This window comes from Nansenia antarctica, assembly GCF_963989245.1.
Source record: "Nansenia antarctica genome assembly, chromosome: 6".
Lineage (NCBI taxonomy): Eukaryota > Metazoa > Chordata > Actinopteri > Argentiniformes > Microstomatidae > Nansenia > Nansenia antarctica.
The window spans coordinates 61,036,434-61,108,522 of NC_137676.1; the positions used below are offsets into that span (position 1 = coordinate 61,036,434).

General features: G+C 45.0%; 1 protein-coding gene across 1 annotated transcript; it reads left to right on the plus strand.

Annotated features, from left to right (window-relative positions):
• Nucleotides 1-5,104: 5,104 nt before the first annotated feature.
• On the plus strand, nt 5,105-45,137 carry vegfc (vascular endothelial growth factor c; the record flags this gene model as incomplete). Its single annotated transcript, XM_080533738.1, has 7 exons — nt 5,105-5,233; nt 21,960-22,173; nt 22,766-22,956; nt 26,694-26,833; nt 36,973-37,082; nt 41,631-41,952; nt 45,018-45,137. 7 exons carry the CDS (start codon nt 5,105-5,107, stop codon nt 45,124-45,126), a joined length of 1,215 nt encoding a protein of 404 aa, XP_080389864.1. The 3' UTR covers nt 45,127-45,137.
• Nucleotides 45,138-72,089: the final 26,952 nt, after the last annotated feature.

The following is a 72,089-nucleotide window of genomic DNA, read 5'->3' on the forward strand; positions in this document are numbered from 1 at the left end:
CCATAGATTACAACACACTCATGTGGCCCCTATTGGTCTCCAATTACGCTGGTGACTCCGCACCGGCCAATGCCAGTCAAAAAGACAATGTAATCATTTGTAATCCCAGCTCAATTTCCTCTGAGTGAACTGACATTTTTGAGTGTATTGTACAGCACAGCCCAGAGAGTGGGCCTCGAGGCTGCTTGAATATCCTTCTGGAGATTTAAGAACGATATCAGAATAGTTGCAAGATTTCTTCTGTAGCTGATGTTCGGTGTACAGACTTACGGGAGACTTGCCTTTAAAAAGCAGAAAAGAAAGGTTGAAAAAGGGTAGCATATAGGCCCAGTATTAAAACATTCAGACAGAGAAAGGAAGCTGAGGAATGCTGGACTGAACAAGATTAGCCCCCCCCCCCCCCACACACACACACACACGCCTCCCCTCCCTCCCCGCAAAACCCCCATCCAGATCGATAGCCACTCAGACAGGGCTCAACCTGAATGAGCCGAGAACACGAACATGAACACACACACACACACACACACCCACACACACACACACACACACACACACACAAACGTGAACAAACACACACACACACACACACACAAACTAACACACGCACACACACGCACACACACACACACACCGCAAATTCCAGGTTTAACAGGGGCCACCAGTTCCCAAAGCAGAGGCGACGGTACTCTATGGCCCCTCCAAGTCATTGTTCCACAGTTCCGCCAGGAGCCATTTCCCACTGTGGGAACAAGCTGTGCACACATGGGCAGACAAGCGGGCGGTCTGGCTTGGCTGGGTCGGGATGCCATCGGAGTGCTCATATAAATTCCAGCTCGCCCGCTTCCTTTAGGGTGAGCCAGGTCGACGAGTGCCGATGGTTAACTGCACGTGAAAAAAGTGTCCTCCTCTGTCTGGTTTTGTGTCTCTGGGTCGCAGAGGTGCGATCTGCACACTTCAGACACGACTTCTCAGCTGATTAGGCCGGTTAGTCAGAGTGAAGGACGACAGCTCTTCACGGTCGACATAATTCCGTTGTGTTGCTATCTTAAAGGGACTTTTGGCACAGATGTGCCAAAAGGGTTTGGATAGCCAAGGACAAAGTCGCACGCAGAGTTCAGCGTCTCACACACATTCATTGACTTGTTATGCTGTCAGAATGTAATGTTCAACCAAAGCATGTTGTAAGTTTGGTTTTACAGTATCAAAATAGTAAGTTACCGAGTACTGTGTCAGAAACAGCCAATTATTGTAAAACACGACCACAAAGACCAGCGAGGCGAGAAGATTGTTTAAGAGGACGGATTTGACTTTAAACACTTTAAGCCCCCGTCTCTCTCAGCTTTAAAAACGAGGCTGCGGCCACGTTAATCCGCATTGACGTCTACTTGTGTTGCCGTTCCGATCTCCTGACGGGAGCTTGATCCGGTGCCACCCCTATAAACGCCACTGAAAAGCTTTGAAGTTTCGGGAAGGTCAGTCGGAATTTCCCAGCCTGCCTCTCCCTCCAGACATTTAACTCTATAACTCCTGGGGGGTGTCGAAGGACGCCACAGTGACGTAGAGAGGGGGGAAGTGAACATGCTTGTCTGTCCGGAATGATAACAAACACAGTGAGTCAGCATCACAAAAATAGGATAGGATTATTTTGCTGTATTCTCTTATGGACACGTCAAGGGATATGGGAGTCACAAATGACTTGGAAGGTCCAGACAGACACAGCTCTGGTACCACGGTGCTTTCAGTACCTGCTTACAAGTTGTAGAATGAATAGTACTGGTGGAGGTAGAAATCGGAGGACGGGCTCATTGTAATGCATGGAACGGAATGAGGAATGGTATCAAACCTTTCCTCATTTTGTTCCATGCATTACAATGAGCCCGTCCACTGATTTCTACCTCCACCAGTACTATTCATCACAGCCTTGTCGTCTCCCCGAGGAGATACAGGTTAGAATCCAGCCACTCACAAAGAGCAAATAGATGCCTTTAACAATTGCCATTTAATGGAACAATTGTAACATTTACCAGAGCTGATATTTAACAGAGCAGTCGTTAGGAAGGCGGCCATACACTTGTCCCAACGGGGAAATCAAAATGGAAAACACACCTGCATGTACATGGCCGTTTACATGACGTGCGTGCAACACATCTCGGTAACGTAAGTAAATAAAGATGTTATCAGGGTTACAATTAGTCACCGGGTGAAAAGTTTGGACTGAACTCCAGTCCTTGTCAGAACACGTTAACATCTCCCCAGCTCGATGGTGGTGGTAACAAGGTTGAAGATGTCAAAACAGACGTGACCTGAGTCAATCCCTACAACCTCGCCGTGACCTCTGACCTGGGAGTCATGGGCCAATCATAACAGGTCTCAGAGTGGAATGATTCAAGGCATGTGTCTGTGACGTGCAGGATTTCGAACCTGGGTCTCCCACGTGGAAGAAGACAGAATATTAGACCAAGAAGACATCCTTACCTACCATTACACCAAGAAGACATCCATAACTACCATTAAACCAAGAGGACATCTAGACTACCATTAGACCAAAGGGACATCTAGACTACCATTAGACCAAGAAGACCTCTAGACTACCATTAGACCAAGGGGACATCTAGACTACCATTAGACCAAGAGGACATCCATGACATCGCCAACAGGGCTACATCATCACAAGAGCGTGACACTGGATCACCTCTACTACAGTACAAGTAGAACATCTGTTAATTTATTTGTAAGGCATAAAGCAGATATTTACCAACAGCTTTGACGCACGGTAAGACAGTTGTCAATGCAAAGTGCCTCATAAAGAGTAAATATTATGATAATTAATAATAATTACTCTATTTCCTCTTCAAATTCAATGCACAAAGTCACTTTAGACAGTGTTAATGTGAGAGTCAGGCTGGGGGATGTTCAATCATACTGGACTGTTCTTACTGTCTATAATGTTTCAGATGTCTATTTTATTTGTATTCTATTATTCTATTGACACTTTATTTTGTTGTTATTGTTGGTGATGTGAGCTGCGGTAAAGTCTCTCTCTCTCTCCCTCCCTCTCTCCCTCCCCCTCCCTCCCTCCCTCTCTCTCTCTCCCTCTCCCTCCCTCTCGCTCCCTCTCCCTCCCTCCCTCCCTCTCCCTCCCTCCCTCCCTCCCTCTCTCTCTCTCCCTCTCCCTCCCTCTCGCTCCCTCTCCCTCCCTCCCTCCCTCCCTCCCCCTCCCTCCCTCCCTCCCTCCCCCTCCCCCTCCCTCCCTCCCTCCCTCCCTCTCCCTCCCTCCCTCTCGCTCCCTCTCCCTCCCTCCCTCCCTCTCTCCCTCTCTCCCTCCCTCCCTCCCTCCCTCTCCCTCCCTCCCTCCCTCCCTCCCTCTCCCTCCCCCCCTCCCTCTCCCTCCCTCCCTCTCCCTCCCTCCCTCCTTCATTATGCAGCCATTGGTGTACAGCCATTAGAACAGGTAGCCACACAATACTACACTTAAAAGTGGTCAGAAAAACAGACCACTCACCACAGACATGTGCTTATTGGGATACCTGTGATCCAAACATTTCTATTACTGTTCCTTGCGTCCTGACTCACTGTCCTCCAACTGTGCGTCAGTCAGGGAAACTATAGAAGAGAATATCTAAAGCCAGTCAGTCCATGTGCTTATAGGGATCAAACAATGTCAGGAACCACGATGGTAAATCATGACAATAACACAATAAAACACAATAGGCGTTGAACTGCGTTTAGACAATTACGACCACAATAACCCATTATCCTAATTTGCTAAAAGGAGAACTTCAAACCGCTCTCCGCATCGCTCTAGTAGTGTGTGTTTAACAAACCCCTTCAGACTCTGCGTGGTTGTGCGTAAAGCGCAGAAGAGGGTACCACTAAAGAAACCATAACCCTCAGCCTATCCCTCAGTGTGGCTCGCATTCCAAAGTAGTACAAGAGCCCTCAATGAACTTGGAGATTGATCATGTAGAGGGGGACCCCCTGTGTCGAGCACAGCCTCTCCAAGACTCCAAACAGCCCATTTTAGCCCACGGCTATAGTATGTATGCAGGTCCACACCACACCGCTCCTCTCCCACTCCACATCCACCCTGATCTCATCGACTCCTGTCGGTCAGAGTTCTAAAACATGATTTAAGTTACAACATCCCCACACCAAACCATACTAACGCTTAAGTTTAATAACGTTTTTTTTTTAGACATATGTTAGTGCCCTTGGCATGTATTACATAGAATAATTCATAAATCAAACCAGATGACTATTATATTCAAATGTATTATTTACTTAATAAGCCCGTCTTGGGATCGTAAAAGGAAAATATGATGACTTAGATCAAATCTGTAAACCGTTATACCGTAGTGACCACAGTGAGACCCACCTTGCAATCGTTAGTATTGAAATATTGGGGGGAATTGTATTCTCCTTAGGGTTTGACAGCTGCAAAATGTGTTGACTCATACTGTATGCATGTAGGGTCCTCTGTATAAATATGCCCAGCGAGGTGTGAGTGCAGAAACACTACGGGGACATTTCACTCCACAGTGATTATATCCTGGAGAAGCGTGTCCCATGTATTTCATTGTGGCACCATCCGTCCTCCATAGCCCCAACTCATATTTATTCCCCCCCCCCCCCACCACCACCAAACGTCCCGCTTTGGAAAAGCAGTGAGTAGCGGCAATTCAGTGTAGAAACAGACTTGGAGTGGAAGGAAGAAAAAAAAAAAACAGGGGGAGGAGAAAAACCGAGTGACACCGTGAAATTGCATTAAACATGCCATTCTGCGCTCCGAGAACTTTGACGCTCTCTAAACTCTCTACTTGCTGGATGCTGGATGCCGCCGCCGCTTCTGAAGTTTGACGCAAACTCACACGTGAAAAGAGAGATCTCACCTCTGAGTCGGGACATTATTTGACCAACACTACCATTGTCGCACAGTTGAATCATTTATTTTTATAATAGTGGTCTCACGGACGAGGATACCTTGATGTGTATTCATTTATCTGGAGGAAAGAGAACTTGAGAAACGGCTTCTGTTCTGACCAAGACTCTTCATTTCTGAAAGGACAACCAGAGAAGAGTTTCCTTATAAAGATTCTCTAAAATGCACTTATTTGGAATATTTGTCCTCCTCGCCTATTCTGCAGTTCTGTACACAAACCTCGCAAGTGAATCAAGTCATGAATTTAGTCATGACTACTATGATTATGAGCAAGACCAAGAAGATGCCCGGGTACGTACTGGATAAGACCTTTCCGTTTTACGCATGACAAAGTTATTTGACGCATGATCAATATCTGATGCATTTATCAAATCAATGTAAACCCATTTACCCCCCCCAAATATCTCGATTTATCCTTTCAAAATACAAGTCGTGGTTTGTGAAGGGAAAGGTCACATTTTAATGTAATTACAAGACTAAATAGGCTATCTAACTTTACAAATTGGGGGCTGTCAGTAATTACAAGGTTACTGTAGCATACGTTCACAGGGCATCGCTGAAGCAAGGCCATATACTGTATATAGATCACTCAACTTCAATAGCAGGAGTCAATTGCATCTGGCATTCGATTTGCCTATTTCCCTCATTGAATGAAACCCTAGGTTGTGATGTGCTCTGTCCTGCTAAGGGGTTCAGTATAGGTTAGGCAGAGGGGGGACACAGAGAACTGCTCTCAGAATGGAGCCAAAGAGGAGATTAAAAGGAGGGTTTTTAAATTAGCAGGAGAAAGGGGGTGGAGGCAGGTGTCATTGGGTGTGTGTCAAAAACGGTGTGTGTGTGTGTGTGTGTGTGTGTGTGTGTGTGTGTGTGTGTGTGTGTGTGTGCGCGTGCGTGTGTGTGTGTGTGTGTGTGTGTGTGTGTGTGTGTGTGTGTGTGTGTAAGGAGATGAAGGAGATAAAGGATAATCTCAAACACGTGGCTATTGATCATGCAATACACTTAATTGGTGGGATTAATGTTGCTATTAGTTCATTTTTAAAGTACTTCCAAATGACCCTGCAGTGTTTAAAAAACCAACGGCAGCCAGTTTTGTCATATAGTTAAATAGGTGTTTAGGTGTGTGTGTGTGTGTGTGTGTGTGTGTGTGTGTGTGTATGTGTGTGTGTGTGTATGTGTGTGTGTGTGTGTGTGTGTTTGTGTGTGTGTGTGTGTGTGTGTGTGTGTGTGTGTGTTTGTGTGTGTGTGTGTGTGTGTTTTCATGCCTACAGTTTATGTTCATCTAATGGCCCATAAAGCAATTAACATTCATACATCTGTGGGTGCCTAGTCTCACCTATACCTACCCCTGACATCAAACAGTAACACGGGTTAAGGAATTCACTATGTTAATACATGAAAATAAATAATACACAGTGCATCATGAAAATCAGACAAAAAACATGACTCATCTCCCATTGGTAATCATAGAATGTTATTCATGAAGTGTGTCCAAAATTAGACAGTTAGAGAGTTCTTTCTTATCTTATCCCCAAAAAAACTTGAGTCATTTTGCAATTCACCCGTAATTGAGATGAATATGATTGGAATTCAAGGAGTACAAGGTCATCAACCTTAACTGGGTAATTGTTTCTTTTGAGTCCGTGAGGGAGGTATTCTTCCAAGGCTCAGGATATGGTGGTGAATATTATGCTCAATAATTGAGCTCAAGCCCTCAGCATTATGTGAGTACACAGTGTGTCTTGGACAGTACAGGGATCAGTTGGCTGTACAGGGGGCTCGGTCACGGACGATAACTCATAGAGCCTTCACTCATCGTCCGCTTGGAACCGGGTGCGATGTCCTGGTCCGGTTCATTATGTTCTCTGTTTAACTCTTCAGCACCTTGTGCCGTCCGTGGAGTCGGTAAACGAGTGCTTTAAACGAGGTGGTGAGATATTCACTTCCACTGAGCGGTAAGGGGTGAATACGAGCTCAGATGGGGGGTAGAGGCCGGGGTGGGAATAATAATAATAATAATAATAACCTTTATTTGTATAGCACTTTTCCTGCAAACGTTGCAGCTCAAAGTGCTTTGGGGTGCTTTTGTGTGTGTGTGTGTGTGTGTGTGTGTGTGTGTGTGTGTGTGTGTGTGTGTGTGTGTGCGCGTGTGTGTGCGCGTGTGTGTGTGTGTGTGTGTGTGTGTGTGTGTGTGTGTGGAGGGAGGAGGAGGGTAATTATTTGTGGTCACCTTGAGGGTTGCCTTCACCCCGAGTCTCTCAGAGGCCGCTATGTCCATGTGGGTCTGTCACAACAGTCTGGTCTGGATAATGGCCTGCTATTTCATGTGGAAGTGCTGATTGCTTTGTGGCTGTTTGCACTCACTCTATATACACACACACACACACACACACACACACACACACCACACACTCTACCGACCCTCCCTCAGAGGTGTAAGTACATGAGGCCTGCTGTTAGTGTTATGGTTGCTGAAGAATGCAGCTGGAAGACCCAGTGGCTGAGGGACAGGCAGGCCTGGAGAGTGGCTGAGGGGCAGGCAGGCCTGGAGAGTGGCTGAGGGGCAGGGAGGCAGGCCTGGAGAGTGGCTGAGGGACAGGCAGGCAGGCCTGGAGAGTGGCGGAGGGGCAGGCAGGCAGGCCTGGAGAGTGGCTGAGGGGCAGGCAGGCAGGCCTGGAGAGTGGCTGAGGGGCAGACAGGCAGGCCTGGAGAGTGGCTGTGGGATGGGGTCCATTACCTTTACTCTCTCTACGAATACGTTCACACTTCGTCCTGTTCAGTCAATGTTGTCAACACAGAACAGTTCGCAATGTTCAGGCACAATGTGAACACTCCAAATTAACTCTGACCCCTCTGAAGGAAACCAAACTGAGGCCACTTCGGTTCACTTTCGGTTCGCTTTTCTGGGAGCAATGTGAGAGTAAAGCCTTCACAGTCCAATTGTCATTGGCACCGCTCTGCCCTATCCTGCATGACTCACTTGGCCCTATAGGATTGCCATACATTGCACACACTTAATCAATGTGCAATTCACCAAGGTGCAAAGCCGTTAATTGGCCTGAGTTCAATTAGACTGAGACCTCATCACTGCTGAAATGGAGCAGCAAGAAAACTGACTCACACAGAAAGGCAGTGTGAATACAAAAATAAGTGACTCCTTGTACTTTTAATTAACATTTTTGACGTTTACCAGACACCTTTTTTATCCAAAGTGACTTACAACATATATTTGTCTAAGTAAGTGAATCATCTATCCATCAGTCATCGTAAGAAAAAGTAATCTATGCTCGGGCCAGGGGCCATTGGCAGTTACCATGCTTGAAGAAAGAAGAATTACTTCCTTTTATTATTATTTTTAGAATAGAGAAACTGTACAGGGGGGTAGTGGGTACAGGGAAGTAGTGGGTACAGGGGGGTAGTGGGTACAGGGGGTAGTGGGTACAGGGGGTAGTGGGTACAGGGGGTAGTGGGTACAGGGGGTAGTGGGTACAGGGGGTAGTGAGGTACAGGGGGGTAGTGGGTACAGGGGGTAGTGGGTACAGGGGGTAGTGAGGTACAGGGGGGTAGTGAGGTACAGGGGGGTAGTGGGTACAGGGGGGTAGTGGGTACAGGGGGGTAGTGAGGTACAGGGGGGTAGTGAGGTACAGGGGGGTAGTGAGGTACAGGGGGTAGTGGGTACAGGGGGTAGTGGGTACAGGGGGTAGTGGGTACAGGGGGGTAGTGGGTACAGGGGGGTAGTGGGTACAGGGGGGTAGTGAGGTACAGGGGGGTAGTGGGTACAGGGGGGTAGTGGGGTTGATCATTTCACCTCCTGGTTCATTTAAAGTGGACTGAGTGAAGTTGTTTTAAAGACGACTACTAATGGCCACAGTCTACTGCCTGATTAATGACTCCTTGTGTAAGCGTCATTTTATTTGATTTACTTTACCTTTACATCTCAAGGTCTGTCCCACTGAGATATGAATAATTCTAAGTCTCAAGGTCTGTCCCACTGAGATATGAATCATTTTAAGTCTCAAGGTCTGTCCCACTGAGATATGAATATCTTTTCATCAGGGATTCAAAAGGAATAGGTTGGTTCCTCTATCTCCTGCTTTAGACCAATCTAACCCACACTTTGGGGAGCAAGGGTGGGAATTGGAACGCAAGGGTCCCCTACCTCCTAGACACCTGTAGATGTTATCTTTATATTGCCCTCTATTCAGCCTTGTCAGCCTTGACATTTCCCCAAATTGCTAACACCTAGATGTGTCTAGATGTAGGTGGCCATTTTGAAATATGCTCTCCTGACCTCACCATCATGTTCAGGGGAGTCCGTGGAGGACGGTGGGCGGTGTTGTTCACTAAGCCCCCCCTCAGATAGAACCCAGGCGGTAGAGATTACCAACATCTGTTTTCCTTATCTTGAGATAATACCCACAATCCACCTGTCAACCAGCCCTCTAGTCTTACGCTTGGATACCAGACCACAGCTTAGTCAACACTGTATTATTGTTCACTCACGAAAAAACACTGAAACAACATTGAGTCATTGTCCAGCAACTGAGAGAGGTGAGGGGAGAGAGAGAGAGGCGGTGATTTAAAAGTGAGGGGTGAAAGGAGAGGTCAAGAGTGCGGCCATCATCTTGAGTGAGGCGAGTTGTTGCAATTAGAATGTTACAATCATTTGTCATGACAACCTAGCACTGTGACATTTAATGTCTTCTATGGTAAGTATTTGATTGTCGCCCAGAAAGTAAACGTTTTTCGATTGTTTTTTTCTTTCTTGTCGAGAGGTCAGGACTCTGAGTCTGGAGTCTCGTAATACAATGAAAGGCATTGAATATATTGTATACATACAGTACACATATGGTATTGTATACAAGGCATCTTTCTCGTGATTATTATTTTAACAATTGTACGCTCATTCCCATTAATATATACATGCACCCACCCTGCTTCTCTAATGTTCACACACACACACACACACACACACACACACATGCATGCACGCACATACACAGCCTTTTCACACCTCTCTCTCTCTCTCACTGTCAAATCACTGTCTTCATGTATGTATGATGTAGACATTGGTGCTGGAGATGAAGGAATATGAGGTGAAGAAAACGGCGAAGTGTCCCTTTAATGTTCTTGCGTGTTGTCAGTGTGTCTCTGTCTGACTGTTCTGGCTCACTGGGGGGCCTGACAGAGTAACTTAGTCTGCTCTGAAGCTTCCTCCAAAGAGCAACACATCCTCACACCGCAGCCAGCAGGTGGTATTGAATGTGCGCCCGTGCATGTGCTTTCACATGCATCTTTATCCATGCGTATGCATGTGCATGTGTGTGCGTGTGTGTGTTTGTTTTCACATATCTTTATCAGTGTGTGTGTGTGTGTCTCTCTGTGTGTGCGTGTGCTAGTGTGTGCGTGTGTGTGTGTTTGTTTTCACACATCGTATCTTTATCAGTGTGTGTGTGTGTGTGTGTGTGTGTGTGTGTGTCTCTCTGTGTGTGCGTGTGCTTGGTTAAAAGATAGATGACTCGTCAAAACATTTGAAGCATCTGTTTGTCTATGCCGTCCTCCCCGGCTGGTGAATGAACGCGTACCAGAGAGCAGAGAGAGAACGTATTAATGTAATCCCACGGCCCACCAGGCGGCCTAATGATGTTCCTCGCCTCAGCAGGTTCTAGGAAACACTGCAGCCAAGACCGGGCCAGACGGGTTCACACTTCTCAGAAGGTCACCCTTACCCTTGGGAGTTCATACACAAGAACACTGTGAAACCTCATGAAGCAGTCATAAGCCATCTATAGAGGGTATACAGATCATCTATGAGGAACTGTCATACTGTTGGAAGTAGTAGTATAGTAGTAGTAGTAGTAGTAGTAGTAGTGGTATAGTATTAGTGAGAGTGGAGTAGTAGTAGTATGATAGTAGTAGTAGTAGTAGTAGTAGTAGTAGTAGTAATAGTAGTAGTTGTAGTATGATAGATGTAGTGTAGTAGTAGTAGTAGAGTGAAGTCATTGAATTGGCAAAGCAAACTGAAGGACCTGTTGACACCCTTCAAGACTTTGCTCATAAATTATTTGTGAAGCATCTATGTAGGCCTCATAATGGGTTAATGAGAGCTTCATGAAGTCATTTATTTCAAGTGTGACCCAACGTTTTGCTGCATCGGAGCCGTCTAGTTTCATGTGGGGGAAAGCAGCGAACGGGCCGTCAGGGTTGATTGTTTAGCAGTGTGGTGAAACAAGCTTAATTCCCATTGTTGAAGTGACGCAACAGACATTTAATGAGCTGAACACATTCACATTCTTCTCTCTAAATCCTTGACCCAGAAATGTTGATCTGGCTAATTAGGGCAATAAAAATGGCAAATTGCACGGTGTCGTCGTGTTTTTTCACGAGCTTAGCCGTTTTTAGAATCGTAAGCCTAAGATGAAACATCTGTCAGGTTCCTCTGGGGCTCCTGACGGGTTTTTCAGGCTGTGGTGGGTGGCAGGCCGAGTCCTAGGTGAGGTGTTCTCTGGCAAAGTGGTGACGCTGTAATCGGTTTCTTTCACCACGTTTCCTGCTCTGCAGCGCTTAACAAAGAACACACGCCTCGCGAACGGGGCACTTGCCAAAGCCTGTTCTTTTCACAAGGTATTGGGGTTAATGCTTAAACGAATACATGGAGCCAAATCTCCCAAAAATACAAAAAACAAATACAGGCTTGTGTAGTATCTGTATAAATATCGGACGGTAATTGACTGTTTAGGGGCCCCACGTTGCTGTGGTCCTGAAGAGCACCTGGGGGTGGTGTCACATCTTCAGACTTAGAAGGAACTCACTTAGAAAGGATATACACAAACACTTCAATCTCCTTCATTCTGCAGTGGCGAGGTGAATAGGGGTCAATGAGGCTACAATGATTAGAACGCTCTTTGTCACTGTGACCCTAAGGACCCCGCCGCCCCCCCCCCCCCCCCTCCAGGTATTTAAAAGAAAGAAAGAGTAGGATTTACACCCTTTTATTGATCAGACAGAAAGTGAGAGAAAGAAAAGAAAGAGAAGAGAGACAAGGACAAAAGGAGAAAAGGTAGAGGTGTGTCAGTGCAGAGATTCAGTCCCATGCAGTCACACCACCAGACCAACCCCAGGCTGTGAAAAAGGTATTTTCAGACTAGGACAATGAAAGCAGTCTGCAAAGTGAATGCAGCCTGGTTTGCTTTCCTGTGGGGCATACTGATCATCAGATTACCAGCTAGTCCTGTACTTTACTTACTGGCATTTACCTATAATCTAAGATTATGTCTTAGTTCTCCAAAAATGTCCCCAGAGAGAAACCGATATTAAACATTCGATTTCATCTATCAGCAGAGCAAAGGGGATAATGGGTTTTATTTATGAAGGAGGAGGTGAATCATCATATCTACAGTATATCAACCGCTCAGCCAAGACACGACGAGAGCTAGCTCTGAAACACACTACACCGAGAGCAACCGACACGACTTCCTCTTCTAAGTCAGCCAGCTTTCTGTCCTCGTCTTTCCCCAGGAGCTCCCAACCCTGGCCGCCCTGTTTCTGTCTTCATACGGAGGCCACCGCTAACACACCTCACACATGTTTTACTACTCAAACACAGTAGCGCAGAAAAACCATCCATCAATCGACTGTTAGTCTGAGAGTTGATTCAAGAAGTAAGAAGAGTCTCTGGCGTTGTGCATGTGTGTGTGTGTGTGTGTGTGTGTGCGTGTGTGTGTGCGTAAAGGAATGAGACCAGGGGAAAAGACTGAGTTGTTCCCACCACTCCACCTCAACTCTTGACCTCCTGACGTTGACGGGGCGTGCACGCGCCTTTAAAATCAGCTCCTGCCGTTGAGGTGACTGACAGTTTGATTCAGGGATTATTTGAACATGCCGCGGACATAAGGACTGGCCATTTGGTGTGTGTGTGTGTGTGTGTGGGGGGGGGGGCATTTGAGAAGCACACAAAGAGGAGGCAGGGAGAGGAAACAAAAAAGGCCTCTCAGCCTTGCTCTGTGTTCCTTCAAGGTTTTAGAGAAAGAAAGAAGGGGGACCTCTTAAATGCCCCGGGACCTCAGATGCCGGGGTCATCGGCTCTCACTGGCCGAGCGGAGACAGAGCCCCCTCACGTTTAAGTATTTCCTTATTCCCGAACCCTAACCCGCAGTATTATTATTATCTGATCTGGGCTGTCTGCCTTTGTCTAAACATCAATCTTTATTGGTGCATGCCACAGACATATTGCTCCATCGCGATACTCAGAGTGTGTCCAAACCCCCAAACCCACATACGTAGTTGTATCGGAGTGTTATTCTAACGTTTATTGTTCTACTTGACTAATCTCTATTGTTCTGTTTATCACAAGTATAAAACAGAGGGTCACTTATGGAATTCCCTGCTTGTTTTGGGTGCATGTCGAAGGGTCATGGTGTCTCTGCGAGCGGCCGCTGACATCACTGCTGATAACAATAATACCACCTAGGTGGTCTCCTCGTCAGAAGCCGCTTGGAGCCGGGCGGGGAGCGTCCTGGCGTCTTGTGAGTCGTAAGAAACTCCTTCAGGGAGTTTGTTTAGGAGAGGAGTGTGAGTTTGTGTGCCTGGCCTGAAGACGCACTGCAATGTGAGGATGCACACACACGCGCGCACACACACACACACACACACACACACACACACACACACACCACAGCTGCCAACAAATAACCGAAGCACCCCAGCGCTAACACAACAAGTCATGACGTAATAGCCGCGGTCTGGCAATAGCACTGTTTATCATGATGCTTGGGACTCCCTCTGCTTATCTGTATGCCTCTCAACATGACCTTTGCTTTTCAAAGAGCCACCACGTCAACTAGGTCTCAAGCTTTAAAAGTCACTGCGGACCATTTAAAACAGCCCACATTGAACGCAATCCCTCGTCTACTCCTTTCTACTCCTCTCTGTGTCACTCTGTCGTATCAATCGATAGCCGGGGTTAAAGGGATAGTCCACTCAAAACGCGATCTAACTAGATTAACTGAGATGACGTTCCCTCAAACTTAAGCAGCCATGTTGTTGACAGTATCACATCTCAGAACACATGTCTCAGACAACCATAGTAGACTTGGGGCCGGTTTCATAGACATGGCATGAACCTAGTCCTGGACTAAATCACACTTTCAATGTAAAATCTCCATTGAGGATGCTTTTTAGTCTAGGATCAGGCTTAAGCCTTGTCTGTGAAATCGGCCCATTGGCAGACCAGTGGAGGCTAGTATAGACTAGTGGAGGCTGGTGTAGACTAATGGAGGCTGGTGTAGACTAGTTTGTTTAACCTTTATTTAACCAGGATGTCCCTTGAGATTAAAATCTATTTTTCGAGACCTGCCCAAGATAGCACACCAGTGCATGTACAAGGTTACAACATTGGAGAATAAAACACAATAAAAACAGACCAGGGATAACAGATACATATTATAAAATCTATTTTAGGAATAGAAATTGCACTCTTCTGTCACACAACTCTTAATCAGAGTTTTGAACTCTCCCAGGGAGACAAGATTATTAAGATATAGTGTGTTCTGGAGGTTATTCCATGACAGGGGACAAAATAAGAGAACGCTGCTCTGCCAAGTTCTAAGCGAATCCTGGGTACCCGGTAGAGCAACCATCTAGTGGAGCGAAAATCATAACAGCTGTTGGTGAGTGATATGAGATTACAGAGATATGAGGGGAGTTTGCCCAGTATGGCTTTGTAAATAAAGATGTACCAGTGATGCTGTCTCCTTAGGCTTACTGAAGGCCAGGAAACCAGATCATATAGTGCACAGTGATGTGTACGGGACAATGAGCTGGATATGAAACGTAGAGAACTATGATAGAGTCTAGGCAGCAAAGTGCAGAGGAGGCAGCATGCATATAAATAATATCCCCATAGTCTACTCTACAACACTTAAGAATGTAGCCTGAACAAGTGTTTTCCTAGCTGCTAAATTGAGGCAGGCTTTATTTTGATAATAAAAACCCAGCCTAACCTTCAGTTTCTTTAATAGGTTCTTAATATAGACTCTAAAAGAGAGTCTGTCATCCACCCAAATACCCAAGTACTTATCGGATGACACTCTTTCGAGTCTCCATCTAAGGTGTAAATTATCTTATCTTATTATTATTATTATTATTATTATTATTATTACATTATCTAAGATCTGGAAGCGAGCTCTGGAAAACATCATACATTTGGTTTTTCTTAGCATTGAGAACCAACTTTTGACCATATAATGAGGCCTGCAGCTGTTGAAAGGCAGTCTGGAGCTCATCAAGAGCCTGGCTCCGGGAAGAGGCAACTGCGTAGACTATTGTGTCGTCTGCATAAAGATGCGCTTTAGCTGTAAGCATGTTCTTCCCAATGTTATTTATAAAAATAGTCAAAAGACAGGGGCTAAAACTGAGTATAACAGATATACATCTGCATGTAAATGGCTGGTGTAGACTTGGTAGACTAGAGAAGGTGTTTTGACATAATAAGTCGACCAACCAGAACACCTTGGAAGCGGTCTCAGAAGGCTATGCTACGTTAGGCTCACCCAGGTCTTATAGAGAGAGGTAAAAACACTGGGTTGATTACACGATAGCAAGCCTAAACAAGAAGGCACCCTCAACAAGAAGGCATGAACAGTGAAAGTATCTAATCGCACTAAACACACATCCTTCATATCATCCTGTCAGCTGTCAGATTCCTGTGAAACTAATCTACTAAGTGAATGGTATGGGGGGTGACAAAACAACCTAGCTTGGATTTGCGGATCAGGGTTAAAAAAAGAAGGGGAAAAAAGCCTTTTCTTTCTCATTTTGCCAATGCCTCAAGGTTTTGATGAGATCGGCGATTGTTTGGTGATCTGTTTATTGGGCTTTTAAAGCCGATCTTGTGTTCTCTGACACTGGCGTCCTGGACAATATCATCTTCAATTCGCTGTATCGTTCATTGTGCTGGTTTTACTCTAATGGCTATAACAGCTTCTCCGCCATGGCTGGAAAAAACATTTCCACAAGAAAGGCAAATAAGTGTGCGTGTGTGTGTGTGTGTGTGTGTGTGTGTGTGTGTGTGTGTGTGTGTGTGTGTGTGTGTGTGTGTTTGGGAGGATGTGGATGGGATGATGAGCTGTAACATGATGTACACGAGGGTTATGTTTGCGCTTCCTACTGCTGGAAATAACTCAATCACACAAGGAACAAGAGCCAGTGATGAGTGACATTATTTAAATGAGAACACGCTATGTCAGTCGGCTCTTCTGAGCACATACCACACATACAATACCAGAGGAAGCTCCACGAACCACGTTCAACCGCGTTGCACCACAAACAAGGGATTAAACTCGTTTGCAAACTATGCAGTAAAAATGTGGAACGCCCTTCCTATAATCTTAAAGGAGTGCAAAACACTGCCCACCTTCAAAACCACTCTCAAAAAACATTTACAGGAGGCTGCAATCCGTAACTGGACCCTCTAAATCAAAAATCAGATTAAAAGACCCGAACTACCCACTGTACATACTTTGTGTTTTGTCCCCCGCCCCCACCTGTGGTGTATGTCCCCACCTGTCCTACCCGCTGTACATACCTTATGTTTTGTTGTATTATTCTTCCCATGATGGATGTATGTTTATCTTGTAGATAGTAATAGTTATTTGTCTGTATTATCTTGTAGATAGTACTAGTTTTTTTTGTCTGTCTTACATGTAACGATGAAATGAGAATCAAGGACCCCAATTGAAATAAGCCAGTGGCTTTCTTGGGTTTTTATCCTGTTAGTTGACCTTGTATGTAATATGTACTTTCATGTACCTACTTCTGCAAATCTTCTAATAAAGTTTTCAATCAATCAAAAAAAGCAGACACACTTATCTCTAGAGGACAGTTCACGTGAGGTCGGATTAGGGTGGCCCTGATCTTGGGGTACTGTACATTAATACTAGACAGTTTGAGGTAGGACGGAACCTCTGTTTCCTGTTCCATCTCTCTCTGTTGTGATCGCTATCCTAATTTGTCAGGGTCCAAGGTCCGAGAAATACAGGCTTTTTATCGGTTTCTTTAACCTTCTTTTTATTTAAATTTGTCTTAAGTTTACATGATTTTCTGATATTTCGCTACAGTTTTTGGAAGACATGTATAGTGATACCTTTGTTGGCCTTCGTTTTCGTACAAAACAAGCCGTTGGAACATGGAGTGGTCTCGTGTCAGTGCTCTCATACTGTAAGTCCATTCTCCTGGGCAAGGGGCTCACATCCAGGCCTGGGAGGCTGATAAATATAGATCAAAGTAATGCTTGGAACAGATGCTCCATGTTTGTACAGGTATAGGTACCTGTGCATGCACACTGTCACGCACATGCACACGCACACACACACGCACGCACGCACACGCACACGCACACGCACACACAGACACACACACACACACACACACACAAACACACACAGACACACACACACACACACACACATCCTCATCTCTGTTGTTGCCATTATTGTCCTTCAACCTGACATTTGGCAAAGTGCCATCCCCTCCCGTAATCTCATATCCCCATCTCAAAGTTACGGTATATAGATACGTATATATACACACACACGGATGATGAACAGGCATCAAAGTGCTTTAGTTCAGTCATGGTTGCTGGTTTTCTTTTGTATATCTTGAATAGCTATAATAGCTTTACAGTCTTTACATGTCTTTGGAATCGATCAACATTCAGCATACTGAAACTCTCTGATCTGACTCACCCCAGAACAGGATGTTTAGTAACATGTATGTTGATACACCAGTGATAATAATGACCTATTGTTATTTTCTTAAATTGAAACAGATTTGGGAATTGGCACACTACCCAGAAATCATTTCAATAATGGACAGAAAAATGGACAGGATCAAACTGTATAACTAGCCAGGGACAGGAGAGTCGGTTATTCTGTTGAAATCAAAGATAACGGTCGAAAAAAAAAAGCCCTACTGCTTTTTCCAAAACCTATCATCAAGTTGATTGTTTGCCCCGAGGGAACAATTGTCAGTCTTGGTTGTGTTACACAATATGCCATCATTAGATTATATTGTTAGAAATTACATATTACTGTACATGTCATAATTTGGCAAGATGAGGTATCATCAATATTTCCGACTTCAACAAATGGAAACATCTTGTCAACTGTTTGCACACAAATTGATCCTTTGATCCCGAAATTACATTAGGTGACGTCTTCAGTTTAAACAGGAGATCATAACAAATCACACAGCATAGGCCTCATGATAATACATTTACAATCTGTCTCTCTGACTCATATTAAGCCTGCTAGCCATTAACCCTGGACTAAAAAAACATCCGTTGTAAATTACTTGTTGTTCAAGGGCTGGGCTTCATTTGTGTCACTGCCCCTTAATGAGGTAGATAGGTACTACTTTAATTATGGCAACACCAGTGGAATCGTTGGCTCTCAGGTGATGCCAGGCAGGGAGGGAACAGAGTTTGAGTTTCTGGATGAAGAAGCCTCCGGACAGTCATACAGAACAGAGTTAGGCACTTTACCCAGAAACCTGTGGTCTTTCTGCTTCGCCAGTGGAGGCACAAACAGTGTCCTAGCCTCCAGTCCAAACTGTGGCTTTTCACTGGAAGAAAACCTCAATTCATCCAGCCTCCTCATCCATCCTTGCACTAACGCCACCACAGTCCCGTATAATTGCTTCAAGTGAATGAACAAAGTTGGTAGGACATACTACCAACAATACTTGCTTTGTCCAGAAACAACCCTCTTCACCCCAGGGAACTTGTATTTCTGAGAGTAAGCAGAATGGTTGTATTTGCTCCTCGATACTCCTCGAAAAGGGTATTTGGAGGAGACGGTCCAAAGGAGATTTCGGAGAAGGAGGTAGGCATAGAAGACGTGAAGAATCAAGGGTTGGTTTTGGAGGATTTACAGATAGGCTTGATGGAAATGTCACCGTCTTGCTCAAGAGAAGAGGGGCTGTGAGGCTGTTTCTGGACAGGACCACGGTTACTAAGCTTGGGGTTAGAAGTCAAACATTACGTACAGCAGCTAACACAATAGCCTTTGGCAGACACTCGCTGATGATTACATCACAGTGGCATTTAATAACCGACCTTTGTGGTCATCAGGGTTTCCTGTGTTTTTCCCGTTCATGTCATCATCCTGTACCAGTGAATTCCATTACCAGCAGGACTGTCATAGATGAACCCTGACTGGTGCCTTTTGAAACATTCTTTCATCCCGACTGTATGTCCACCTCACAGTCATTCATATCCTGTGCAATCAGGCTGGCAGGCATCACAGACCTAGTCAGAGTAGTCTGCGCGAGTGTCCTCAGTGTGTTCTCCACTGGACTAAATGAGGCCTGTGCGCTGTTTTGATATCCACATGATTGATGGTACTATATGACGTTCTAGTAGCTCTAGGACAATAACTCTAGCGTTTAGTGCGGTCGTTGACGACTCACTGGTGTGTATTCCTCTTAATGGATTCCTTCTCATTGTTTTCATGTTTTTCATGGTTCTCTCACTGTTTTCTCCCATGACAATCGTAAAACAACAATGGTTTCTATTTTGGGTTGCGGGCACGTTTATTTGGGTCAACGTTTTGTTTATTGTTTGCTCTTAAAATTGTATTTATGACGTCAGAGAGGTTCCCCCCCCCCCAAAAAAAATAACTGAACGGTGAGGCCTGGCATAGACCAATGTGTGTGACCAACATACACACACACACACACACACACACACATACACATGCAACCACACACACGCACGCACACACACACACACACACACACACACACACACACATGCAACCACACACACGCACACACACACAGACGCACACACACGCACGCACGCACACACACACACACACACACGCACACACACACCATTGTCTCTGGTAGGAAACAGACCAGTGCGTGTTGTCTCTGGGACCATTGTAAACAAAGCCATGGAAGGCAGTCTAATACAATAGCCTTGTCCAGTCCTTTTTGGGTGGCTGTTTCAGTTTCCTGAACAAATAGGAGGGTGATAAATGTGGGAAGAAATCCTTGTTTCCTACAAGGGATTGAATTCTTCCTCTTGACGTAGTGCTTTGATGAGAAAGCCTAGCTGGTTCGGGAAAAAGATGCCCTCATCGCTGTGACCCCCCCAACCCCCCCCCCCCATACTCACACAGGTGCACTGGGACTGGGGAACATAGGGTGTACCTTAGTACAGTGTCGTACTAATAGTGAGTACATATCTGTATACAGTTTGTCTACCCTGTAGTACTACCTAGACAAACAATGCAGTATTTTATGTTGTACTGAGGATAATGCATTTAGATTAAACTCATGACTAACAAACAGGACTACAGAACTATCAAGCTTAAAGGAAATAAGTGCCTCTGTGATTCACAGTACGGTCAACCAACTGACTGTGTCTTTGTGTTATTTTCAAATCCTGTCAACAAGTTGGAAAACTCTAAACATCCCACACTTTCAGAGAGAAACATAGCAGTCGTGAATTTGTCATTTCTCTGAGGGAGCGCCAAGCAGTTACGGGATTTGTACTTTATGTAGATACATGTGGATTTATGAGCAAAATCACCAAGGGTACCACATGTTTGTATTCATATCCCACAGTTTGATGAAGACCACACCAAACCATTTAGATATAATATCTCCATTTGTATACATCACAGCCAGAGCGAGGAGAGGTAGTCCGTAGAATATGTAATTGCTCAATAATAATCTCAATATAGACTACACCAGTCGAGGACCATAACCCATGATGGATTGCTTAGATAGATACTATTCAACAGTACAGTATGTCTTGGGGGAGTATTTTAACAACTTTTATTTCACTTTTGTTCTCCTTACTTTCACTTTTTGACACCTCAGAGACAAATGGAGGTGGGGAGGGGGGGGGGCGGCAGTGTTTTTTATCGTTGGGGGTGATCAGTCATGGGGGTAACTGGGCATGCTTCCTGGAATGTTCCAGACAGCAGTATCACTTTTCATCGGCGACTCCTGGCTGGCCTGTAGACAGCACTCATGTTTTCACACTTTGCAAACTCCTATTCCCCTGGGGGGAAGGGTTAGGTCTGGGGTGGGGGGGGGGGTGGGTTGGAGGGGGGTTGTGGAGCGCTGAACATTCTCGCTGCGGACACCGTTTCATCTCAAATCCCAGGCTGGGGTTTTAACACCCTCCTCAGCTTACTGAGTAAGCAGGCTGTCAACTGGATGGCCAGCGAGGGACAGTTGGGTGCTGAAAGCGTAGGCGATAGTGATAAAGATATCTGTGGTCTACAGCTACAGGGACGTAGGGAAAGCAGTTTGTTGCCTAAGCTTTCTGCTGTGTTGAGATATCCTCTGTCAGTCTATGTAATGTTGGTCTGCACTTATATGATATATCTTATCATGGTAGTGCAATTTAAAGTCGGTACTGAATCAGAATTACTACACATTTGATACCATAATGCTTTTGATAAGCTATTAGACCGAAGTGGTCCATAGGAGAGTCGTGGTGGGTATGAGGAGGTACTACGGGCCGCAACAAGTCATGTTTGCTGGGTTTTATGCTCGCCATGGAATCAGTGACCAAGTGCACACAGCGAGTATACAGTTCACTTGATTACACTACATCCATTAACTGTCAAGTTAACTGAATGTTAATCATTATCATCTCCAATGTCAAACACATTTGCCCTAACCATGTACTTGAGCCGAATCCATGGTCATGAAATTCATAACAACTACCTCTGAATGGACATGTAATAGTTGTGTGAACAACCAGACCATATTGTTGTTTTATATTGCGTTAGAGGAGTGGCTAGAGTTACGACAACGCAGTTGTTCCTTTATCATACCTAGCCTGTTATTCACCAGACTCTGTGGGAGGTCTCCTCAAAACAAACATGGGGTAAATACAGGAACACACTGTAAATTGTTAATGCTGCTATCTGTTGCTGCTAACAACTGCTGTCCAGCATTGCCTAATATAGTGTCTCTCTCTCCCTCTCTGTCTATCCAGGAAGCCTCAGAACCCGACCTTGAAGAGCAGTTGAGGTCCGCAGCCAGCGTGGACGAGCTGATGAGGATAGTTTACCCGGGCTACTGGACCGTGCTCAAATGCCGGTCCAAACGGGGAGCCCGTTTCCCCCCGAAGGAACACGTTGCCACGGAAACGCGGTCGGAAGAGCCTGTCACGTTCGCCGCCGCTTTCCACAATTTGGATGTTCTGAAAAGTAAGCTCTGTTTTCGGACAAACAAATTCTGTTGTGGCATGTCTAAGATGTTTGGCCTTATGCGACTTTTGTGACTTTTGGGTTAAGGGCATGTTGACCAATTAGAGCAGTTCTTTTTTTTCATCACCTCAGAAAATGCAACTGATTGACTGTTTGTTTATGTCTAGTGCATGATGTGCTGTTGGATTTCATGTGATGCATGTCTTTAGCAAATACACAGAAAACAGGTTCTGTCAATGACCAACAAAGGTTATTCGGCTTGTGCCTGGAGATGTCTTTTTGGTGCCATGTCGAACCCTTTTCAGTTCCATGTCGAACCATCTGAAGCCAAGATGGTAGATGGTTCTACTTAGATCCAAAAGTGGTTACACATGGCGCCAAAAACGATTCCGCAATAAGAAACAAGCCGAAAAACACTAACTGGTGCTTAGGTCGAACCTTTTTTCTAAGGGGGGGGTTCGCAGGAAAGTGAGATGCATGCCTTTTAGTAGATACAGGATGTAAAAAAAGAAAAATTACAGTTGTCAAATGAATTGCTGTCATTTTAATGCATCTCGTCTTCCTGTCTGATCTCTCAACGTGCATCCAACAGGTATTGAGTCAGAGTGGAGAAAGACGCTGTGCATGCCACGAGAAGTTTGTTTAGATGTGGGGAAAGAGTTTGGGGCGGCTACAAACACCTTCTATAAACCACCCTGCGTGTCTGTCTACAGATGTGGGGGCTGCTGCAACAGCGAGGAGCGCCAGTGCATGAACATCAGCACCTCCTACATCAGTAAGACCGTGAGTCACAACCCTGGGGGCCGTGGGCTGTGGGCTGTGTGTGTGTGTGTTTCTGTGTGTGTGTGTGTGTGTGTGTGTGTGTGTGTGTGTGTGTGTGTGCCTGTATATATGTGTGTGCGGGGGGGGGGGGGGGGGGGTGTATGCATTGTTCTTAAAACCGCACCAATCAACTCTGCTTCGTGAAGGCCATAGTGTCAGCTTGTTTTCTTTGCTCTCTGGGGCATGATTCAACAATGATTGGCTACTGTCCACACCCTGATTTCATTGGTTGAAGAGCCAGAAAGGCTGAAAACGATTAGGCACTGTAACCCTCAAGAATTGGATTTCTGTTTTCAAACCGGTTGAAATGACTTGCATGCAGATGCAAAAACAATGCTCATGATACACTGAACATGTCAATGGTCTGACGAGACCAGTGGGTTGATGTGTGTGTGTCGTCTGTGTGTAGTTCTGCTCTACTGGTTTGATGAGCTCCCCCCCTAGTGTTTAACTTTGATTTAGGGGGTTAAACACAGGGTAGGGGTCTCTGGTGATGTGGCGCGTGTGTGTGTGTGTGTGTGTGTCTGTGTGTGTGTGTGTGTGTGTGTGTGTGTGTGATGGGTGGGCTGACCCCAGCAGGGCGATGCTGACTCCCGGTGATTTAAAGCATGACACACTCACAGTCGGGGTCCTCATAGACTAGAGGCTGCCCTGGGCAAGGCCCGAGCATAAAACTGCTGCTGTGCAGTGCAGAGCCTTGAGCCTCTGAGCAACTCGATAAGGCTTGTTTATTATTATTATTATTAGTAGTAGTAGCAGTATTATTATTGTTATTATTAATGTTATACATTAATATTACATATAGATAGAAATATAGATAGATAGATAGATAAAGACAGACAGACAGACAGACAGACAGAATTGTGTATTTATTTAATGTATAAGGTATATAAGGTTTTATGGGACTATCGTATGGCCGAGATCTGGTCTGCTGTGTGGTACTGGTGTTTCTGTTTACACTACGTTGGAGTCAGGGGATCGGTATCACCAACATAAACCAGACTGATGCCACGTTCGATAGGATACGTCTGCTACGTTCGCCGCCGACTCCTCTCTGATCAATGCAGATAAAAACACGCTAAGAAAAGTGGTGAGCGTGGAGTGAATGTTTTATGTATTTCTTTCAGGGGAAAAAAAAAAAGACCGAGGCAAGAAATCCGTACCTGCGGTTCAATAATGCAGCAGAGAGTCAGGTCTTAAATAATGCAAGTACTTGAGCAATGTTTGCTGAGCATGCACGGTTTTGATTTAAGTGAAAGCATGCCGTGGTTAAGGAGCTGCGCCATTTGGTCCACATTGGGGGTTTGATTGAATGCAGCCTACGCAGAGACGGTTGTAACTCTTCCATAGCGATCGAGCAGATACACTCCGTGTCCCCATAGTCTTTCCTCTATTCCTCGTGTCTTCCTCAAAATGCATTGGAGGAGGATATCTAAGGGGGGGAAGCTTGGATCTTTTCCTCCAATGGGTTTGGAGGAGGAAGCGAGCTAGAGGAGAGAGGAAAGAAGCCAATTCAGCTCACAAAAGCGAAACTGCGCTGTATGTTGTTATTTCCACGACAGCCGATCACCTGCAGACTACCTGTGGGCATTGACCTTCCCGGTCCGTTCTACCAGAACTACTGCCTTGTTAAATGCATCTACAGTACAGTTACCTTACCTCAGACTCTGTTCTCAGCTGTATCCAGACAATGTGCAGAGTTCAGACTCTGGACTTTAACCGCCTCCGTGAACTCATTTAGTGGTGTGGGACTGGCAGGCACACGCTTTACAGGTTTACTCAATGATTGGTTGAGCATTACTAGAACAAGGACACAGTTGAATAACAGACAGGTGCTGGTTTGGTTCAATAAGCTGTGTTTTGTAAGCTTGTTCAGTACATTCATACACTTGTTGACCCGAATGTGACTTTTGCGGATCAATTGATTTACGAATCCACAAGGCAGGTTATACTGTACGTCCTCCATTACTCTTGATTAACTCTGCGTACAGTGTAAGTGACCTTCGAGGAGCTCTTTGTTCGCGCTCATTTCCTCCAGATGTGACAGCACAGTGATTGTGGGGAGAGTACATCAAGACGCCTTTCAAGCACGTCCTGCCTGGTGTGTGTGTTGCCAAACTAACAAGGGTGTGAGTGTGTTGTCTTTAGGTCAGCCGGGGGGATGTGTGACGCTGTTGTAGTGCGTAAGCGCCCGCTTCAAGAGCCCAGCCAGGGGAAGGTGGTGGTGGTGTGTGTGTGTGTGTGTGTGTGTGCGTGTGTGTGTGTGTGTGTGTGCAGGGAAGCGCCCCTCCCCACTGTGACGGAGAGGAGTCGATAGGGGCAACATGGAAGGTCATGTAGACAGATCAGGTCGTTATTTCAGTTTAGTATCCACCTCTCCAGCAGAGAAGGGTTTGGTAGACTTGGGTTTACGGTGCCAGGTTGCGGTGGTCGTCTGCAGGAAACAAGATGGTGGTTGTCTGCCAACAGGACGGTGCTGCTTTAGTTAATAGCATGCCAAGGTCAGGATGGCTGGGCTCGTTAGAATCATCGTAAAAGATCTATGACTCTGAGGAGACAGGTTTATTCAACGTAGTTTGAATTCAAGTCATCGAGACAAGTTGCTGGCTATTCACGCTTTGAAATCAATACATCAACTCGGTTCAAGTGTTTGAGGCCACTCCATTCTTACATAGACTCGGATTAATCTGCATAAAACACTATGCTGTCCTAAAACTCACAAACCAAAACAGCCCACAAATGCTATTGTTTAATCGCACGTCGTGATACAGAGTTGTACAGAGATTCCACAGGGATTATATAACGTGTGTTTAGAATTATATAACACTCTTATATATATATATATATATATATATAGGTATTTATATAGTGTATGTGATTATATAACACTCTTTCTCTTCTCTCTGCCATTCTCTCTACTTTAATGTGGTGTGTAATTGTGGTTAGAGTTGATATACAGTACAGTGTGTGGGTTTTTTGTCAGAGGAGATGTGAACGTGGAGTTGCACAACCTCCCACACTTAGCCCCTCTCATTGGGCTGTGTTTACATTTTAACGTCGATCCTGATTTGAGATCCTGACTGCTGCTAAGAAACTATGGCAAAAGATGAATCAAGTCAGGTTGCACCATTACAGCAAGTAGATGAGAGAAACATGTGGCGATTTACACCAGGATCCTCGGATACCTGTGCAACAATGTTGTGTGGTTGTGTTGTAGTTACGTTAGCAACAACACAGTATAAAACATTGCGCAAAGCAATTTAGTGATTGCTTTCTAAATGTACCGGAATTGGCTTGCACAGTTCAGTCGTAGAGTTTCACAAATGGAAGAAGGACCATTTTACCACCGGGGCGGCAGTAGCATAGAGGTTAGAGAGGCCAGCTAGCAATCGGAAGGTCTCTGGTTCGATCCCCTCCTCCTCCTCCTCAGGAGGGAGCTGCATGTGCCATCCCTTGTGCAAGGCCCTTAACCCCTAATTGCTCCAGAGGCGCTGACTATGTCTGACCATGTCTGACCAAATACCAAATTTCAAACAATTGACTGACATTTGCCAAGATTGCATGGCAAATAAAGCATTCTTCTTCTTTCACAGTGTTACAATACAGGAATAATGAATGTAAGGTGTTACCAAGTACACATGTAGAAAGTACTCCAGTGACTGACGGTCATCAACCCATTGTGTGTTTTCCCCCTACAGCTGTTTGAGATAATCGTCCCCATCACACATGGGACTAAGCCAGTCACCATCAGCTTTGCCAACCACACCTCGTGTCGATGCCTGTCTAAACTGGACGTTTACAAGCAAGTGCACTCGATCATACGACGCGCTCTACCAGAGTAAGTGTTTCCTTTTTCTCTCATTGTCAAGTTTATTTGTCTTCAGTCTTTGTGTTTTCTTTCGTGGCGTCCATTGAATGAATTGTGAAAAGCATTTAGCCAGATGTCTGACTGTCACACAAGGACTTCTCTTAACGCCCAGAATGTGAAAAGAAAACACCGCACACGCCACCACCAGGCAGGATATACACTTCCACAATCGTTCACGGATGTCACGGATGTGTCCGAGGCTTCAAATCAGTGGACAGCTCTCGCACTAAAAGAAACACACCTAAAACACACCCTCTCGGCTGTCAGCGTGCCAGCCAAAAGCCGCCCAGTTTCAGCAACTCTCCCAGTTTTGGATCCTGGTCCTTCCCATTGGAGCATACTGTGGGGAGATGCACGTGTGTTTTGGATAGTCGCGGTCTGGGCGTGGATATTGATGTTCATATTGGCCAATTAAGAACGGACAGCTATTGTTTCTGTCCTCTGACTGCTTCCTGTCAGTGTGTTGTTACAGGAGGTGTTACTACCGGAAGGGGTGTGTGTGTGTGTGTGTGTGTGTGTGTGTGTGTGTGTGTGTGTGTGTGTGTGTGTGTGGGGGGGGGTTCTTAATGAACTTTCCTTCTTCGCAGGGCAGTGAGGGGGGGAGGAGTGGAAAGCGGTGGAGGGAGGAGAAAGAGAGGGATGGAGGGAGAAGAGAGAGGAGAGAGAGGCATGGAGGGAAGAGAGAGAGAGGGATGGAGGAAGGAGAGAGAGGGGGGGATGGAGGGAGGGGGAAGAGAGAGGAACAGAGGGAGGAGAGAGATAGGAACAGAGGGAGGAGAGAGGTGGGAACAGAGGGAGGAGAGAGAGGGATGGAGAGAGGAGAGAGAGGAATGGAGGGAGGAGAGAGACGGATGGAGGGAGGACTGAGGTATGGAGGGAGGACAGAGGGATAGAGGGAGGATAAATCTGGGGTGTTTACTGTTTGTCCTAATATTGGGGGGGGTTATTGCTTCCAGAGGCGCCGGCAGACGTGCTGCACTGTGTATGTAAAGGTCTCTACTGGGCTTACTGTGTGTATGTCTGCAGTAGAGAAGGAATGGTCTGTCAGCATGTACTGCAGAAGTACTGTATACAATACATACTATAGAGAAGGAATGGTCTGTCACCATGCCAGGTGGGCTGTAATGTTCAGGCACTGCATAAGTACTACTACAGTTACTGTACTATGTTGAGGTGAGTTCTGGCAGTAGTATGTCTGGGTCAGAGGAGACGACGGGTCTGTCAGGGCACCAGAAGTACTGTTCTCTATGAGCATGAATTTGATCAAAAAGTAGCCTTTCCATAATAAGCTAAATACCATTTTTAGACTGTTTACAAAAACAAAAACATTTAATATACAAAAAAATTAGAATTATACTAAAATAAAAAAAACACTAGCACCATCACTTAGTTGACACTAGTTTTCTTCTCTGTGTAAACCCATTGTAAAGAAATCACTAACACATTTGAGGGTGTGCGATATCCTGGATATCGGATCCAATTGCATTCGGCTGTGCCTCGTGCCTATGACCGCATCACAGCCGTTCTGATACACACACACACACACACACACACACACACACACACACACATTCTCTTGTGTGTTACTGCTGAAGGAGATAGAAGGGACAGGCTGTGTGTAACGTCGAGGTATAGCAGTAGCAGTGCTGATGTTTGTCTACAGCAGAGAGGGAACAGTCAGTCACCATGCCAGGGGGGGCTGTCCTGTATAATAGTGTATATGTACCGTGTTAAGTACTGTATAAACAGCCATGCTACGCTGATGTGTGTATACAGCAGCTGAGGGGGGGGGGGGGGGCGGCTCCCTGGCGGCACGCCAGCTGAGAAAGGACAGGCTCCAGAACCAAACGGGCTCAGCAACATCACCTCGTAAACAGCAGAACACATGACCTCATCGGGATGGCTTTCGCTTAGAAACGACAGCACAGCGTTCTACAACAGACCAGAGCTTTCACTGGCCTCATCCGATCCGCCGCACCGTCGATATATCCGGACCACAAGAAATGCCAGGCCCGTGTTATGCAGCCGAGGGACTTAGGGCCCAGAGGTTCTCCTGGGTCATGTCACGTGGTTAGGTGAAAACCTTGGCCCGGAGAGCTCATTACCAACCTGAAAGTAGGTTCCTTTACGACAGCCTGCATGTTAACATGGATGTTCACCTCATTCAGCCCCTTGTTCCGTCAACTCTTACCCTCAACAGTGTTTACAACGTTTACCTCAAACGGTGATGATGTAAAGCAGTGGAAATACACCAGCCCCCCGCTCCCGTAAATCCTTCCATTCACAAGCCCTCACTTTTCCTCTCCGTTTCCAGCCTTTTCAACAACAAAAAAACGCGCTGCGTCCCGTCTAGTGTAAATGTTTACTGCCCTCGTGTCAACCCGGCGATTGATGGATTAACCCTCTGCCCGTTCATGACATGCGCCAGCATGCCGATAGATTACTTGTTCCCGGAGCTCAAAAAATATATCAAAAACATATTCGCAATGGCCATCGGAGCCAGTGTTCTCCCTGTCCTGACACTGTAGCGTGTGTGGTGACCGGAGGAACAGTGCCAGGAGCCCCAGATCGATCCCAGATGGGTGGCCGCTGTGTCGCAGTGTGAGCCTGGTCACTACCACATGGCCACCAGCTCCTATGGCAGATATGTATGAGCCTGGTCACAACCACATGGCCACCAGATCCTATGGCAGATATGTATGAGCCTGGTCACTACCGCATGGCCACCAGATCCTATGGCAGATATGTATGAGCCTGGTCACTCCCGCATGGCCACCAGATTCTATAGCAGACATGAATCGGGCTATAGAACAACATGGGGGCTGTTTCTTACCTCAGGACTTCACGTCTGGTAGGTCATCAAGATACGGAGGCAAAGCTGTGAGATGAGGATTAGTTGGAAGGAGGTGGATATGTGTGTCTGTCTGTCTGTCTGTCTGTCTGCCTGTGTCTATCTTCCTGTGCCATTACCTATGTCTTAATGCTATACTGGTTGTTGAATTGTTGTTGTTGTTGTTGTTGTTGTTTGATAAGTGATACAATCGTACAGTGCTAGTTGAGATACCTAGCGCCCCCCCGTGCCGATGAGGCTGCAGCTTCTTCCACTCTCTAGAGAAGCCTGTGTACTGATCTATAGTGATGTTCTGGGTGACTTAGCTGACTGACATATCTACACATCCAATGATAGAAAAATCTTTGTGCGTTTTGGGGAAGCAAACAATCGGGATGACTTCCTCCGTCAGAGAGGTTGTAACTAACCTGCACTATCCAGAGAGAGAGAGAGAGAGAGAGACAGAGAGTGTTTATTGATATTTAATATTTCACTATGGTATTTTCTGTGCGCCTCTTGCAATAACAAAAGTGAGAATGGAGGGGGGGGGTGGGGGTTAGACACGTCATCATCGCCTTTGTGTGCAGCGCATCGCCAGGACCTCTGGTAAGAAGAAGCAGATGTGTTGCTACGGAGACCAGAACTGTCTCTGCATGGGTTGTCCTTTGCCTCTCTGACTCTTGACTCTCTTGTCTTTCTTCTCCTAGTGGAGTGCCAGCAGGCCTCTGCTTACATCGTGCCCAGGTCCTGATTGCTGAGACAAGGACTAAAGCTGTGTAACTGTCCAGTTCTGACCCAACGGGCCAAGTCTAGACCGATCCATCCCCGGCCCGCCATCATTATGGGATTCCCGAAATAGGACGGAAATCAAGCTGTAGCCGCTAATTAGGATTGATTGGTTTAGGCTGCTGATTCAGCTGCTGAAGACTTTAACAAGCGTCATGGGTATTGTTATGTGGGTCTGGTTGGAGAGTTAGTAGCGATGTGATCCGTCTGTTTCTCAGTTGGACCTTGGACCAGTACTTGAGAGCCATTAATATATTAACGGGAGACATTAATATATACTAGCAGAGTTATATACTATCTGCATACAGTATGGAGTCTCACCAATCTGTATAGGCAGCGGTTATCATATCAGTGTGAATATTGGTAATCATATCACTGTGAATATTGCATTGAAACATTAAAGTATCCCGTTGGTCAACTGTCAGAAAGTCAAGCATCACACCTGTGTAAGAACTTGTCTGGTCTATTCAGCATCTCGATGGTAGTTGCTAGTATAATCACAAGCAGGAACACACAGCCCTAACTGGAGAGGGTGGGCTGTATGTCCAGTCCCAGCACTAAAGAGAGCCATGGAGTTATCTGCCCTGACACATCCTGTATAGGAGATACTCTCTTTAATTATGTTGTGCTCCAACAAGACACACACACACACACACTCACACTCACACACTCACACTCACACACACACACTCACACTCACACTCACACACACACACACACACACACACACACACACACACACACACACACACTCACACTCACACTCACACTCACACACACACACACACACACACACACACACTCACACAAACGCACCCCCACACACACACACACACACTGACACTCACACTCACACACACACTCACACACACACACCCCCCCACACACACACACTCACACCACACTGACACTCACACTCTCCAAGAAGGGAGAAATGCTTTGAACCTGCAGCCTTCTGGTGATGGGCCGGTAGGTCATCTCAAATGTCACATATTAGAGCGTGTTTTCTTTATCTGAACTCAGGGCAGCACGATATGAAAACTGGTGCTAACGATTATGAAAACTTGGCAAAAAGCTTCAAACCCGCTCGCTGCGGTTTGGGATTGTGAGCTGTGTGAGTCACCGGCATGGGGGAAAAAACAAACTCTCGTTGAAAGGATAAACAATTAGCCGTTAGCTAAACGAAGAGTGTCCCGTCTGCTACCTAAGATGACCCCCCAGCCTGGGGTTGTGTTGCCAGTCAGTGGAACATGCCTGGCGCTGTGCCAATGAACGCTAAGCTCGAGTACTCTGCGAATTATGTCTACGGCTCTGACAGAGACCAGGAGACATGGATGAAATGGATTGCGTAACACTTAACTGTCCCTGCTACAGATCATCTGCCTTGTGAAAATGGGGAGCGAAAGGAGTGAGTTAGGATTTTATTCTTTTTATTTTATCCTGACCAGGAATGACTCCTGGTCCTACTTACAGTATGACCGCTATGAAGGATAAATGTGAAGAGTGTTTCACACCGACAGATTAGCAGTGGTGGCTCGCGTTCAGAAATGACGCCTGGAGGATGGAATGTGGACTCTGTAGCCCCCGCTCCATAAATCGGCGTGAGAAAATATAATTTACTATAGGTACCCCTCCAAGACAGGACAGCGCGGTAATACCTAGCATATGTACATGGCTGTGCTATATCACCCATATCAGGAAGGGTAACCCAGAGGGACAGCCCCTGCTGTACATTGTGAAACGTCCTCTTGTATGGCAGTTATTTCTTTTACTTATTGCATTCCGAGGTAGGCTTGTACATCACTGCTAAGCCCTGACAGGACGTAGACGGGGAGTTATATTAATCAAGGGCTTCTCGTGTGAGTCTACTGGCAGAAGAAAGCAGGAGAAAGGTGTTGTATATATTATCATTGGGACACCTTGCCCTGTCTAAACCGACACGTCTGGCTTGCATTATGCAATGTGTGGGTCACCTGGTATGTAGGTCAGATGGTAGTCATCACCAGATAGCAGGTCTTCCTCCATGACCGCCAACATGGCAGTGGTTTTTCTCTCTGTTTCTTTCGCTTTCTTTCTTTCTTTCTTTTCTTCTCTTGATGGAAGAGGAATGTGTTGCCTTTCTGAGCCACTGCGGCGTACGGGAATTGAAACCATATTGACGGTCCCGTGTAGCTCGCCACCGAAACGTTTCAGCGACTTTAGCAATTTGTTTTATTTCACGCGCGCCAATAGCCAAAGGACTGTTTCTGTTTTTGCTGGACAGACAAACCCAAAACATGAATTAAGACAGACATCTGTTTGTATTCGAAATGGTTGTACTGTTGTTGTATTCAAAATGCTTTCTAAAATTGGAAACAGGTATTTGTTTTCCTGAAGTGTGCCCTGACATCCTATAGTTTGTTCAGAATCAGAATCAGATGCATGGTGCATAGAACGTAAAAAAACAACAATATATAAGAACAATAAACAAGAAAATAAGAACACTGTACGGGGGGGGGGGGGTTGTCCCAGAGTCAGTGAGAGGCAGGGGGTTTGTTTGTGAGAAGTATGCCGTCCCTACCCCTGAGTCAGACCATGGTTTGTGAAGAGCCCGTCCTCTGATTTCTACCTCCACCAGCCTCCCCTGGAGCAGACTAGATAGAGAAAAGTATACAGCCACTCTAGGATGACAAATGGAACTTAATGGAGTAAGCTTTGTTTTTAAAAATCAAGCTTGCTTTTTTATTTATTTACAGTGGAAGCACACAAACCCTGTACTGTCCACTGAAGGAGGACTATCTCAGATATGATCTGGTGAGGCTCTGACATCAAAGAGGCCTCCTTAATCTTGTTATGGACAGGATTTCCATCCTTTAGCCACAAGCCCCACCCCTCTGACACCCTCAGATGACAGAATGCTGTATCAGGGTCATACATCAACCAGGCCCTCCTTCTGAAGACAGGCTGATCTTAGACCTGGAGAGCTGCAGGCTCAGAGAAGGCAGGGGGGGCGGGGGGGGGGGGGGGGGGGGCAGGGGAGGGAAGGAATGATGGCCTCCCTGGGCGTCTGGCTCTGATAAACCCCTGACTGCTGGCCCCCACACCCCCCGCGCATCCCCCAACTGTCTCCTCCCCCACCTATTCTCCTCACCTCACCCCCAGGCCAATCGTCACCCCCTAACCTGTTACATCTCTGCCTGTACAGTGGAAAGGTGAGGGGCCCCCCCTCTGGGAATAGGGAGAGGAGGGTGGGCACTCCTCTGGGAATAGGGAGAGGAGGGTGGGGGGGAAACCCTCTGGGAATAGGGAGAGGAGGGTGGGGGGACAACCCTCTGGGGAACGGGAGAGGGGGGTGGGGGGGCATGGACAGATTATACAGGCCCTGTCCCTCAATGCCGGGCTCTTGCTGGGCCTGAGGATGAACCATACAGCCTGCTACAGTGGTCTGGTGGTGAGACCGTCTGGGGCTCTGCCTGCCTGTCTGCCTGCCTGCCTGCCTGCCTGCCTGCCTGCCATGACTGGACCACTTTAAGTGCGGAGCTGAGGAGGGGGAGGGAGGGGTTCATATATCACAAACAGAGAAGGGCCTAGACCTGCTCTTTCACTCACTTCCATGAGGAAACGGTCTTGACTTTTCCTCGAAATCCCCCCCACCCCGACCGCCCTTTAGTTCTCGCATGGGCTCACCTATGACTGGCATTTCCTCAGGATAAGCTAAGAGAAAGAGGATATATAACGGAAGGCCCGTTTTTTTTAATGGTGGTTTTAACAAAACGTCTGGCTTTTCCCCCTCACGAAACCCGCTAAGCGCTAAGCGTTATGAGCGTACACTAAGCGCAGCCGCCCGACCAGAAACTGTTTAGGAGTTTCAGAGGAATGGTGTGTCGTGAGGGACTTTGTTCACATTTCTGACACCTAAACACATCCCCCCCCACACGAGAGGATCAGGAGCCACAGAGGAAGCTACAGCTCAAGCCGCCTCGTACAACGTGTAACACCACTCAAGAGCAAGCTTGCGCAGTTGATTCATTTTCAACAAAGTGTCTGTTTTCTCTTACTGTAAACTGTCATCTGCTCCCCAGTATTCTCCAACCTCTTGAAACCATTACAACGCACAGCTTCTGAACCTTGTCGGTTGGCTTCATTGTATAGGCTGAGTGTAGCTACAACGGTCTAGCAATTTTGATCGCATTTACATTTGCAGTGACACGTATAATCTAGTCTGGTGTAGATACATGGAGGTGGACTACGGGTATGTAATCAACTCTAGAGTTGCTGAAATAAAATACAGTCTTGTATTTGGACAATGGAGGGGGAAACTGCAGTGTTTTTGTGGCGTCTGACAGCCCAAAGGTATCAATTGGAGTTCAGGGCCTGGATTTATGATAATGTAATTTAACCTTTTAACCTTCGTGTTGAGGTGATGATAATGATAATCATGCTGGGGTCATAGCTGATGAGTATTTATATATTATAAATGCATACTACACTACTAATGCTTCTTCATTAGGTAGTGAAAAACGTCTTCCCTCTCACTGCACAACTCTGACCGTCCGACTGGCCAACGTTTCTTTCACAGTAATTAAAGAAGCCAGGAAAAGTTTATCTTGGTGTGTGACTCTGCTTTGGCTGCCCAGCGGTTGCAGCACCAGTCGTGTGTTTGTGCCCTGGAGGCATGAAAGCAAGAGGATTATTATGAATCATGGTGAAACAGATACTGGCTCAGATAGAGAGCTTGCGTGGATCCTAGTGCCAGTGTGTGATTTAACTCTGAGGCTGAGTCCCTTCTCAGCAGTGGTCTGTTTTAATATGTAACAGTCTGGCTGAAGCAACAAACATCATGTGCCGAGCTGCGCGGTGTCCTGCTGAGTGAGAGAGAAGCGTCAGGGGCTCCTACATTGATAAAAGATGACAAAACTAAATAGATCCATCTTGGTCCTCGGCGAAGGTTTGGATGGGTGAGTGTCTACGTGTGTGGATGGGTGAGTGTCTACGTGTGTGTGTGTGTGTGTTTGCGTGTATAAGTGTGTGTGTGTGTGTGTGTGTGTGCGTGCGTGTGCGTGTGCGTGTGTGTTTCTGTCCACAGCAGTCGTTTATCTCTGTTGCTCTGTGTCAGTGGAAACAATGAGCAGGTTGTTGTTGTTCTCGCCTCGTGGGAGAGCCTGATTTGGTTTGGCTCTCATCTCTGAGTCCTGACAATACGGGCCTGTTCAGCGCCACGCCATGTTACAGATGGATTTGGACGGGCCCATAATTGGGCCCAAATCCTGCTCTAATTTGTGTATCACTTTGATTATTGTTTACTTGATCTCCTTGTCATGTGCAGTATGTTATTCTGAACTGTGATCTGAGCATATCCACACAAAACATTGAGGTGTTTCTACGGTTTCATCTGATCATCATATTTAATGGGCTGGTTTCATGGACGCAGATTAAGACAAGATTAATCCTAGACTAAAAAGCAATCTCATTGGAGATTGTCCATTGCGAGTGTGATTGACTCCAGGACTAGGCTTAAGCCTCGTCTGTGAAACCGGCCCATAATGTCATAAGCAGTTTAGTCTGGTTTTCAGGTGGAAATGAGTCACGTTGGCCTGGTCTGACAGAGACCTAGAGATATAGAGAGGGCCTACTGCCTAGAGAACGTACCATGTGGGTCTTGGAGGGTGAGTCAGCGTGCCTGCTACAGCATGTGTTCAGAGTTAGTGCAGAAACCCTCGACAGAATGTGCTTCAGATTGTATAATTCTTCCCTTCTTAAATGATCATCTTTGCTGACAGGTTCTACAGCAATGAGCAATATTCAGAAATATCACTTCTGACTAACATAAGTATTTCATAACGTTGAGTAGGCCATGGAATGTGGAGCGCAGGATGCAAGCAGATTTGGAAGGGCTGAGCAGTAAATTAAAATATAAAACCAAAGATATAATTATTTCTTATCATTTGATCCACCGATTGAAGTCTGCCCAAAAGGCCTCTTTGATGAAGGTGTTAGTTTGTCCAAATTCAGCGTCCCCTTATCTTAAAATAAGCAGAGTTTAATGTCATCAAAGCCAGTTGGCGTATTCACTATCCGGTTAGATACACATATCTAGACTTTGAAGTGCTCTGTGTTGACAAAACCAACCTTGATAAGCTCAGACACATCGCATCCAACAACAAATCAACATCAAAAGCATCATAGCGTCGTAGCAGGAACCCTGGGTGCATGAACGCTACAGTATGAACCCCATCTCGCCTGAGCAAAACATCACAGATCTGCCAAAGCAACAACAACAACCGTAAATCTCATTATACTCCCCAGCCTGATTTTGATCATCGGTAAACATTGCGACACTGCTTCGCGCAGAGATGAAATAGCTAGCTGCAGTATTGGAAACTCATAACGATACGTTATCTCCCACCCTGTCTATTTGAAGTATTACGGTCATTGTTTTGTGAGGAGAGGATTTGCCCCCGGCTGGCTACTGTCTACAGTCTGTTTCCCCTCTAATCGCCCACTTCCCTTGCAGATGTCATATGGCAAATAAAACCTGCCCAAAGAGCCACAGCTGGAGCAACCGCCTGTGCAGATGTGTGGCGCAGCAGCACGACCCCCGGCCCCCGCCGCCGCATCAGTCGGGTGAGTACCGTGGCGCCGAACCTCGCTGAGAACAGGCTTCCCTCGTTCAGAAAGGCTGGGGAAATCCTTCGTAGAAAGAGGTTACAGGGAAAAGCTAAAGGGAAGAAACCTGTTCGGTTTGACATGTCCTGAGGCGTCACTCATTTCAATCAGATACCTTGCTTGGGGGAGTTCTTATTAAAAAAAAGCACATTTCAGTTTTTCTATCAGGTTTCCCTTCGTGTTTTAGCTAGCGTAGGGGTAACAACTCTAAAAACTCAAAAATAGTCCCACCCGGTCGGAAAAGACAACATACATAGCAGCCATTCTACAGGTGTGTGGGGGGGAGGGTTCTTTGAATGTAACATCCAATGAAATCGCGACCACATTCTCCCATCGCTCTGTCCATTTCAATCCAAGTAACCAGATCGGCTAATCTAAAGTTCCCAAGAGAACAACGTGATTTGGAGGTATGGCCACACACACACACACACGCTGGAGTGTCAATATTGTGAGATGTGGTGTCACTGACGTTTACTGATCAATTAACTAGCAGGGACGAAATAAACCAGCACCCTTAGGCCAGTAATTAGACTATACACCTGCACTGAGCTACAAGCCTACAGGGGCTGCTTGATTTTCTCCCTGATAGTTAACTGATCCATAAACGTCATTGAATGACCAGAGAGTCGACTTTTAGTCCTTAATAAGAGAGGAAAGGTCAACAGCCAAACAAACAACCAAATAAACGGGGGTCATGTGACTCTCCAGGTATCGTAACAGCGTAGCCTCTTGAGCTGCAGAAAGAAAGCTTCTAGACTGCCATAGAGTGCAGTACCGTTCAACTGTCATTCAACTGTCATTCAACTGTCACAGCGACTGAGAAATGCCAGCCCAGCAACACAGAGAAAAGCCCCACAAGCCTCTAAAACAACGCAGCACGAGACAGCGTCTCCTTCCCTTCAACCCCCGACGTGACACCAGAATTTACGTGCGGTCGCCGCGCACGATTTACGACTAACCCCCCCCCCCCCCTCCTCCCCTCCCAACCCTTTTTTTCCCCCCTCGAAGGCAGATTCGGTTGAAAGCTCCCAGGCCGCTCTCTTGAGTTGTCGCTATGAAAACACGCCACGGCAGTAGTATTTCAGAGGACGTGGCGGGCTTAGTACTCCGAGTAAACAAACTGGAGGCAGAAGAATGCGGGTCGTCCCCGGAGGGGGTGGGATCCTGGATCACATGCAGTACACTGCATTCTGCTGCTCCGTACTATTGCTACCTTATGTTATTGTTTCTGTTAGTGTTGGGGTTATTACTTTGTGGCGTTGTTTAAGAGCTAGCTTGGTCTATAAGCATGTCATTGCACAGCCTGTGGCTGTATTCTGTGTGTAATGTCAAATACACTTTGATTTGATGTCTACCCAAGACTCACAGTGTGTTTACAAAGCTCTGGGAGCAGGGAACAATCAGATAACAATCGTTGGCATCAAAGTTGATTTTGCATGAGGCCAGGCGATGTGATGACATCTCATGAAATATGAATATGGAATAACCTCAAGTAATATTAAACAGGCTTGAATTCATTATCAAAGCATTGCTGAAGGTTCTTGGGCAATTTGATGACCTCGCACCATCCAGATGAAGTGAAGGAGAGTATTTTGTTGATATTATTATTATTATCATCATCATCATCATCATCATCATCATCATCGAAGCAGCTGTGTCGTTCTCATGCAGTGAGCAAACTAAAGATGATATTTCACTCGGTGGTTTGTTGAAGGGTCAGCAAATTAAACTTTCTTAATGTTATGTCATGCAACCCGTCCACGTTCACAGTCTAACAATGTAGAGAGCGAGGACCACGGTAGTCATGGTGATATGATACCAGCAGATCTGATGTGTGTCTTCTTATTGCTAACCTGCTTTGGCAGGCCCAATCAGAGGTACCGTTTCTAACTTCTGATTGGGGGGGGCAGCCTACAGCCCGTCTCCAAAGTCGCCCACTGTCCACCTCCCTTGTGCTCCACTGTGGCCCAGTTGGTAGAGCATGGCATTAACAAAGCTTAGGTTGTGGGTTTGATTCCCGCTGGGACCATATATACTGAAAAATGTATGCACTTACTGCAATGTAAGTCGGGCGGTTGTGCGGCGGCATTAGCCTAGAGGGTCGAGAAGGCGGCTAACAATCAGAAGGTCGCTGGTTCGATCCTCGCCTCAGGAGGAAGCTGCATGTGCCCTTGAGCAAGGTACTTAACCCCTAATTGTTCCAGGGCACCGACGATGGCTGACCCTGAGCAAAAAATACCACATTCCAACAATTGATTGACAAGTTGATTGCATGGCAAACATTATTTTAAGTGGCTTTGGATATAAAATTAAAAAAAGAAGCTAAATGGTGAATATTATTATTATTATTATTATATATAAGAGGTACATCTAGCAGGCACATCCCCACCAAGGGAGGCTGGTGCATGGATTGCAATTACAAATGGTATGACGCCATTCCTCATTCAATCCCAGGCCTTGCAATGGTCTCACCCAGGTCCCCCACATGGGATAGGGGATGCCTGGGAGATGGAGTCAGAGGCTCCCAGCAGGTCACAGTGTAACCGTAGCCTGAAGAACTCTAACAACACCAGATACCTTAAGCCCTTGGAGGTGGACAGATATATATAGCAAGGGTGATCTGCAGGGAGGGTCATTGTCCATATGGGGGATGCACAGGGAGGGTCGTTGATCATATGGGGGATGCACAGGGAGGGTCGTTGATCATATGGGGGATGTACAGGGAGGGTCGTTGATCATATGGGGGATTGTGAATCTGATTCGGAGGGACAGGAACGTCGGCGTGGTGCAGTATTGGTCCGCCCACACTCCTGGGGTGTTTTGGTGGATGTCTCTCGCCGAGGTAACCCAGGAGACCTCTAGTCTCTATTCCAGTGTGATCGAATGTGTTGAAGGGGAAAGGGGTCTGTGGAATTGATCATCATTAAAAGTGTGCTGTATCGGTCACACAGGGAGGGAGACCTTGGTTCTGGCTAGGCCTGGTTTTTCAGCTCGCAGGAGCGTTCGACTTTCGATGGCGCTGCATCGGAGATCACTGATCTGTCAAGCAGATACATTAGTGACGAGAGCTGGATCTGGCCTTTCTGCATGCACAGACACAGACACAGACACAGACAGACACAGACACAGACACACACACACACACACAGACAGACACAGACACACACAGACACACACACAGACACACACACACACACAGACACAGACACAGACACAGACACACACACAGTGGAGGGCAGAAGGTGTGTTTGTTTTTCCCCATAACCAGGTCTCCAGGCCTGAAGGTGATGTTAGAAGTGGCCTCAGTAAGGCTGGGGGACTGGGGGAGACTCCCAGGGCGCTGGGCTGCCAGGCAGCGCCTCACTGCAGCACTCCCATCTGATAAGGAGAACAGAGGCGCTAGTGATCACCACACAGAGAGGGATCAGAGAGAGGCCCACTGGCTCCATTAACTACACGCACTCGCACACACATACTCACACACAGACACATACACACACGCAGACATACACACACGCAGACACGTGTACACAGATTACACACACAGAGACACAAACACACACATACACACACACACTCCATTCATCTCATTGTTGTTCGGCTGACATCAGCTTCTTGGACTGTTGAATGTGCTGCTTCTCTCCAATCACACAGTTGCTGCACCCTTCCAAAACAAACCACACATGATTTATGATTCACGGTCATTCAGCACGTCCCTCAGAAGTGACCATTGACAGAGATTCATAACAAAACGCAGCTCAACGTTACGTGTTTGAGCAAGAGATTACAAGAATAACATTTCAAATCACGAAAGGAGTTATAATGAATGCATGGTTTATACAACAAGTAGACATTTTATGTTCCCCACTAATGCAAATACAAGCAAAGTGTTTTTAGTTTTTTTTGGTGTTATAAAAACCTACTTAAGAGTAGGTAAACATAACTCCGTTGGTTACTATCGTAATCTGTGTTTGTTCATCAGCAAATGGATAAACACAGCAATGACTGGAATCCAGACCTTCCGTCTGCCAAATCTCTCTCTCTCTCTGCTGTTTTAGAGCTAATTCTATCCCCTCTCTTTTTTTCCCCGGAGAGAACTATCGAGATTATTCGCCAGGATTCAAAGGAAAACATCTGTTTGCACCACTGGGGGAAAATACATCGCTAGGAATCTGGGCCCAGGAATGTCGCGCATAGTTTGCCATCACGTCAACAAAAAGTAGAACCTAAAGTACCTAAAGAGGATTACTTTTTTCTTATGTAAGCTCTTGAAGAACGTCCAAGAGTTCTCGTTATCGTCCAATCACAACACAGATACAACAACATCTCCTCACTCACGAATGAGCCTAAAATAAAAATGTTTCGCAATTTGTGAGTGTTGAAAACTCACAAACGTCAACCAACGAGGGGGGGGGGGGGGGGGGGGGCGGGGGAAACATCTCCCTAGACAACAATGAATCAATTCAATGACATCATACGCTGTCTGCCTTTCCTCCCTCCATCCAGGCTCGTTTGACGCCGATATCTGCGGCTCGGGGAAGGAGCTGGATGAGGAGACGTGCCAGTGTGTGTGTGGGCGGCAGCTGAGGGCGGCGGGGTGCGGGCCCAACCGTTACCTGGACAAGAGCTCCTGCCAGTGCGTGTGTAAGACGCCGCCCTCCTCCTGCGGACAGCACCAGACCTTCAACAAGGACACGTGCCAGTGCACCTGTGCCAAGGTGTGCCCCAAGCACCAGCCCCTCAACCGGACCAAGTGCGCCTGCGAATGCAACGAGTCGCCCAACAGGTGCTTCCTCAAGGGCAGGAGGTTCCACCAGGCTACATGCAGGTAGATGATGATGATGATGGTGATGATGATGGTGTTGATGATGATGATGATAAAAGAGAAAGAGAGGAGGAGTTGGAAGGGAGGGACATGGTAGGGAGGAGACAGAGAAGAGGGAGAGGGAAGAGGAGGAGGAGGAGAAGGGGTAAAAAGAGATGGGTTAGAAGGAGGAGGAGGAGGAGGGGGGGGTCGATGGAGAGACAGTAAAAGAGGGAAAGGAAATCGAAGGAGGGAGGCTAAACATGACTCTGATGACAGCTCGCGTGATGACACCAGATTAAAGAGCATTTCCACACTTCGTTTACACACTGGCATGTATAGCTCATGTAAAGTAATACAAGTAGGGGGTTAGCTATTGTGAAGCCAGACACGGGACTCGAGGGAGGGGGGGGGGGGGGGGGGACTCCGCGGGAGACGGAAATCTCCGCCATTAATCAACATCAGGGATCAAAGTCAATAAGTAACTTCAAGTCGAGCGTGGGTTTTTCTTTTGGAGTTACTGAAGTACTAATGCAGTTGCAATTGAGTCTCTCCATCAGCATGCACTAAATCCTGGTGGATCCTAATAGATCCTGCTAAGCTCGCACTGCCAAGCCACAGCGTGTACCACACCAGGGCCGTGCCAAACACTGACACGACATCGCCCCGGGAAGACAGAAACCCTCCACAGCTGGTCTCCATCAATGGCAGGCTTACTGCATTTGAATCAGACCGTCCAGCCACTGAACGTAGAAAACATATATGCAGCCGCATATCCAACGCCATGCTCTCGTTCTGTCATTAAACACTCTTGGAAACCGAGTGTGACAGCCCGTTTTGAGAGTGGGTGATTGTTATGTCCATATTCTGTAGAAATACGAGCCTTAGAAATAGAGAGTTATATCGCAGACGGGCTGCAATTAGGAAGTCGTAAAAACCTGTGGCGTTTAAAAGCTCACATCAGACTGGTGTATATAGACACGCGCGTCTGAGGCATGACATCACACAGGTGTTTGATCTCTCTCTCTCTCCCTCTCCCTCTCTCTCCCTCTCCCTCTCCCTCTCCCTCTCTCTCCCTCTCCCTCTCTCTCCCCCTCTCTCTCCCTCTCCCTCTCTCTCCCCCTCTCTCTCCCTCTCCCTCTCTCCCTCTCCCTCTCCCTCTCTACCTCTCTCTCCCTCTCCCTCTCTACCTCTCTCTCCCTCCCTCACTCCCCCTGTGGTCTTACCCAGCTCCAAGGTGATAAACCAGACCCAGTTAGTCAGAATCACACCACTCTTAAAGGGATTTCTGTTCCCTGAACCGTGGTTGTAATGCAACACACATGCCAACGGAGGGTTCACACAGCTGTCAGTTAACTGTTTCCCCTTCCTAAAAGAAGGGCCCGCAACCTGTCACCCTCAACCCACCACCACAGCCCTCCTAACCTTAACCCTGACCCTGACCCTAACCCTGTGGAAATGTGATTTATGGCTGTTCCGTTGCAGTAAGGATCCAGTGTCAGGTGACATGAGGGTGGTTATTTTTTTTATTTATTTTTTTGCGCTTGTTGCATTTGAAACCAATGACAGGTGGTATGCTACAAGACCACGTCAAAGTACTGCTATTCATACCCACAACCAGACCAACTGGCATAGATCACACCATAGTTACTCAACCACAGTAAAGACCATAGATCACACCATAGTTACTCAACCACTGTAAAGACCATAGATCACACCATAGTTACTCTACCACTGTAAAGACCATAGATCACACCATAGTTACTCTACCACTGTAAATATCACACCATAGTTACTCAACCACTGTAAAGACCATAGATCACACCATAGTTACTCAACCACTGCAAAGACCATAGATCACACCATAGTTACTCTACCACTGTAAAGACCATAGATCACACCATAGTTACTCAACCACTGTAAAGACCATAGATCACACCATAGTTACTCAACCACTGTAAAGACCATAGATCACACCATAGTTACTCTACCACTGTAAAGACCATAGATCACACCATAGTTACTCTACCACTGTAAAGACCATAGATCACACCATAGTTACTCTACCACTGTAAAGACCATAGATCACACCATAGTTACTCAACCACTGTAAAGACCATAGATCACACCATAGTTACTCTACCACTGTAAAGACCATAGATCACACCATAGTTACTCTACCACTGTAAATATCACACCATAGTTACTCAACCACTGTAAAGACCATAGATCACACCATAGTTACTCAACCACTGTAAAGACCATAGATCACACCATAGTTACTCAACCACTGCAAAGACCATAGATCACACCATAGTTACTCTACCACTGTAAAGACCATAGATCACACCATAGTTACTCAACCACTGTAAAGACCATAGATCACACCATAGTTACTCAACCACTGTAAAGACCATAGATCACACCATAGTTACTCTACCACTGTAAAGACCATAGATCACACCATAGTTACTCTACCACTGTAAAGACCATAGATCACACCATAGTTACTCAACCACTGTAAAGACCATAGATCACACCATAGTTACTCAACCACTGTAAAGACCATAGATCACACCATAGTTACTCTACCAATGTAAAGATCTTACCATAGTTATTCTACCAATGAGTAAACTGCAGGCAGGTAGTAGCATGATCGAATCCAAATGTTTATGTTCTGGGGGTTTATATGAACTGGTTATACCTGCCTTTGACCACCTGTTTTGACATAAGTTACGTCAAAAACGTAAGTGAGTTATGTGAATTACAACTTGTGTGGCGGTTGGGCAGTATTAGGCATTAACTTCAAGTGGTTAAGGTTAGAATTAACTGGAATGACAGACGATGTTGTGACCTCTAACCTCTAACCCTGACCCTAACCTCTAACCCTGACCCTAACCTCTAACTCTGACCTCTAACTCTGACCCTAACCTCTAACCCTAACCTTAACCCTGACCGTAATCCTCTAACCCTAACCTCTAACCCTAACCCTAACCTCTAACCCTGACCCTAAACTTGACCCTAACCTCTAACCCTAACCTTAACCCTGACCGTAATCCTCTAACCCAGACCTCTCTTCTCTTCCACAGTTGCTACAGACCACCGTGTGACGTGCGGAGGCGGAGGTGTGAGTCAGGGTTTTACTTCAGTGAAGAAGTGTGTCGCTGTATACCCACATACTGGAGGAGGCTGGATTAACCCCGCGCCCGCCAGCAGCCAACCCATCAGCATGATCACAATCAATTATGATAGCGGCTACGGCGCGGAAGGTAGTACCGCAACGTTTGAGTACAGCTGAAAGGACACAGGAACATGTGGGCGACATTGGAATTTAAAAAGTGACATTTGGGGGACATATTATGGACGTTATAATTATCCCCAAATTTCACATGAGGATTTAACAAAAAGGACTGAATGATAAGGAGCAATTGAGCAATCGAGCAATTGTTTTTAATGTTTTGTTTTTTTATTTGTATGTCAGATATTGATTATATAATTTATTGCCACTAAATGTTTGCAACTTCCTTGTTCATTGCAATTTCAATCTTTCCAAGAAATTACACTGTGATCAATATTTTTGTATCATGTGATGATGTCCCTTAAAATAAAATAAAAGTTGTATTATATATTGTTAACTTATTTCTAATCTAGTTTACCATATTGAATTGTAGTATTTGACTGTAAATACGTATTGTACACTATTGTTTACCATTATATTTTTATGGCAGCCTATATCTCTACATAACTGAAATGTAATAGTTATTTTTTATGTAGCATGTCAAAATTAACCCGCCATCCGCACCATACAAACATTTACATTTACCATCTGCACCATACAAACATTTACATTAGATTCTTGAAAATATTCTATATACACCACATGAATCTTTGGCCAGCCACCTCACTATGAATATTTCTCAACTTTGTGATTTGTTGTGACATTGCTGTGGCTATCATATGGATACATGGCAAACAGGGGCAGACATCCAAGAAAGTCTTTTGAAGATGCTACAACATGAGTCCTCTGGAGTGAATGTGGACTATGGTTAGAACTTAACAAACGTTGGAGAAACAGAACCAGAAATAATCAACTCTTATCTGGACCAACAGAAGAAAGCCTGAGGATGTTTCTCATGATCAAACTGAAAAAAAAACACTGGACAAATGAACGGAAACTTCAAACTCGAATGAAATGAAAGAATGAAAGCGGCAAGGAGCAAAATAAAAAAATTAAGACTTTCTCCAAGGTTTAAATGGACACTTCAAATTCTGCAATAAAAGCAGAACCCTGCATAGGGCATGGTTCAAAGTTAATGGTTTTGAAGGTTATATCTGTCAATATGGGCTCAAAACAACGGGCTGACCTAATTCCCTGGTCCTGGTTTTAACAATGAAATACTTGTCACGGTCATTGAGTATATCAGGAACATTTGTATCATTCTATGTTTTTCTACAGGAGAATAAATCATTAATTTGGCAAGGAATGCAGCTATATCGAGTCAGTTATTTAATTCAAGTCATTGACTGATGGGATGCATGATATATGCTGAGGAAGCAAATATTTTCATTTTACTTAGTTGCTCTTTATTTTGTCCCGGACACACACACAAATAGAAGTAGGAGCAAAGTGTTAGGGTGGAAAGAGCAAGGAAACTAGACAAGATAGATGGACTGTTGGCTTTGGCTTATTTGAATTGGAGAACTGGCACGCTTTTATCTGAGTTTAGGCATGACATCGATATGCAGCTGAGCCACCGGGTGGTGTGTGAGAGAGCACAGATGGCCTTTAATAGACGTGTATATATGAGCCACGGACCTGGCTCAGGCCCACCTGACACTCAGACACAGTTTCGTCTGTAAATATAATAAATCACCTCCGTTTCTGTCCCCGCCCCACCAATGCAACTGTGTTTGGTTGGTGTGTGTGTGTGTGTGTGTGTGTGTGTGTGTGTGTGTGTGTGTGTGTGCGCGCATCTTGGACCTGTGTCAAATCGAAGGACCACTCACTGGTTTGTAAACATAGCCTAATGCTATAAATGTGTTGGTCCGGAGGGGAGGATGAGATACCCCCCCATCCCCACCAAACCTCCTAACCACTGCCCCCCCCCCCCCCCCCCATCTCCGCCAAATCTCCTAACCAACCACCCCCCATCTGCGCCAAACCTCCTAACCAACCTCCCCCCATCTGCGCCAAACTTCCAGGCTACCCCCCACCCCCCCTGACAGAGAGGTTCATATGTGAGGTCACAGCAGCTTCACCAGAGCATCTGGACAGCATTACCTCCTCCACGTCACTTCCTGTAACACACTATTCCTTCCTTCAGATAAAAAAAAACATGTGCTGTCTGTCTGCTTACCTGCCTGCCAGCACCGCCAGCCTGCCTGTCTGTCTGCATGTCTGGCTGTCTGCTTGCCTGTCTGTCTGCCTGTCTGTCTGCCTGCCTGCCTATCTGTCTGTCTGTCTGCATGTCTGTCTGTCTGCCTGCCATACTGTCTACCTGTCCTTCTGTCTGTCGATTCAAAGGTCCTCTCCAGAAACAGGGCTTCAGAATGACATGGTAGATCGTTCTGTCTCCATACCATGTCCGATTGGTTCAGCTCAGGAGGGGGACAGAGTGTGAGTGTGTGTGTGTGTGTGTGTGTGTGTGTGTGTGTGTGTGTGTGTGTGTGTGTGTGTGTGTGTGTGTGTGTGTGTGTGTGCGCGCGCGCGCGCGCGTGCGGACCGTGAAAACACAGACAGATAACCAGAAACAGCCATTGAATCAACAAAGAGCAGAATGAAAAAGTACATCTTGGTGCTCAGCTGTCTGGGCGCTTGACTTTTCGACCGCCATTTGGGGTCAAGGTTTATGTTCCGCTCTATCAAAGTCACCACAGGACCTTGGGCTTTGTCCGGTATTTGTGTGCTTTGTCCGGTATTTGAGCGAGAAACAAAAACAATCCGTCGGACGGATTAGATAGACATCTAAATAAATCAGTGTCTTGTTTCTACAGTTAGTTCAAACGGTTCAGACATCCAGGAACGTTTGTTTAGGAGGGGGGGAAACAGTCCCAAAACACTGCCAGAAATACACAAAAAGAAAAAGAACAACTGTCTATATAGGAAATGTATATTTAATATAAATTAGATTACAGTAGGAATACAGATCTTAGAGTCGTTGAAAATGTATAACGTACACAAGCAGCGATACGCGACACCGCCGAGGCCGGTATCTGACTGTGTGTGGTCTGTCTTCTTAACACAGTTTCATTCATGTTTCATTTCTTCTTCTTTCTTTTTTTTAATGAGTGAAGTTCCCCTCTCATTTTATGTTTTTTTTTTACGTTTTTTTTCAGGGGTTTTGTACAGTAGGAGTGGTTGAGGGAGAGAGGTGGGTAGAAAGGGCAAGACCAAGAACCAAACCCTGGCCTTCTGTGGCAACAATCAGGTGCGTGTTAGTGGCGGTGAGCCAAACCCACCAGGCCAAACTCTAGCACCCCAGTTTTACTGTCTGCCAGTGTAGAACACCTGAATCACCTTCAACGCACACCTGGGGTGAGTTAAGCGTCTGTCAAGGGACAGACCTCCCCCTGTGAACAAAGCCTGTACAACAGACTTGGCTTGTGTTTGGCTCTTCATTCATCATTCCTCTCTATTTTGCCAACTCATCAATTCATAGTAACTAACATGGTTGTCAAGTGTATGTGTACAGTACTGAAAAATGCAGACCTAGACAAAATATTTGAAATGGTTTCAAATGATTGGAAATATTGAGGTATATTTGATTTAGCTTGCCTTGCATTCAGTGTAATCCCTTCTGTGCCTGACAAGGTAAATCATTTTTTTTTCAACTACTTGAACCCGTTTCAAATACGCATTTTGATGTATTGCACTCTAGCAAGAGACCCAGTGCCTTATACAAGCATAATACAAGCCTAATTTGTTCTGTGGTCCCCTCCATCCATTTTGTTAATAACAGAAAATGAAAGGATCACCTCCATGTCATGTGGCTGTAATCCAAAGTCTTGTTTACCTCCAGAATTTTTGACATTTCCATTACCCTCAGTCACTAGCAGATCAAGTCCTATTTCATTAAGGTTCTTACTGCTACAGTCCCCTGTGAAAAAGGTCAACCAAAAACAACAATTTCAAACCCAAAAAAAGACCTTGGACACATTAGGGGAATGTGTTCTTCGCAAGAAATTCTAGTTCGACAAATTACAAGAAACGATCCAAAAGCTATCATTACTCATCAAATCTCAGAACGCTATCCTGAGGCATGCAAGGCCAAGCCAAATGGAGCTCTGTCAGAGTCGTAAAGTCCCTCTGCAGGTCCACTCCTGCTTTCATTAGCATTCCCTTTCTAGAACTTCTCATCTTACTGTATTTTGTTGATGTATGATTCAGTCAGGGGGGGGGGGTGTAGTACTCATATAAAACAGCTGCAGAGGTGCTGCTTATTTCCACATCTGATTACTGACATTACCACAGTACGCCTTCTAGGAATTACACCTCAGAGGCCTGTCTCTCTACGTAATCCAAACTGTGGTTGAATGCTTCATTTATCTTATCTGACGACCTGCGGCACAGGGTTATTAACTCCGGTCATAGCGTTCATCCCCAGGGTTGCACATTTCTGTTCTAGCCTAATTCTCATAAACCTCATAAACCATAATCTCATTCGATTAATCAAGGGATAGTTGGTTAGTTCTAATTGAGTGGTTGAAGCAGGTGTGTAGCAAGGTGCCACCTGGATGTGTATGTCTGTGTGTGTGTGTGTGTGTGTGTGTGTGTGTGTGTGTGTATGTGTGTGTGTGTGTGTGTGTGTGTGTGTGTGCGTGTATAAGGGGGCAGTATTGAGAAACATTAGCCTACTTACAGTTGTCATATACTTATGACATCTTACTACTGTACACACACTCTCACACACTCTCAGACACTGAGGGATACAACAGGACTCTCCTTCTGGTCCGTTATACCATATGATGGTGTAAACTGAAGAACTGCTTCTACCACAGGGCCGTCAAGGCCCTGAACACAGCAAAGGCCTAAGTTCTGGGCCCAGGACAGTCTGGACGGATTGTATGGCAGCTAGTGCTGAGGCACAAACATGTACATTTCAAGCCTGCAAACTGTGACACTTTAAATAACGTGAAAAAATAAGTTTGTGCAATATGACAACCCTAGTTGACTATCTGTGCAGTATAGTACAGTGGATTGTGTACATAGCCTTTATTTATGTAAACCAGCTCCTTACCTTCTTGTGATTTTATTCTTTTTCTAAAAGTTTTTTTTTTTTTCCCTTTTCTAACACCAGGGGAGCCACCCCTCCTAAATGTCGTTGTTTGGTACCTGTACTGTAGCAATGACAATAAAGTCCATTCACTCATTCATTCAAACGTGCACTGTGTGACCTGGAAACAATGGACTGAGATGGACTGACTGATACAGGAAAGAGACTCTGTGTCTTTGTGTTCTTTCAGTGGTCATAAATCATGTCCATGTTTGGCTGTTATGTGTTGCAAAAAGATTGACTATTGTTCTCCCTCTTTCCTCTTGTGTGATGGATCTGGCCCGGCCTGAGCAGTGTGGTGTGATCCTGCTTCTGTTTTTCTCCTTGACTTTATTCGATTGATTTGACAGAGACTATTATGCACATTGGTGAATGTGTGCGTAGACACACCATGTTTAGCCTGAAGGCTCATTGGCATCGGGAATCTGTGACAGGTAGTTGAAAACACGTACGTTCACGGAACAGTCTTCTACGGTCTCTTTGACATTAACCTTTCTCAGTGGGAGTCTTGGTAGTCTTCAGGATCAATATTGGACATCATTTCATGAATTGAACACTGTAGTTTGAGCCAGGGCTAGAACAATAAACACATCTTGTTTTTTGAGGAATAATCACCCGATCTAGCTTGTTGTGTTTCTAGCTACACTATGTACTGGATCTGAATTCAATCAGTTGTAGATAAAAGCATGCAGCATTGTATGTCTAGCCCTAACCCTAACGCTAACGCTACAGTATAACACTACTTTATTAACACAGCGTGTCGCCATAGAAACAGAGTTCTATTTATCTGGGTGTGATTAACCAGGCCTCTGGTCCTCACCTTCCTGCGGCCCGCCCTGGTTCTCTGGCCAGGCCTCATCCTCAACACCCACTCCACTCCGCAATGAATAAATCAAATCCAAACTGTATTTATATAGCACATCTCATGCACTGGAGAAAAAATAAATGAAAACAGAGAGAGAGAGAGAGAGAGAGAGAGAGAGAGAGAGAGAGAGAGAGAGAGAGAGAGAGAGAGAGAGAGAGAGAGAGAGAAAAAGACAATGGCCTAGAAGCACAAGAGGACAATAAAAGCATTACAGCCATGGAAGTTCAAACAGTAAAAGCAAAGAGAGACAAAGACAAGATAACAAGGCTATGTTCCCCCATACGATGTTTACCAAGGGAGGCCGTCAGCACCACATCGTATACCACACGACCACAATCACCAACACAGGAAGAATGGTCATTGCTCCATATAACATAGTAGAGTCAGAACCGCCAACACTCCCTTTCTCTCACAGCTCATAACTAAACAAAGAGTTTCCCATACCCTTCATAATCCCATGTACTATACATATATAAGTATATATATATATATATATATATATATAAATAATAACTTGGATTCAAATCAACTGGAGAGAAATGTGTGTATTTTGATATCTAACGAGTATTAGTCAAACCAACGACCAGGCTCTCTCTGGAGTACGATGTGGCCAGCTTCATCACCCTGAGAGTCACCGGCATGAACCCTATCAGGAGTCCGGTTGTCGAGCGGCCGGCCAGAGTAAGCATTGGGTTTCTCTCTGATCCCAACTGTTTATTTAGGCGGCGGGAAAAGGAAACCATTAAAGTGGCAATGAAAAATTAATCTATAGGCAAGAAAGGGAGGATGTGGACATTGGCAAGTGCGGGGAGTCAGTGTTTTTTGGGGGGTCTGCAACGAAAACATCCATATGTCCACCTGTAAAGAAAAGCAGTCAATAATTACAAACTCTTACAAAGACTCCCCCACACATTCTCTCATTAGCGGGTTCAGTTCATTCCTGGAGGATGTGAGCGGTGAGGTTTTCTGTATCTTACGTACGCAAAAGCATTTTGAAGTAACCTGACGAGGTCCTTGTCTCCGAGGCAGCAGGGTCTGGAAGCAGCCCCATGTCCTACGTTAACTACGTTCACAGTTTGTCGTTATGATTTTCAAAATGTGGACCTGCAGTTCCAAAGTGCAATGAAATTATCCTAAATGGATTCCACTTACAGTAGTTTGGATAATGTTTGGACCTCTCAAAACGATCTGGAAGAAGTCTTGAGTGTTATAAGGTGTAATCTGTCAGCCTGAAAACAATGTTTCTTGATTGATGAACCTGGACCTGCCATTGATGATGTTAATTTATGTGGCAACAGTTACTTGTCTGAAATAGTCAATTGAGACGGTTAATGGATTGATATAAACTTGTTTGGTAAACAGCTGAGGGATGGAGAAATGTAACCACTCTCACATTATGCATAATGCATTATGACTACAGTGCATTATGACTGCAGTGCATTGTCTTTGCAGTGCATTGTCTTTGCAGTGCATTGTGACTACAGTGCATTGTCTTTGCAGTGCATTGTGAATACAGTGCATTGTCATTGCAGTGCATTGTGACTACAGTGCATTGTGACTACAGTGCATTGTGTCTGCAGAGCATTATGACTGCAGTGCATTGTGTCTGCAGAGCATTATGAATGCAGTGCATTGTCATTGCAGTTCATTGTATCGTGACTGCAGTGCATTATTACTAACCATAGGGGTTGGTGGTAAGGCAGAACCACCAGCCAATCATCAGGTTACAGAGCAAACATAAAACAGCGGTCACATCAAGATGTGACGGTCAGCGCGGGATCCAATCTACCACAAGGTACACGTACTGTTGATGCAAGGAAACTTCATATTAATCTAATTTAGTGTTACAGTAGTACCTCTCCAAGTCTCAATATACAATTGACGTTTCATTTTTCCCCAATTGCTGGATTGTTTTGTTTGGATGGAATTTGTTGTTTTAATCTTATTACATTTTGTTGACCTTTCATAGAAACAGATATATTTTGTGCTTTTATGGACATTTTTTATTATAATTATTATTATTGCTTTTTCCTTTTAGACTATCCCTGGTTTTCGTGAGATCTTGTTTTGCCTATTTTGCACTGATGTTTTCAACCCAACAGCATTAGACACAGACATGCAGTTCTTCTGTCTTTCATTTGATAGTGAGGTCGAAGAAGTATGGAAATACAACTCAATCCATATTTATATTGCATATTTGCTGTATCTACTCATATGTTTTCACTAAACAGATATTCTCATACCACCGTGAATTGCTCTTTAAATGTGATGTGCTGAATCACTATTGAACGCAGAGTAAACAGTTCTGACCAAACATTGCATTTGGATGATGTGGCGTTTCTCATCTACAAAGACATTTCAACTGACAGCTGGAGAAAACCACAGGTTGTGCTGACCGACCAGAGAGAAGTGTACTCCACACAGAGTTCTGTTCCCAGCTACTCAGGCAGTTTCTCATGGGCATGGTGCATGTTTCTCATGGTTTCTCATAGCCGCAGAGTCTCATGTCACTCTATGGATAAAAGCTATCTATAGAGAAAAAAGTTAAGAAAACACAGCTTGAGCCAGACCTTTTTTTAATTCCACCAACAGTTTTCATCTGTGTCAGTTACGACTACACTTTTGATGTGTCATTGTTTTCTTGTACAGCGGTTTCACAGTAAAACACTAATTTATGTCTGTTTGTGTGGCTAGACACTTAAAAAACACATTACGTTTTCTTTCAAAAATGTCTTAGGAATATCGTTCATCAAATAAACTGACCAGACTTGCAGTAATTGTCAGTATATTCTTCTGGAGATCATACAGTTGTATTCAGCGCTGTGCATAAGTAAAGGGACAGCAATAACAGACTGCAAAGGCAAACTCAAAGCCGAGAATCAATACTAGACATTGAGAGCTCTCCTATGACTGCAGAAATGTGATGGAACACACCTGATGAACCAGAAACATCTGATAACCTCTACTTCATAGTTATTGTTTGACTGAAAATGTCGGCCAAAAGAAGAAAAAATGCTATGCTGTCCCATTACTTACGCATGACACCATGTATGTATATATGATGAAGCCTGCTGGGTTATAGTTGGTTTAAGCTGCCCCACTTCATGGCCGCCCACGGCTGATGTTAACTGACATGACCTTCTCAACAGGGTTCCGTGACCTCTGAGTTTCTAAGCCTTTCCAGCAGTGTGCCTAAATACATAGTATGGCCAACCATCAAGGACCTAGACTCTGCCATTACCATAACCCTGACAGCATCATATCCCATAACACACATACAGTTACCCAGTTACTGTGTTATTTCACCATGGTTACATCACTGGCTACAGCGCAATGAGGATGCATATGGGATTGGAGAAGGGTCTGCTACATCTCTCAGTTGCACTTGATTCTGGTAAGTTTGGCCATGTCTAAGAAATATCTCCCAAACCAATATGTTCTCCAATTCGTTTTGTCAGCCATCCATAAAATACCTCACTGGTTACCTTATCAGATTACTCAGGATTGTATATTTCGGTCCAAAGTGTATCTTTTCCTTTTTGTTGAATTCAGTAACTACGTGGCTGCAGACGTTGACACTGGTGAGAAATGACCCAGGGTTTCCACAATCATCTGATAACTTCCATCTGTCCACAATCCACAGCTCCTTTTTGGACCACTCTGGACCCCATAAAGAACTTGGAGTGAAATTCAAAAAGGAGCCGATGGCATGCACCCATTTACGAGTACACACACTTTAAACCATAAACACTGAACGCTACTTAGACGAGAGAGGCAGGTTTCTGCCACGAAATTACTTTTCTCACGTTTTGGAATTGCTGTATTGTTGCAGAAAAGGGGGGAAAGTTGGGAAAAATAACAGACTAATCTTGCTTATTCAAACGAACAAGAGTTTCCCCATCCTTCTTCCCTCCAAGGTTCACAGTAACGTTAGATTAAGCAACAGTGATTTTACATACTTATGAGGGGTTTATGGGCAGCCTATTAAGCTACAGGCAGGACATATAAAAGTATGTTTGTGGGCATTGTAGAGAGGTTCTTTATGTTGGAGAGTGATTGGAGAGTTGCAGCGTGTAAATGTATTTCTCACACTCCATCGGTACATCATCAAAGACTGAGTAGGCTCCTTGTGCCTATATCGCCACGGGAAAAATAAACACATTCACGTTCATCAACCACAACCACAACCACAACCACAACCACTCAAGACACCAAAGAAAATATTAGGACTGTGTGAAAATTCCACTCTTGGCCCGAGGAAAAAAGATGCTCCCAAAACATTTCACTGCAGTTCAATCCAACATGGGATTTGTGGTTTTTTTATCCTCAGTCTGACTCCTCAACGCACACTTTGGACAAAGTCAAAGAATTACGAGCTCACAAGCTAGCTGCAGACCTTCTCGTGTTAGCCTGCCAGCTCAGAGAGTTTACAGGTGCTCAAACAAGTTGAAAATCGACAAACTTGGCTAACCAAATAGAAAGAAAATCTTCCTTGAATGTTGGGCTGGACCACAGGATTCCAGTAGAGACAACACCCCGGGATAATGATAGGATTCTACCTACAAGAACACAACTACAGTACTCTTTAGACAGTCAGCAAGTGGAAAGGATGAAATGATGATTGGGACAGGTGATAGTCCCTTTATTGGGACAGGTGACAGTCCTTTATTGGGACGGGTGATAGTCCCTTTATTGGGACAGGTGATAGTCCTTTATTGTGACAGGTGACAGTCCTTTATTGGGACAGGTGACAGTCCTTTATTGTGACAGGTGATAGTCCTTTATTGGGACAGGTGACAGTCATTTATTGTGACAGGTGATAGTCCCTCTATTGTGACAGGCGATAGTCCTTTATTGGGACAGGTGACAGTCCTTTATTGGGACGGGTGATAGTCCTTTATTGGGACGGGTGATAGTCCTTTATTGGGACGGGTGATAGTCCCTTTATTGGGACAGGTGATAGTCCCTTTATTGGGACAGGTGACAGTCCTTTATTGGGACAGGTGACAGTCCTTTATTGGGACGGGTGACAGTCCTTTATTGGGACGGGTGACAGTCCTTTATTGGGACAGGTGACAGTCCTTTATTGGGACAGGTGACAGTCCTTTATTGGGACAGGTGACAGTCCTTTATTGGGATAGGTGACAGTCCTTTATTGGGACAGGTGACAGTCCTTTATTGGGACGGGTGACAGTCCTTTATTGGGACAGGTGATAGTCCCTTTATTGGGACAGGTGATAGTCCTTTATTGGGACAGGTGATAGTCCCTTTATTGGGACAGGTGATAGTCCTTTATTGGGACAGGTGACAGTCCTTTATTGGGACAGGTGACAGTCCTTTATTGGGACAGGTGACAGTCCTTTATTGGGACAGGTGATAGTCCCTTTATTGGGACAGGTGACAGTCCTTTATTGGGACAGGTGATAGTCCTTTATTGGGACAGGTGACAGTCCTTTATTGGGACAGGTGATAGTCCTTTATTGGGACGGGTGATAGTCCTTTATTGGGACAGGTGACAGTCCTTTATTGGGAGAGGTGATAGTCCTTTATTGGGACAGGTGACAGTCCTTTATTGGGACAGGTGACAGTCCTTTATTGGGAAGGGTGATAAGCAGGGCTTGTCAATTAGTCAACTATTGTTGTGCGACTGACATTCTTTATGTTCTATTATTTTCTATTTTCTATTTGTTTTACCTTTTGAGGAGCTCAGAAATTACTATTGGCTTAATGTTCTGTTTGGCAAATCCAGATGTTGAGATTTCAATTTCTAATTTCAGCTTCAATATACATTTTCCATTTGAACCAGCAGTTTCCAGTTTAAATAATTGCAAGCACCTTACACACAGAGGTCTCAAAGTTTAGACAAATGAGCTGTCAATCACTAAGTAATGCAGACACAGCATGAAACTAAATCTAACTTCATAGGGTTGAGAGAGTGAGTGAGAGAGATTTCTTTGAAACGATTATCTGCCAATTCTTTAGAATATGGTGTGTTGTGAGTCTGTCTCCTGGATACACTTTGACAATAACACAAGTCGGGACCAGCCCAGAAGGTTCTTTAAAGGATGGCCAATATCCTCCACAGAGGGAAGGAAGCCTGGTCAATTGCGCTGGTCTCCCTGATTGTGAGATAAGCTTTCGTGGCACAGCGAGCCGTTCACACCGTATATTACATCAGTGTGCCCCATTATTTACTATCATGCGTTCTTCCTGCTATTGAAATGGTGGAAGACTTATGACCTTTGTTAATGGTGCGGGTAGGAGGTGAAGGGAGGAGGAGAGGAGGGGGGGCGGGGGGGGTGAGTAGGATTCTAGGTGTGTGTCTCTGTACTAGAGGCTGGGAGTGTCCCTCCACTCAGGACACAACAATGGGCTGGGAGGGTGTGAATGCAGAGCTTTGGCTTTGAATGGAGCTAGCCAGTATTTGCCCAGTGCCTGATTAGTTTCTCATCAAAGCAAAGAAATGCAATGTGTACTTAGTGTTTTATCAAGTTTGTACAAGCACTGTAAGGGGTTTTGGCAAAGCATGGTTCCGTCACCATAGGCAATAGTCAATACAATAAAGGTAGTTTATGCACGAGAGAGAGATCACTGTGTAAGGCCTAGGCTATATCCCATGTCAAGATTTCAAGTACTTAGTGACACCTTATAGATGTTGCAAATAACACGCATTCAAACCTGTGAAAATATGAAATTGGGCAAAAAATGATTGGGCAAAAACGTATCCATGTGTAAAGCATGAAGAAAGAAAGAAAACGAAAAGCATTAGGCCTAATCAAATAATCTAATAATTGAGAGTAAACCCAAATGTGCTTAATGTAGAGGGATGTAGAGGGATGTAGAGGAATGTGGAGGGATGTAGAGGGTTGTAGAGGGATGTGGAGGGATGTAGAGGGGTGTAGAGGGATGTAGAGGGTTGTAGAGTATGTAGAGGGATGTAGAGGGATGTGGAGGGATGTAGAGGGATGTGGAGGGATGTAGAGGGATGTAGAGGGATGTAGAAGGATGTGGAGGGATATGATTAAACACAAACACTTCTATCAATGTCTTTTTCCCATTAACTATTGTCTTTTTAAATGTTTGATCTATTTACTTCTTATATTTGCTTTTATTCATTGTAATTGTTATTTTCTTATGCTCCTCTTGCTGTATTTTTAAATAATGCATGTAAAGCACTTTGAATTGCCCCTGTTGTATGAAATGTGCTATACAAATAAACTTGCCTTGCCTTGCCTTGCCTTAAGAAATATTAAGTACATAAAGTACATAAAAGACTGAGGTTTCAATTATTTTTGCCTCACAGTCCAATATTTTCAATTCATAAACCAATTATTCATGCAAATATCAGTGATATTGTACAAATGATTCCATGTTTGAATTTCATTTATAATATGCAGGATATTTATAGCAGTTGTGATTTAAGCATTAAGACTTCTGCCAAGGACTGTGAATGTAGCTGAACCTAGCATGGTATACTTGGCACTGCTATTCCACCGACTAGTGACAACAAACCAAGATCATGGCAAAATAACGGGCAATAGAAAACCAGTATTTCAATATTTCAAAATGAAATTCTGATTGGATAATGATGTTTTAAACATCCTGTGTTTTTGACGTTGTCCAAAAACAACACAGTCCATAGACACTCATATCCTAAAGAGTGGGAGGTTATTATTGGCAGTTAGCTGGCTAAAGGTCACTCAGGTTCACAAATCAGGTCTGGTGACACAGGTACTAAGGGGATGTAAACCTGGCACATACTGAGGTAGCATGCTGGTCTGCGGGGCCGCCCTCTACTTAACCTAGTATCTCATGCAATGTTGCAGTATCTCCATGACGACGCCACAACGCGAGCAGCAGTCCATCGTAGGCTGCTAACGTAGCCCTACCGTCCTGGAAACCTTTGTTTGGCTGTAGAACCCTCTGGAGAGCTGAGTGAGATGTCTGTAAACTTTAAGAGGGACCATCCTCACTGTGACTCTCACCCCCCCCCCCCCCCCCCCCCCGACCAGGGGTGGGCCAGATGTGGGTGGGGAGGGAGAAACACGCTCAGCGACGGCTTTGACGCGGGCAGGTTGGAAATGAACTCGCAGGCCCATTGTTGTGGTAGATCATTACCTTCTCCATTTCACAGGACAGAACACGGAGAGGCTGCCAGAGGGGAAATGAAGCCCAACGCCTAGCTGAATGAGAGGGTTCCTGCTGCCCATCGATAATGGAAAACACACGTTGGCGGGTAACATAACAAGGGCAAGGACAATCTCGCACGAGTGCAGATTGGAGAAAGGAAAATCCTACATGTGAGGACTGGAACATAGTGTATTTATTTATATGTGTTCTGGAGGGAAAAAGAATCAAAAGCTCATTGAATCACTCACGTTGAAGAAGTTAGATACTAGTGTGACTGGCTGGGTGTTGGAAAAGGCAAGCGTCAACAGTACAATTAGACCAAGAGGATGTCCTCAGGGTCCGGGGCGATTTTATATATCTCAGGCAGCGCTCTCGTCAAGTGTGTGATGCTGTATTATCTCTAATACTGGGAAGTATCTTTAGTACTGGTTACCAGTGTGTATGGAATGCAAATGGCAATGCAACCAAATTCCATGTATATATGTGCTAAATGCAGTGATGTCAATAATATAGGAGAAAACCCTGACCAGGACAATGCCATGACGTCAACAAACTATTAATTCCGTCACCCATCTATACCGTACTCAATCAATGGAATGTTGACGCATGAGCTACATCACCATGACAGCAATGGCAGAGAAAGGAAGTGTCGATAAAAACGATGGAATTCCTCAAATGTGACCGCAGCTGGTGAAAGTGGGAACAAGTCAGCAACCAATCAACATGTTCAGACTTTTATTCTGCCAAAAGTCAAGCCAAAACATTGCAAGGCAATGGATTCGGTGAGTAATCCTAGTGTAGCGTAGAGTAGTGGGGATTACTCACCGGATCCATTGCATTGCAATATTTTGCTTTGACTAGCGAGTGTCTGAACATTCTGAACAACAACAACAGTGTCTGAAAAGTCTGAACAACAACAACAGTGTCTGAAAAGTCTGAACATTTTGATTGTTGGTTGGCGACTTGTTCCCGGTTTCACCAGCTGCTGTCACCAGCTGCTTTCCTGCGATGTCCTTGACGAGTCATCAGCGCGACACAATGTGTGCCATTGCAGTCATTTTCAGAAGAATAGACTGATGGACCAACTGACGTTACTGGACAAACAACACCTGTGTCCTTGTTTCAGTGAATGGTCGTTACTTCAAACAGTATAAGGGATTTCTGTACAATAGCAGGCTCGGAGACTCTCAGCCTTCTGTTGGAATTATGACCAGGCTATTCTTTGAATCAGGACTTAGGGGGATTGTATCATGTAATGTTGCAGTGTTCTGGAGGGCCTACTCATTGCCAAACATTTGTTAAATATTTGTTGACTTTGTTCTTCGGAATGTCGACTGTGCCACATTGAACAATAGACTATTATAACATTGTCTGAATTCTGTAATGTCTTGGTATCCATGATATTACACACCACCGACACCAACATACTGTATCTCATACTGCCACTCATTCTACTGTATATCTACACGCAATATTACGGGCCGGGAATTCTCAACTTGTGTCCTTGGCCGCCCTCAGAGTTGCATATTTCAGTTCTGGCATGGCACTAACACCTATAATCCAACTACACAGCAAAACCGCCAAGGCCTTGATTGGGTGAATCAGCTCAGTGTCTGTGAACACTAAACAGAGTAAAACAAAAATAAGTATCCCTGGAAAGGTCTTCGGATCAGAGTTAGGTCGAGTTATGTTTCTTGGATTCAGAGTGAAATAAGACAGACCTTGGGGTAGCGTTCAGAGCCGCGTTGGGGCAGAGAGCGTATTACGACACAGCGGGGTTGAGTCATGGACGGGGGAGACGGGCCAGCGTGGCATAATCGGGGCCAATGATACAGACTCCAGCAGCGCCCGCCAACTGTAGGCGAATCAGTCTGCATCACCCGGTACAATCTTCAACCCTGACATCTGAGGTACAACAGAAGCAGCTAACGTTCATTATGAACAAACAATATCAACAATGAAGAGGCAGAATAATGAGCATGTGTGTTGCTGTATGATGCTCATATCCCTCGAATAATTAATTCATTAACCACCACAACAATTACTCTAAATCATACGCAATCGGAAACCCCTACTTCTATAGAGCGATGATACAGCTATGAAGGGAGTTGAAGGAAAAAAAGGATTTGATCATCATTTAGATCTTATATATAATGCAGGGATTTGATCCTAATAAACAGAATCCAGACGCTTTCGTGCTTCTTTTTTTGGTAAAGCAAAAAATGTAATAATTACATTGCAGTTATGTGAGTCTCACAATCTTAATAAAATCATACTGCTTCTAGGCTCATTAACTTGCTACACAATAAAGGAATGATAACCGCTGTGCTTAATGTTACCCAATAGCTTACTCTCTTAATCATCGTCCCACATGTCTCCTAAAGCCGATCTTGTTTCATAAGTCCAGAATATTCCAATGAACCAGCTCATGTCTTTTCGTTTTCCCTAAACGATGCATGCATCATCACATCGGGGTACTGTACTGTGACTTGGTCTCACACAAAGCATTAGCAACACTACACTTGAAGCGTCCAATAATGGCAGCAGGCAGAGTGAACCTTGACCCCCCCCGTGTCTCCTGTGTGATATGGATTGCATGAAGGTGCCGTGTAATTGCCGGCATCTGCCCAGTGACCTTTTCCGTTAGGGTGTAGTGAAGTATAGCTTTTTTTTTCTTTTTTTTTTAAGGCCTTTGCATATTTTAAGTCATGTTGTATTCCTAGAGGGTTTGTAGGGGAAGTTAAAAGCGAGATATGTATTCTAAGGCTTCCTAACATTACAGAAGAGTGCGACACGTTTAGAAATGTACTGGGTAAGAATACACATACACACACACACACACACAGAGACACACCCACCCACACGGTAACAACAGCCCAGCAAGCCACCCAAAATCAGAGCCCACATGCAATCAAACAAAGGTAGACAACAATCACCCACTTCAACCAATTAGCAAGCCTCATTACTTCACCTTGGGTTACAAAAGCGTGATACTGTACAAACAATAAGCTTACCAACCAAAACTAGACACGCTGAAAACCTCAGCATCAAACAATATAGGCCTACCACACGCTTAACAATCTTCCTATCTTCATATCACAAGCTCGAGCACCCAGTTGTGACGGCCTGGCCCTACATGAGCCCTAAGAACACAACAGCTTCATAGTCTGGAGGAAAACATAGGCTAACTAGACTAGCAGCCGTACACTGACCGTGTGAAGGCAATAATATTGACATGGAATATCAATGCCTGTCTGTCAAACCTCAGAGTGACATCCACACACCTGTGTCCTCTCATTTCTGATCACAGGCATGTAGTGTTGACTTTCTCTGGGACTCAGCTAGCTCCTGATCATTTCATATCATTTCATGTGATGTGAGTGTTGTGGTATTGGCTTGCTGGAGCTTGGGACTTAATTCAACATGAGAGAGCCCTTACCTGTGAGTTGTAGTGTAGGACCCAGGAGCAGAGAGGAAACCAGACGAGGGGGTGATAGTCAAAATAGGCCACTTGACTCGAGAATAATCTACAGGACGGGGGAGCAGTTATGAAAATAATAAACCACAGGAACACACGAGAAAGTAATCAAAGATATAAACTAGAGATATACACTCAAGACGCTAGAGCACATGGCAAACGATTCCAACCTAATGAGTGGGGTCAAATGCACCTGAGTGCTAATTGGTCCTTGGGGTTTATTTAGCGGACACTTTCATCCGAAGCGACTAACATTGCGGTGAATGCATACATTTTTCAGTATGACCCCGGTGGGAATTGAACTTGACAATCTAAGTGTTGTTAGTGCAATGCTCTACCAACTGAGCCACAAAGGACCACAAGCCAATCAGCTTCTGGTTTGCCTGTACAAAGGCTGCACACAGGCTGGAGTTTTTCCACTGTGGCGTTGTGTAACACCAATGATAGATATTAAAGCAGTTCCTTATAGATTTTGCGGTGCCGGAAAAATCTCAGATGATGATATGAGTATGTGGATATTTTCCTCAAATAAAATAAATAAATAAATAAAGCTAGGATAAGTGGCGCTGAAACAGGTAAGGGCTCTCGTTCAGATTCTGATTCAATTTAATTACTAAGTACAAAGACAATGAAACAGTTTGGCATCTAACCAGATGCGCAATAGTGCATTGGGCAAAAGCCATAAAAGTATGAACAGATATTTGTGTGATATATGTGATATATACAGACAAGATATGTACAGTTAAGATATATGCAGTATGACGAGACGATGACGTGGCTTCTGGAGGGGTGTCCAGAAATATAGCCCGGGTGAGCCCCTCAACCAGGTCTCGGGGTGGTAAAAGGGTAGCCCCTCGGCCCCGAGACCTGGTGGAGTGGAGAGGAAACAACAACCCATACGCCGAAGAAGAAGAAGATATGCACAGAACAAGGGCAACTCATTAGGTTGAATTAAGTCGTATGCTCCAGCAAGCCAATACCACGACACCTCATCTCATGAAATGCCATGGAGTGTCGCGTCTGAACTAGGGGTCGGCCAGCTCCAGCATTTGGCAGTTGTTCGTTTTTTTTGTTAAAACGTGAGGTGATAAACTACATACAGACAACACTGTTGAGGGGATTAGTTTCCACATTGCTGGTCCATCATGTGCCAAGCCAGCCTTGTTGGTGTCCAGGTCAGACTATAGATCCAGTTGAAGATAGAGACAGAGGGGTGGATGGTGGCCTAGTGAGCTGAACAGCTGATCAGAAGGTCATGAGTTCAAATCCCACCTGGGAACACCACCACCACCACCACTAATGTACCTTTGAGTAAGGCACTTTGCCCCAAGTTACTCCAGGGAGACCTGTAATCTCCAATTGGAAGTTGCTAAATGGTTGAAATGTAAATGCACAGGCCATGCCCTTCCCTTCCCCTTTATCCTTCAGGCAGGAAGTAAGGACATGGGCCCTTCCTCAATTGTTAGAAACTTGGTTCCTCACATCCTATCCTCTGTCCTCCACTCGCTCCCTTCTCAAAAAGCATTGTGGGAGAATATGTAAGCGATATTAGAGAATATCTAAGCTCCTCCAATGGGCTTTGAGTTGTGACGGACGGAGGAGAGGATGCAAGGAATCACGTTTCTAACAACTGAGAGAGAGCCAGAGTGGGATCTGATCTACCTAGACCTAGTGCTGGAACATCACTAATATCAATCTCAACTTGGTGCCAGGACAGCACTTTGAGATTCAAGAGTGTTGTTTACCGAGGCCGATCCAACACACGAGATGCATTCTTCTATCAACGACTTGTACCACGGATGGCTGAGCTGCAGCTGTGGCTCGGTATCTCCTGTCAGCCGAGGAGAAGGACTACGAGGCAGGAGCTCTCTTTGCAATTTTGACTCAAAAAGGCCCTGAACCGTCTTTTCCTCTCCCATGCTCACTGATGTGTGACTCCAGAGGTGTCCCACCACTCTTCATGCATGCATATTACTAGAGGAGATAGATCTGCCCTTCCCTGCTCAGTAGAGTGTGACTACAAGGGTATCCCACTGCTCCAGATGTAAGCTGTACTGCGTACCGGACCCTCTCCCCCTCCCTAGCACGTTCCCTGATCAGTAGACAGGTGGATAACCTCACCCTGCCTGGTCCCGCTGACAGGCGTGTATGTTATGTGTGTGTGTGTGTGTGTGTGTGTGTGTGTGCGTCTGTATGCATGTGTGCATGTGTGTGTGTGTGTGTGTGTGTGCGTATGTGTGCGTGTGTGTGTGTGTGTGTGTGTGTGTGTGTGTGTGTGCGTCTGTGTGCATGTGTGCGTGTGTGTGTGTGTGTGTGTGTGTGTGTGTGTGTGTGTGATAGGGCTTTCACACCGGTTCGCGTTCGGAAACCTCCGAACGTTGGCGCTGTCTGGCGAACGGGCCCGCGAGCCAGTGTATGAACGCGGGCTCGTTCGCCAGACAGCGCCAACATTCGGAGGTTCCCAAACGCGAACGCGAACCGGCACGGTTCTTTGCCGGTGTGAAAGCCCTATGTGTGTGTGTGTGTGTGTGTGTGTGTGCGTGTGTGTGTGTGTGTGTGTGTGTGTGTCTGTATGCATGCGTGTGTTGTGGCCCCTGGGTGTGTCCTTGAGTGGAACCAGTAGCCCAGTGTCCAAAGGGTTTTTCGAGAAGTGCATTGGCTCTGAAACATCTGCCTAGTGTCACAACAGGTCTGACAAGCCTGTCGTACAGCCCACAGACAGCCACTTCCACCGGGCCCTAAGAGGAGGGTGCTTGCTACAGTCAGAGAGGTTGGTTCTCTTCTAATTGTCTATCTTATTCTATTCATTCACACTGCAGAACTAAACGTTGATCTGTGTATGGAAATAAATGGACTGTGAGTTTATTAAGGAGATTGTCTAATAAGCTGAAGCTATCCTCTTGTTTAAACCTGGCATTTGTAATCCACTTTGAGTTTGATGTCTGGGACATTTTCTTCAACCCCCTTCTGTCTGCAATAGCCAGATTCTGCACAGCTGAATTTCCCCGCTCTTGTTTAGTACCCCCTGCATACCACACATGTTCTCCGAACAGCTCATATGAACTTGTTATTTTCCAAGATTGAATCAGTCTTTTGAATGCAAATATTTGGCTTGCTATAATTACATTTCCCTTCAACTGTAGCCGCCACAATGTCAACAACCTTGGGCCTTTTCTGTTCCTATTGTATGTGTGATACAATGGGGTTGTCTACCGCTCTCTCACCACCCACTCCCGCAAAACGTGAGGCCTTCGATCACGGTTGTAATTTCTTCTCTCTCCAATACACACCGACTTTCTTCTGGAGGGGACTGATTGCACTGCACTCTGAAGTCAATCCTTATCAGGAACATATCAACACTTAACTCAAAAATGTTCCTCAACCACTCGGGTCCTTAATTCAACATGGGCCTTCATGGAGTTTCACGGTTATAGAACATTAATATGTAGAACGACATTCTTCTGAGGCATTTACAATATAGAACTATGTGAGTTCTATCATTAGATGCTGATGCGTTTGTTTCTGTGAACCCAAGGTCTACCCATGTGCTGCCACCTGCTGGCGATGCATAGTCCATAAAGTACATACACAACTGTTTCTCACAGCCTGGGCCCTTACACAACAACAATAACTTTGAACCCATCGCACAAACAGACACATTGTGTGCTGGAGAGTAGTCCTAGCCATCTGTATCCACTTGAGGCGGGGGGGCTTTAGCTAGCAACCATGTTTTGTGTTGTTGTGTCTACCCCTCTGCTTTCCAGTGTATAAACATGACAGGAACTCGGCTCACTTTGGTGCAGTATCTCATGTGTAATGTATGTTCCATTTTCTGTCTGTTTGTGTAAATAAGGAAACCATTCTAAATACTTGCTCCTGTGTTTGTGTCTGACTGTTGTCAGCTTGTGTTACCAGCCAGACAGCACCTACTGTACATGTTGTCACTATGTAGGCCTACTGTACATGTTGTCACTATGTAGGCCTACTGTATATGTTGTCATTATGTAGGCCTACTGTACATGTTGTCATTATGTAGGCCTACTGTATATGTTGTCCCTATGTAGGCCTACTGTATATGTTGTCACTATGTATGCCTACTGTACATGTTGTCACTATGTATGCCTACTGTACATGTTGTCACTATGTAGACCTACTGTATATGTTGCCACTATGTAGACCTACTGTATATGTTGCCACTATGTAGACCTACTGTATATGTTGTCACTATGTATGCCTACTGTATATGTTGTCATTATGTAGGCCTACTGTACATGTTGTCATTATGTAGGCCTACTGTACATGTTGTCACTATGTAGGCCTACTGTACATGTTGTCATTATGTAGGCCTACTGTACATGTTGTCATTATGTAGGCCTACTGTACATGTTGTCACTATGTAGGCCTACTGTACATGTTGTCATTATGTAGGCCTACTGTATATGTTGTCATTATGTAGGCCTACTGTACATGTTGTCATTATGTAGGCCTACTGTACATGTTGTTACTATGTATGCCTACTGTACATGTTGTCACTATGTATGCCTACTGTACATGTTGTCACTATGTAGGCCTACTGTATATGTTGTCATTATGTAGGCCTACTGTACATGTTGTCATTATGTAGGCCTACTGTACATGTTGTCACTATGTATGCCTACTGTACATGTTGTCACTATGTAGGCCTACTGTAGAATGAACTGAACGTCGCCCATCTGCATGATGCATCATATTGAACGGTGGGGAAGAGTAGCTTGCCCTAAGTGGGTATCAAACTCATAATCTTCTGCTTGCAAACACTAGTTAACTAGGGTCTTATGCAGGGTCGTTACACTATTGACAGTAGGACGACATAAACATGTGCATTTCCCTCGTCAGTAGAGCATCAGCAACATGCTGACAGTGGGACAACGTATATTTTGTGAATTATCCTCAGATGATTCATACATTGCACTTACGTGGTGTAGACGTAAATGTAATGTCACAACAATGAAGGGTAACTATGGAGTCATAAGAGACAGCACGCACCTGTAACCACACTGGAGTCACAGCAAACTACTAGTCTATATCATGAAGTAAACACAGTTAATGTTGCACATCCTGTTTCTATGCTTTACATTGTGACATTTTCTTTGTTGTCTATATTTATATTTTAGTGGTGACAGGATTGCCGCCTTCCCAGACAGCAGACATGGATCCGATTTATGCCGGTAGTTTACGTCGTTACTACGCATTCAACGATACATTTCTGATGCACTTTATGTGGGGATCTTTGTCTCAGATAGCGGAAGCCTGATGTATATTACCAATGCCCCCTTCCTACTAGTCTAGCCTACTAAACTGACACTTTTCCTGGGGCTGGTTTCACAGACAAGGCTTAAGCCTATAGTCTTGGACTAAAAAGCATCTTCAACAGAGATTTTATATTGAAAGTGTGATTTAGTCCAGGACTAGGCTTACTAGGCCTTATCTGTGACCCTATTGCTGTATTGCTGCATGTTCTGTACTTGTTACAAAACAAAAACCTAATTGTGTTAGATATTTAGAAATTCTGTTTAAGTGGATATCATGTGCTAAATGCTTTGGTCTTTTAACCTTGGTTTGTCATGCAATGATTTTAAATTGTTTTTATTATTATTATTATTATTATTATTATTATTATTATTATAGATACGTTTCCATCCAAAGATGTTTTAAATATTAGTCTGCACTCTTTAAAAACTGTAAGGTGTGTGTGGTAGGATAGACACGCAGAGAGGACACCAGAAGAATAGGAAAGGCAAAGACACTTTTACTTGCACAGAGCAGACAGGAACATACTTAGGGAAATTAACAAACCAAAGTACTTAAGTTAAATCCCTAGAACATCGGCGACTACATTCATGATATGAGAGGACAATCCTCTATGATGCTCCAAGCTTTCACACTGGGAGAGATTAAACACACAACTTAAATGGAAAATGTCAATACTGAACTCATGGTCACTGCCGCCCCCTAGTGTCCAGATGGGGCAGTGACAAAGATAATGTATTCTTCACAGATGTTCATGTTTACTGCTAAACAACCTATTTTGTTACTGTAGTTACACAATATAATAGCAAACCGGCCCAGTCAGTGTGATTAGATGTTTCTGGTAGTTGAGTGACTCGGGTCGACCAATATCATGTATAGAGCTGCAATCATAGAGACAGGGTCATAAATCAGTTCAACACACCTTTTCTGTAACAGGTTGCTCTCTCTCTCTCTCTCTCTCTCTCTCTCTCTCTCTCTCTCTCTCTCTCTCTCTCTCTCTCTCGCTCTCTCTCTCTCTCTCTCTCTCTCTCTCTCTCTCTCTCTCTCTCTGTCGGAAGAGACTCCAAATTAGTACAGTTATATGACAATATATAAAAATAAATAATACATGTGTACATACTGTACAATGATGATTGTATAGTGGTAATGTTTTTCTAACAAGGATAACCATACCTGCAATAATATGATGAGACAGGATCACAAATCATGTCAACACACCTGTAACATGTTTTTCTAAAAGGAGCATAAAAGAAAATAAGACACATAGCTTGTCTCACATATCTAATAGGTAGAGACGTACTCCGTTTCGACTGTGTATAAGAGCACTATCAATAAAGAGTATATGAGGACCACTTTCCTTCAATCAACGCTTTAAAGCTTAAACTACATTTCCCATAATGCCACGCAGCTGAGCAGCGGCAAAAAAGGAAAACGTCGTATAAAACGCCGCGGACATTTACCTCTCTCTCGTGAATCACATCATACAGGTAAACAGGTGATGCAGGTTAACATGTACACCTTCTGGCTGCGTTCGCAAATTCGCTCTGAGAGCGCCGGAGCGCACACTGGGTTCTTCGTCACAAAGGCACCAAGTAATTTGATTGGACAAGAGGCACTCCATGAGTGTTGATAACATTTCCATAGCGTATTTACGAACGCAACCTCTATTTTAATGCACCCTCCATTTTAACTAAACATTCGAAATAGCTTCCCCAAACCCCAACAGGGTAGTCTTTAATTTCTTACGAGTAAAATCAATTATACAATGAAATGATGGCGATCATAGATATTATTATTATATTATATTATAATTATGCTATTTTATTTTTGGGGGTTGAATGCAATGCGCTTCCGTAGCTTCCCCCTTCTGTCCAAACATGGAATAATCATCTTCATCACATGACCCCATAACCCTGGGTATACCATTTCAATTACCACAAAAAGTTATAAATTAAAGTTTGATGGAATAACCATTTTCACGCTACTACATAACCACGTTTAGGGCTTCCACGTAACCCGAAAGGACTATGTAACCAATAGGGCTTCCATGTAACTCATCAGAGTTTTCGTCTCCAATTGAGAGACCAGGCATAATAGCTCTCTGGCTAGACTGGGAGTTTGTTTGGATAGAGTTTTTTTTAAAGAATATATCAGAGATACAGCTAAGATGACATACTTGCTTATTGTAAAACAAAATGTGTTAGACATAAAGCACACAAATGCAGTTCTACTCTCTCTTCCATGAACATAATAATTCTTCTCACATAACAGTAATGCATAATGCACCACTGGACTGACGCATAGTGTAGTATCAAGCTCTGCCCTGAGATGGCAGCCTAATGTCACAGGACCAAAACCTTACTACTTCCTTTGAAATACGTAGATATTATATATAGTAGGCTATGTATAATAATATACGTTTCGATATCTATGGCTGGATCTGCTGGATCCTGGTTTGACAGGAATGATCCTGGCTCAGGTGGACCGGGTCAGGGACAGAACCTGGTTAGACACCGGCAGAACACGTTCAGACTCAAACACATACTGTGGCAGGTGTGTTGATGATGGTCTTTAACGATATATCAAGATTTTCCAACGGTTTGATGTGTCATAGGCTATTTATAGACTCATGATATGAAGTTGAGCAATCGTTCATCATTCAGACCATGGGGCGCAAACGTGTTAACGTGTATATCCACAACGCCGCTCGTTTCTTTAGGGACGTCAACGTGACCACTCATTATTTGCACAATGCCACTGAGTTTGAACTGACAATAATGGACAGTTACGGCGTTGTCGCGATTTCTTTCGAATCCTTCAAAGTTGAAAAACAGATTCTAAAAACGTATGTCAGAAGTGGGATTCGAACCCACGCCTCCAGAGGAGACTGCGACCTGAACGCAGCGCCTTAGACCGCTCGGCCATCCTGACTGTGAGACGTTGACTGGATTTATCGGAATTAGAAGAGACGATATGGCTTTGTAAAAGTACAATATCACAGTAATGCTGGTGGCAGTTAACCCGCTAATTTTAAATGCACTGAAGCTGGTCATTCATTCGATAAAGAATGTCAGAATGTAGTTCGTTTGAGTTTGTTGGACTCTCCTTTTATATATTGTTTTTGTATAATATTGATTGATTTCAGAATACTTAGTGGAGGACTGGTGTTGTTATGACTGGCTGTTGTATGTAAAAACGATGTAAATGTATGTCAATGGGATCAAGGCACACCGTGCAATGCGGTTATATTTTAAATCCAGTAGATGGCGCTGGCCCGGGCGCGTCCTAACGATTCCCACCCGAGTTGGGGTAGACCACGCCCCGAGTTGGGGTAGACCACGCCAACTTCTGGAATATGTAGGGGTGTTCTCTATATCTTGTTCTTCCGCCCCGCAGGTCGTTCCGCAACCCCATTGGATTTTAGCTTGTCACGTAACACGGGGTGCACGATTAGATATAGGTTACCCATCTCTGTATGCAACTCGGCGGCGCTGAGTGTGCCGCGGGCCAACGGTCAATGTTCGCTCATTGCCCTGTGGGCCCTGGAACGCGCGCCTATTCTTGTGTGTCAGTGATTGTGTTTGTGTTTGAGAGAAAAAAGGAAAAAAACCACCCCTATATATTCCAGAAGTTGGCGTGGTCTACCCCAACTCGGGTGGGAATCGCTAGGACGCGGCCCGCGCAACTTTAGTTAATTATGATGTGCAGGATGTGCTGGGATCACGCATGCGTAGTAGACTTAATTCCAACCAGGGTCTTGAGTAATATTGTGATTGATAAATTAAATATCTAGTACAACTTTTGTACATTAATACTTCAAATTAAGCATCTAGTGCCATGTTATAGAACTGTGTACTATTTATTCACCACTCCATTGGTGGACTTTCTGGTGGAGATCCCCCCAGAGACTATGGAGTGGACTCAGTTATTATTAATTAAGGACCTTTCCTTATAAGTAGTGTTTTTTTCTGTTGTCTCTTTGTCTTAGCTTGAAATTACTTATGTTATGCTCTAGCCTGTGTCTCAAGTATTTCTCTTTTCTGTTAGTCTCTAGTGTTTCCTGTGGATAATTCAGTAAAGCGGCCTGGTTGCCTTTAAACTGCATTCCCTCGTCTGGTCTCCTCTC